Source organism: Bos taurus, chromosome 15 (assembly GCF_002263795.3).
Source record: "Bos taurus isolate L1 Dominette 01449 registration number 42190680 breed Hereford chromosome 15, ARS-UCD2.0, whole genome shotgun sequence".
Lineage (NCBI taxonomy): Eukaryota > Metazoa > Chordata > Mammalia > Artiodactyla > Bovidae > Bos > Bos taurus.
In genome coordinates this window covers 82,622,351-82,694,439 of record NC_037342.1, presented here as the reverse complement: position 1 = coordinate 82,694,439, position 72,089 = coordinate 82,622,351, and the positions used below count along the sequence as shown (strand labels likewise).

At 42.7% G+C, this 72,089-nt stretch overlaps 3 protein-coding genes and 3 pseudogenes across 3 annotated transcripts; 1 reads left to right on the top strand and 5 right to left on the bottom strand.

The window, feature by feature from the left end:
- Positions 1-2,988: 2,988 nt before the first annotated feature.
- OR4D32 (olfactory receptor family 4 subfamily D member 32) lies at positions 2,989-3,924 on the bottom strand. Its single transcript, NM_001389938.1, has one exon. The coding sequence runs from the start codon at positions 3,922-3,924 to the stop codon at positions 2,989-2,991; it is 936 nt and encodes a 311-aa protein (NP_001376867.1).
- A 10,840-nt stretch (positions 3,925-14,764) lies between these two features.
- Positions 14,765-15,608, bottom strand: LOC616011 (nucleolar protein of 40 kDa pseudogene; annotated as a pseudogene).
- OR4D9BP (olfactory receptor family 4 subfamily D member 9B, pseudogene) lies at positions 17,919-18,852 on the bottom strand (annotated as a pseudogene).
- On the bottom strand, positions 27,066-29,048 carry OR4D6 (olfactory receptor family 4 subfamily D member 6). The gene has a single exon (XM_002693831.5). The coding sequence runs from the start codon at positions 28,783-28,785 to the stop codon at positions 27,781-27,783; it is 1,005 nt and encodes a 334-aa protein (XP_002693877.2). The 5' UTR covers positions 28,786-29,048; the 3' UTR covers positions 27,066-27,780.
- A 10,256-nt stretch (positions 29,049-39,304) lies between these two features.
- Positions 39,305-40,261, bottom strand: OR5A1 (olfactory receptor family 5 subfamily A member 1). Its single transcript, NM_001390218.1, has one exon. The coding sequence runs from the start codon at positions 40,259-40,261 to the stop codon at positions 39,305-39,307; it is 957 nt and encodes a 318-aa protein (NP_001377147.1).
- On the top strand, positions 60,432-61,369 carry OR5A22P (olfactory receptor family 5 subfamily A member 22, pseudogene; annotated as a pseudogene).

Below are 72,089 nucleotides of genomic sequence, written 5' to 3'. Positions count from 1 at the left end.
CCCTCAGTCGTGTCCGACTCTTTGCGACCCCATGAATCATAGCACGCCAGGCCTCCCTGTCCATCACCAACTCCCGGAGTTCACTCAAACTCATTGAGTGAGTGATGCCATCCAGCCATCTCATCCTCTGTCATCCCCTTCTCCTCCTGCCCACAATCCCTCCCAGCATCAGAGTCTTTTCCAATGAGTCAACTCTTCACATGAGGTGGCCAAAGTACTGGAGTTTCAGCTTTAGCATCATTCTTTCCAAAGAAATCCCAGGGCCACATTCTTTAAAAAATTATCGCTTATTTTTTGACTGTATTGGGTCTCCATTCTGGTGCACAGCTCCAGTGTGCAAGCTCTCTAGTTGTGCACCAGCCTAAATGCACGTGGTTAGGTCCCATTAGCTTATTTTTGTTTTTCTTTTCATTACTTTTAGAGGTAGGATCAAAAAGATCTTGCTATGATTTATGTCAGAGTGTTCTGCTTATGTTCCTATTGGAGTTTTATAGCAGCTAGTCTTGCATTTAGGTCTTTAACTCATTTTGAAATTATTTTTGTGTATAATGTGAGAGAATATTCTCATTTCAAGGTACATGAAAACATGCTTGACATCATTATTATTAGGGAAATGCAAATCAAAAGTACAATGTGGTACCACCTCACACTGGTTAGACTGGCCATCATCAAAAAGCCCTAGAAAGAGTAAATGCTGGAGAGGGTGTAGAGAAAAGGGATATGGAGAACAGTATGGAGATCCTTAAAAAACTAAAAATAGAGCTACCATATGGTTCAGTAATCCCACTCCTGGCATATATTCAGAGAAAATCATAGCTGGAAAGGATAGGTGCACCCCAGTGATCATTGCAGCACTCTTTACAATAGTGGGGTGTGGAAACAACCTGAGTGTTCATCGGCAGAAGAACGGATGAAGAAGACGTGCATGTATGCAGCAGGGTGTTCCTTGGCCATAGAACAGAATGAAATAACGCCATCTGCAGGGACACAGATGGACCTGGAGATTGTGACACTGAGAAAGTCAGAGAAAGACAAATATTGCTTATGAGTTCAGTTCACTTCACTTAGTCATGTCTGACTCTTTGTGACCCCATGGATTGCAACATGCCAGGCCTCCCTGTCCATCACCAACTCCCGGAGTTCACTCAGACTCACGTCCATTGAGTAGGTGATGCCATCCAACCATCTCATCCTGTGTTGTCCCTTTCTCCTCCCGCCTTCAATCTTTTCCACCATCAGGGTCTTTTCCAATGAGTCAGTTCTCATCAGGTGGCCAAAGTGTTGGAGTTTCAGCTTCAGCATCAGTCCTTCCAATGAATATTCAGGACTGATTTCCTTTAGGATGGACTGGTTGGATCTCCTTGCACTCCAAGGGACTCTCAAGTGTCTTCTCCAACACCACAGTTCAAAAGCATCAGTTCTTCTGCACTCAGCTTTCTTTATAGTCCAACTCTCACACCCATACATGACTACTGGAAAAACCATAGCCTTGACTAGATGGACCTTTGTTAGCAAACTAATGTCTCTGATTTTTAATATGCTGTCTAGGTTGGTCATAGCTTTCCTTCCAAGGAGCAAGCAACTTTTAATTTCATTGCTGCAATCACCATCTGCAATGATTTTGGAGCCCAGAAAAATAAAGTCTGACACTGTTTCCACTGTTTCCCCATCTATTGCTTATATATGAAATCAAAAGAAATGGTACAAATCAATGTATTTACAAAATAGAAGTTAAGTCACAGATGTAGAAAGCAAATTTGTGGGGAGGGAAAAATTGGAAGACTGGACTTGACATATGCTATATATAGAATAGATATGTATATACAGAATAGATATATTCTATCTAGAGGATAGATAACTAATATGTATATAGAATAGATAATAAAAACCCCACTGAAAAGCACAGGAGACTATTCAATATGCTGTAAAGACCTGTATAGGAATAGAATCTACAAAAGAGTGTATACATGTATATGTGCAACTGGTCACTTTGCTGTACAGCAGATACTAACAGAGCATTGTGAATCAACTATATTTCAATAAAAATATTAGAAAGAAACAAAATGCACAGTGGTAAGGGGGATGAGAAGTACACACAGGGAAAAATAAAAGTATTTGTTGAGTTGGTATGGCTTTTTCTTTTTTCAACCAGTCGAACTAGTTTACTTCTGAGAAAGTGATGTAAACAGCAGGGCAGGTAGCTGCGGATGCTGCCATGGCTTATCATTACATATGGGGACTTTACAAAATCAAACAGTGTAAGACCCAGGTCACATGCAAGTCTGACAAAGTCATGAGAAGTGAAAAGCAATGGAAATCCTTAAAAACTGAGACGCTTTACATATACCGAATGATTGTGGTGGGCTCTGCTGGTGTATTTTACAGATGAACTGACTAAAAAGAAGGCCCAAAGTGGCTGACGAAAGAGAAACGACAGAGAAGATTTACAGTGTTTGGTGCTGTTGTTGCTTAGTCACTAAGTCATGTCCTACCCTTTAGGGACCCCAGGGACTGTGGCTCGCTAGGTTCCTCTGTCCATGAGATTTCCCAGGCAATAATAGTGGAGCAGGTGGCCACTGCCTTCTCCAGGGGATCTTCCCGGCCCAGGGATTAGGAAACAGTTATAGGGTAACTGTTGTTGAGCTGGGCCCAGCTGCTGGGTCCCTGCTCTGTTGAGACAGGGTCCCCGTGGCCTTCTCCCTGCCTGGACCTTGCAGTGCTATCCTTCACCCGGACCCCCCACTTCCATTACAGTTCACATTTGTGCCTGGCTTGCTGTCAGCTGCACTCCAGGGATATGTTCTTTCTTCTGTGTATCTGGATTCCTGCTGATGTTCCTGTTCGACACTGATGTGCTGGGTCCTTTGTATCTGTGCATCCTGGTATAGTGAATTGTCTATGTATGGTTGAGCCCCAGTGTATGACAGCTAATATTTAAAAAATACCTCAGTTGTATACTTGCATCTTGGCCCATTGCCTATAAGGAGATTATCCCTTTTCAAACAGCATGAATCTTCTCCTTAGTCTTTTCATGGCTGCCTTCATCTCCTGGTTCCTCAGGGTGTAGATCAGGGGGTTCAGGACAGGAATGATGACAGTGAGGTTGATGGAGACAGCTCTGTCCATGGGGAGGGTGGAGAAGGGCCGGGCGTAGACGTAGATGCAGGGCACGAAGTGCAGGGTGACCACCGTGATGTGGGCGGTGCAGGTGGAGATGGCTTTCCCCCTGCCCTCCCCAGCCTGAGACCTTATTAATAATAATGTGACCATATACGATACAAGGAGGAAGACGAACCACAGGGTGGTGAGCAGTCCGCTGTTGGAAATCATCAGGAGCTCAAGGACAGCAGTGTCTGTGCAGGCGAGTGTGAGCACCTGGGGGATGTCGCAGTAGAAAGTGTCCAGGACATTGGGTCCACAGAAGGGGAGAGGGAGTAACAGGGAGATCTGCACAATGGAGTGGACGAAGCCCCCTGCCCAGGAGGCCACTATCAACCCAATGCAACGCCCCCGACTCATGATGGTCACGTAGTGCAGGGGCTTAGTGATGGCCACGTACCGATCCAGTGCCATCAGCGACAAAGAAAATACATCCACCCCTCCAATAAGATGGAAGAAAAACATCTGGGTGAAGCAGCCATTGAAGGAGATGGCCTTTCTCTGGACCAGAAGGTCTGCCAGGACCTTAGGGGTGGTGATGGAGGAAAAGCAGATGTCGGCAACAGACAAATTCCGGAGCAAAAAGTACATGGGGGTGTGAAGGCGAGAGTCCCGGGTCACCGTGACCATGATGAGGAGGTTTCCCAGCAGGGTGGTGACGTACACCAAAAGGAGGAAGAGAAATAAGAGCAAGCTCAGTTCTTGATTCTGGGTCAGGCCGAGGAAAATAAATTCTTTCACCCTGGTGCCGTTTCCCAGCTCCATGGACTCATCCTCTTTCTGTCTGTATTCTGAAGTCTACTTCATATGGCAGTGCTCAGCTATTCATTTTGTTTTCTTCTATGAATGCAATTCAGGTATTCCTCAGGTTGCTGCAGTGTTTGCAACGTGTTGAATTGTCCAAATTTTTAAGATTGCAATCTGTTTGGTGATTCAATCAAATTATCATATGAGAAATCATTCAGTCAATTGTTTTCCCATAAAACTATTTTTGAAAAGAAAAAGTATTTGTGTTAAGTAGAGACTTTTAATTTACATCTAATTTTATTTAATATGTTTTTGTTTTAAAATATTGTTATCATTTTTAATTTCACACCAATTAATTTTTCATTCTGCTAAGTCACTTTAGTCGTGTCCATCTCTGTGCAACCCCATAGACGGCAGCCCACCAGGCTCCCCTGTCCCTGGGATTCTCCAGGCAAGAACACTGGAGTGGGTTGCCATTTCCTTCTCCAATGTATGAAAGTGAAAAGTGAAAGTGAAGTTGCTCAGTCCTGTCCAACTCCTAGCGACCCCATGGACTGCAGCCCACCAGGCTCCTCCATCCATGGGATTTTCCAGGCAAGAGCACTGGAGTGGGGTGCCATTGCCTTCTCTGAAGAAGACATCTGATGGCTAGTAAACACATGCAAAGATGCTCAAAATTGTCATTATTAGAGAAATGCAAATCAAAACTACAATGAGATATCACTTCACATTGGCCAGAATGGCCATCATCAAACAGTCTGCAAACAATGAATGCTGGAGAGGGAGTGGAGAAAAAGGAACCCTCTTGCACTGCTGGTGGGAATGTAAAGTGATACAGCCACTATAGAAGACAGTGTGGAGATTTCTTTTAAAAACTAGGAATGAAACTACCACATGACCCAACAATCCCACTGCTGCACTGATTACCTGAGTAAACCATGGCTGAAAAATGCACACGCACCCCAATGTCCATTGCAGCACTATTTACAGTAACTAGTACATAGAAGCAACCTAGATGTCTGTCAACAGATAAATGGATAAAGGAGCTATGTACAAATATACAATGGAATATTATTCAGCCATAAAATGAAATGCATTTGAGTCAGTACTAATGAGATGCATGAACCTAGAGCCTATTATACAGAGTGAAGTGAATCACAGAAAAACAAATACCCTATATTAATGCATATATATATGTATGTAATCTAGAAAAACGGTACTAATAAACCCATTTTTCAGGGCAGCAGTGGAGACACAGACATGGAGAACAGACTTATGGACCTTTGCTGTCACTGAGATGACCATCTTAGCTCTGAAGCATTTCATAGAACTGAGAAGTATTAACATCAAACTATTTTTACAAAGTCAGTCGTGACATCTCAATTTCTCTATGCATAATCTTTAACCTTAGCTAGAAGTTAAATGTCTTTACCTAATTCCTTTGATCCTGAAACTCCAAGTCTGAAGTGTATGCCATTGGGTCAAGTGCAGAACAAAATGCTGGTGACATTAATTCTTGAAAATTTTGTTTCTGAAGGTAAAGCCCTTTGGAGACTAAATATCTTAGTGTCTTTTCTCCCCTTTCAGGAGAGAAAGGGCAGATTCAAAGGCTCACATCTTCAGGTTCTTTCACTGTGTTTAATGCACAACTCCCTTGACGTCTGGCCTCATATAAGAACTGGGGAGGGAATATTACTGGATGAGGAAGGGGAGTCAAGTGCCTGAGCATGCCCCTGGTGATGAATTTTCAGTGGGAGCTATTAAAAAGTCACCAAGACACACACACACACATACACACATACGCATGGACACACTTTACTTGGTGTCCAGATTATTCAGCGGCAGCAGGTGAAGCCTATGCCTTTATCCACAACTCATCAGAGCTTTGTTAACACACGACACTGACTGTTCCTGAGAGACTTGAAGGTCCAGTTGCTGGGGTGTTAGGCTCAGAGGACACCACAGACAGTGAGTTTTCATTCCACCGCCAAAACTAGAAAAAGAAAGCTGGACCTCAAATCCTTTGCTGTTCATCTGGTCTCTGAGTCTACACAGGGTGCTCGCGGTCTCATGGGTCTCCTCACAGAGAGAAACGCGAGTGAGGTGATGTTTGGGGACCACATGGCGTTCTTGTTTTCCAACAGTGCACCCACGCGGACTCTCTTTCCACAGAGCAAGATAAGGATGTTAGTAATGTTGTCCACACAATTATAGTAATTTAATATCGATTCAATTCATCAAACGGTTTCATTTCATATAGAATGTGCTTTGTTTCTAGAATGCTGATGGCTTTGAATATACCTGCTTTTGATTTTGTTTTAGTATATTAAACTAGTCTACATGATAAAAACTATATGTATACTTGTTGTGTGTTTGAGATGAGTATTTTTCCCACCTTTGTAGAAATATAATTGACTTATGCCCTGGTGGCTCAGTCAGTAAATAATAATCATAATAATATATATGTATTATTTATACATATATAAAAAATATATGTATATATAATATATATACATATGGAAAAATTCATATATACACATTACATATATATTATATTATAATCATATAATTATATTATATATAATATATATAATACTATATTAATACATATATATAATATTATATATAATAAATAATAATATAATAGACATCCTGGAATGTGAAGTCAAGTGGGCCTTAGAAACCATCACTACGAACAAAGCCAGTGGAGGTGATACAATTCCAGTTGAGCTATTCCAAATCCTGAAAGATGATGCTATGAAAGTGCTGCACTCAATATGCCAACAAATTTGGAAAACTCAGCAGTGGCCACAGGACTGGAAAAGGTCAGTTTTCATTCCAATCCCAAAGAAAGGCAATGCCAAAGAATGCTCAAACTACCGCACAATTGCACTCATCTCACACGCTAGTAAAGTAATGCTTAAAATTCTCCAAGCCAGGCTTCAGCAATATGTGAACTGTGAACTTCCTGATGTTCAAGCTGGTTTTAGAAAAGGCAGAGGAACCAGGGATCAAATTGCCAACATGCACTGGATCATGGAAAAAGCAAGAGAGTTCCAGAAAAACATCTATTTCTTCTTCATTGACTATGCCAAAGCCTTTGACTATGTGGATCACAATAAACTGTGGAAAATTCTGAAGAGATGGGAATATCAGACCACCTCATCTGCCTCTTGAGAAATTTGTATGCAGGTCAGGAAGCAACAGTTAGAACTGGACATGGAACAACAGACTGGTTCCAAATAGGAAAAGGAGTACGTCAAGGCTGTATATTGTCACCCTGTTTATTTAACTTATATGCAGAGTACATCATGAGAAACACTGGACTGGAAGAAGCACAAGCTGGAATCAAGATTGCCGGGAGAAATATCAATCACCTCAGATATGCAGATAACACCACCCTTATGGCAGAAAGTGAAGAGGAACTAAAAGCCTCTTGATGAAAGTGAAAGTGGAGAGTGAAAAAGTTGGCTTAAAGCTCAACATTCAGAAAACGAAGATCATGGCATCTGGTCCTATTACTTCATGGGAAATAGATGGGGAAACAGTGGAAATAGTGTCAGACTTTATTTTTGGGGGCTCCAAAATCACTGCAGATGGTGACTGCAGCCATGAAATTAAAAGACTCTTACTCCTTGGAAGCAAAGTTATGACCAACCTAGATAGCATATTCAAAAGCAGAGACATTACTTTGCCAACAAAGGTTCATCTAGTCAAGGCTATGGTTTTTCCTGTGGTCATGTATGGATGTGAGAGTTGGACTGTGAAGAAGGCTGAGCACCAAAGAATTGATGCTTTTGAACTGTGGTGTTGGAGAAGACTCTTGAGAGTCCCTTGGACTGCAAGGAGATCCAACCAGTCCATTCTGAAGGAGATCAGCCCTGGGATTTCTTTGGAAGGAATGATGCTAAAGCTGAAACTCCAGTACTTTGGCCACCTCATGCGAAGAGTTGACTCATTGGAAAAGACTCTGATGCTGGGAGGGATTGGGGGCAGGAGGAGAAGGGGACGACAGAGAATGAGATGGCTGGATGGCATCACTGACTCGATGGACATGAGTCTGAGTGAATTCCGGGAGTTGGTGATGGACAGGGAGGCCTGGTGTGCTGTGATTCATGGGGTCGCAAAGAGTCGGACATGACTGAGCGACTGATCTGATCTGATAATATATATTATAATTTATGATAATAATATAATATATAATATATTGTCTATATTATAATATATAATAAGGTATTATACAATAAAATATATAATAGTATATACTATTATATAATTATACTATATTGTAAGAACATAATTATAATAATATAATATAATATATAAATATAAACAATATAATAATGTTATATAATATAATGTAATTATAATATAATATATTATATAATAATATAATTATATAATAAATTTAATTATAATATAATATATGTATAATATATAATATTATGTAATATATATGTAACAATATATAATTATATAAATATGTTTAAATGCATATTTATTGTATATTTATATTATTTATATTATATATATTTACCCACATCTTTATCCATTCATTCACTGATGACACTTAGATTGTTTTTATATCTTGGGTATTATGAATAAGCTACAATGACCATGGGAGTTCTTATACTTCTTCTAGACCCTGATTTCATTTCCTTTGGATATATACCCAGAGGTGGAATTGCTAGATCATTTGTAGTTCTACTTTCAATTTCTTGAAAAACCTCTATATTGCTTTTCAAAGTGGCTGTACCGATTTATATTCCCACGAAGAGTGCACAAGGATTCCTCTTCTCCATGTCCTTGCTGACACTTACCTCGTGTCTTTTTGACTATAGCTACTCTAATAGAGGGCCTTGCTGGTGGCTCAGTGGTAAGGAATCTGCCTGTAACCCAGAGACCTGGGTTTGACCCCTCGGTTGGGAAGATCCCCTGGAGAAGGAAATGGCAACCTACTCCAGATGTTGAGTAATATCTCATTGTGAGTTTGACGTGCATTTCTCTGATGTTTTGTGATGTTGAGCACCTTGTCATATACCTGTTGACATTTGTATGTCTTGTTTGGAAAAAGATCTATTCAGTTCCTTTGCCTGTTTTCAAATTGAAAATTTTTTTCCTGCCATTGAGTTGTATGAGTTCTTTATACATTTTGTGTATTAACCCCTTACTTGATATATGATTTATAAATATCTTCTCCCATTCTTTAGGTTGTTTTTTCATTTGTTGATTATGTATTTTGTTTTGCAGATACTTTTTAGTTTTTTCCCCATGGAAATGCATTTTATTGTAATTACAGCACTGTGTACATGTCAATCCCAAATTCCCAATCTGTCCCCTCTCTGGACTCTTCCCCCACTAGTAATCATGTTTGTTCTCTAAATCTGTGAATCTGATTTTGTTTTGTAAATAAGTTCATTTGTATAATTTTTTTAAAGATTCTATGTATCAGTGATATCATATGATATTTGTCTTTATCTGATTTACTTCACTTAGTTTGATAATATCCAGGGTTATCTATGTTGCTGCAAATGGCATTTCATTATTTTTAATGGCTAATTCATATTCCATTATGTATAGGCATGCCATCTTCTCTATTCATCCATCTGTTGGTGGACATTAGGTGAGAGGCTTTTCATTTGACGCAGCCCCGCTTGTTAATCTTTGCATCTTCTCTATTCATCCATGTGTTGGTGGACATTGGGTTGAGGGCTTTTAATTTGACGCAGCCCCGCTTGTTAAGCTTTGCATCTTCTCTATTCATCCATCTGTTGATGGACATTAGGTGAGAGGCTTTTAATTTGACGCAGCCCCGCTTGTTAATCTTTGCATCTTCTCTATTCATCCATCTGTTGGTGGACATTGGGTTGAGAGCTTTTCATTTGACGCAGCCCCGGACATTGGGTTGAGAGCTTTTCATTTGACGCAGCCCCGGACATTGGGTTGAGAGGCTTTTAATTTGACGCAGCCCCGCTTGTTAATCTTTGCATCTTCTCTATTCATCCATCTGTCGATGGACATTGGGTTGAGAGCTTTCCATTTGACGCAGCCCCGCTTGTTAAGCTTTGCTTTCTTACTTGTGCTTTTGGTGTCAGATTTAAAAAAACCGTTGCCAAGACCAAGTCAAGGAGCTTTCCCTCCATTTTCCTCCTAGGAGTTTCGTGGTATCAGGTCTTATACTTAAATATTTAATCCATGCAAGTGAATTTTTGTGAGTGATGTAAGATATGGGTCCAATTTTGATATTATGCATGTGGTTATCCAGTTTTCCCAGCAACATTGGTTGAACCGAGTATCCTTTCCCCACTGTGTATTCTTGGCTTCCCCCCACCTCCGGCCCCATAAATTAAATGATTGCAATTGTATGGATTTATTTCTGGGTTCTTGATTCTGTTTCATTGGTCTCTATGTCTATTTTTATGCTAGTATTATGCTGTTTTGATTACTATAGCTTTATAGTAGAGTTTCAAATGATAAGTGTGATGCCTCTAGCTTTTTTCTTTCTCAGGATTGCTTTGACTATGGAGTCTTTTGTGGTAGCACACAAATTTAAGGATTGCTTTTCTATTTTTGTGAAAATTGCTTTTGGAATTTTGATGGGGATTACATGGAATCTGTAGCTACCTTTGAGTAGACTGTAAGTTTTCTAATATTAATTCTCCCAGTCCATTAGCATGGATTATCTTTCCATTTATTGGTATTTTATTCAATTTCTTTAATCAGTATTTTATAGTTTTCAGTGAACAGATATTTCATCTCTTTGGTTAAATTTATTCCTAAGTATTTTACTCTTTTGATGCAGTTATAAATTCAGTAGTTTTCTTAATTTTTCTGATAGACTGTTGTTAGCGTATAAAAGTGATGCTCGTTTTGACTTTTGTGATTTACAGTTTTGTGACTATATATGACTCTATTCCTCAAGTATTCTAGGATGATGTGTTATGAATCTGAGAATTTGTATTTTTCATCAGTCATGGAAATTTCCCCATTATATCCCATAAAATAATGACCCTTCCTATTATTTTTTCATTCATATTATTTTTTCATTCTGGAACTCATGTCAGATATACTATTTATTAGATCTGTTCCTCTTTCCTACGTATCTTAACCACCCTTCTTGTGTACTCTACCTCATACGTGTCCCACGTCAGGGAGTTATTCAGTTCATATTCAGCTTTCATTTCTAGAAGCTTTGTTTTATTCTGTTTACAAAGTTCCTTTTTTCTTGCTCATTTAAAAACGTTAACTTTTGTTTTTAGCTTTGAGTTTACCTTGCGTTCTGTATCTGATTACTTCCGTCTTCAGAGACCTTGAGGGTCACACTGTGCTCTGGTTGTTCTGCTTGTTTGACTGTGTTGGTCTTTGTGGTGGCCTGCTGACTCTGCTGCTCACAGGCTCAACTGCCCTGCGGCACGTGGGATCTTGGTTCCCTGACCGGGGATTGAACCCTTCTCCCCTGCACCACTGGATCACCAGGGAAGTCCTTGGTTGTTTCTTGTGATTCTTGCTAATAATGACTTGTTTCTGCATGCATTTAAAATGTTGTTCTATGAATTTGTGCTCAAGCTATTTATGTGGAAATCTTCAAAGGCTTAGGTTTAGTGTGCATTCCTTCAGATAGGGAAATATTTGTTTCTTTCAGGCATCACAAGGCATTATTAACCCTGCATTGCTGTTAATTCCTCCTTTTGGTGTTTCCTATTTCATCGGCAGTCCAAACTTCAATCTGAGACTTGTGTCAGGGTTTTGAAGTCTCAGAAGAGATGATTCTTTTTCCACACGAAGTTCAGGTTGAGGCAAACAAGTTTCACTGTAATCTCTGCTGGTGGGATGATTTTTTATGCAGCTTACCCTTCCACTGGTGGAGGAGTATTCAATTCTCTGGTTTTCTGCTTTATATTTATTTTTTGTCCTGAGCCTTTCCCTTTTCTTCTTGTGAATTCTGATATGCACATAAGTGGATGTTTGCAAGAAGCAATGAGTGTGCATGTTTAAATCAGGACTTTGTTTCATGATATGTGCTCTTTCATTTTGCCTAAAATGGCTCTAATTACTTTTTCTCTATGGATATTGATGGTGTATTGGAAAACAATGGTGCATGTAATTTAATTTTATGTGTTACCACTGAGTTGAATTCTTTTGTTATTTTCAATAATATTTCAGTGAATTCCTTACAGAACTTGTGGTGTAGCATCTTAATATCTGAGAATAATAACCACCCCAATTTTCCCACATTTTTATGCTTTGTCATTTTTCTTGTGTTTTTGAGTTGTAAATGAATTGAAGTGCAATAATTAATATTAGTGGTGATAGCAGGTATTATCCTCTATTAAGGACAGTAATAAAAACTGTTTTAATATTTAGTCATTAAGTATAATATTCGGACCTGCTTGGGTTGGAAAAACTGGACTGGTAGATTTCCTAGTGATCACTGGGGTCTTCTGTGCAATTTAGATGGAATATTGTGAACTGCTTTTCAAATATGAGTTTTAAACGTTCTGAGCAATTTTGTTCTGTGTTCTTGCAAGCATAATTTCTGCATGTCTGGAAAGGTAGTTTAAGATGGAGGAGTTATCATACTGGATCTTTGTAATAGAAGAAAACACTATGATTTTATCTTGTGGATTGTATCCTCAGATTTCAGAACTAAATCTTAATGTCTACCTAAACTAAAGCGTACCTGTGTTCAGAACACGAGGCCTCTTAATGAAAGGCCATGACAGCTACCAGGGCTTGTAGTGGTGCCCCACAGCTGCTGGCTGGAGTACAAGAAGGCCCACTTTGCCTGTGGACTAGCCTTTATATTAGATTTATTTTTAAAATCAGGTACCCAAATAGTTGATATTTTCAATAAGCCTTCAAAAAAAAAAAAAAAGGGTTACTGAATCCATGGGGTTGGATCTTTTAATAATATTTCACAAACCCAGACAGTCTTAATCTGGTAGTTATCTTCCTTCAGGCTTTTTGTCAGTTAACAATTTTGGTGGCTCAGATGGTAAAGAATCTAACTGCAATGCAGAAGACCTGGGTTTGATTCCCGGGTGGGGGAGATCCCCTGGTTAGAGAATTGCAAGGACAGAGAATTCCGAGGACAGTTCCAAGGAGCCTGGTGGCCTACAGTCTGTGGGACCCCAAGAGTGAGCACACACGTAATACTTGCTACATAGTTCCTGTTAATATTCTTTATTGAGGTGGTCACTTTTTTTTTTTTCAATTCCTGGCTTCTTAAGTATGTTTTGCTTTCCAGGGATGTGGGCTGATTTATGATGAGTATTTTCTGAGCCACTGAAATAATTGCACCTTTTCATATGCAGTGAATTATATTAATATTTCTTTTGAAACTGGAATAAATTCCACTGGACCTTGCTGTTATTACATAACGCATTGCTGTGGAACTTGCTAATATTTTACAAGAATTTTACATCTGTCTCTAAAGATGTGATTGGTGTGTTTACCTACATTAGATATATGATATAATTAGATCAATTAGATGCCATTGTATAGTTTGTCAGTAGGGTTGCTGCTAAGTCACTTCAGTTGTGTCCGACTCTGTGCGACCCCATAGACGGCAGCCCACCAGGCTCCCCTGTCCCTGGGATTCTCCAGGCAAGAACACTGGAGTGGGTTGCCATTTCCTTCTTCAATGCATGAGAGTGAAAAGTGAAAGTGAAGTAGCTCAGTCGTGTCTGACTCTTAGTGACCCCATGGACTGCAGCCTGCCAGGCTCCTCTGTCCATGGGATTTTCCAGGCAAGAGTACTGGAGTGGGGTGCCATTGCCTTCTCCGGTCAATAGGGTTATGGTATCCTTATAGACTGTATTAAGAAGTGCTCTAAAATTTACAATAAAACTGGAATTACTGGATCCTTGAATATTTATTGGAAATCATCCACAAAGTTATTTGGATCTAAAATTTTTTCAAAGGATCTGTCTTTGGCAATTTTTTCAGTTCATCTATAATTATTGATTTGCTAAGGTGTTTTCTCTTTTAGCCCATTTTTTATTAACTATATTTTCTATGGAAATTATATGATCTTTTCCATCCTGTAAATTTTCAGTGCGTTGAGTCCTCTTTTCTTCAGTAGGCTACAAGTTCATAGCATGTATTTATTTGTTCCACCAAAGAAGTGTAACTCTTTTTTTTCTTTCTTCCATTTAGTACCAGGAATTTAAGCAGAAACCTGAAATGGAAACAGTTCACTCACGCTGTAGTAAATACAAAGTAAAGCAATGATTTCGGCGTGAGCTGTCTGGTTCAGTGGTCTGTGGGAATGTCACAAACAAGCTGAGTCACTGCAAACAATGTTTTTCTGGCTGTGACCACTGGCTGTCGCTTCTAACACAGCAGAATCATGCCGGGGGGATGGAGAAAGTGAGCACCACTTCTTACCGTGTTCCCCCTCACACTGCCAGTCTCCCTCTGCCCGTGTGCTGGATGTCACAGAGACCATCCACCAGTCAGGCCAGGGGAGGTAGGCCAGTAGGCAGGGGCCAATCACTCTGTTCAGCTACAGCCAGACTCACCCCCACAGCAGTTCCTGTGGCTCTCGCCTGGACTCCTGTACAGGGATCGGCTCTGGCAGTGGCAGCTGGAGAGGGTAATACGACCTCCCGCTGAATGAAGTTGGGTGAATGAATGGGAGAGCTGCAGGGGTCACTTGCAAAGGGTGCAAGAGTGAGAAGGGAACAGCTCATTCAGGCAGATGCTTTTGATACGTAACTTCCAGACTTCCTGTGGCACAAGGGGACGCCATCTCCCATGGGAGAGAAGGGTGGGGAGGCCATATTCTCACCACGGAGTCTTTCTAGGAGCCAGGGCTTCAAAGCACAGGCTCCGGATTCCTTCTCTCAACCACCCTCTCCACGCTCCGATCTCACTCCTTGTGCTTCTTCTTCTTCTTCTTTTTCTTCTTCTTTGCTGCCTTGCTGTCCTTTGACGTGTGCCTTGCCCTCTTGCCTGTATCACTCTCAGAGTCTGAGCTGTCAGAGTCAGATGACTTCCTGTCTCTATGTTTCTTTTTCTTCTTTTCTTTCTTTCTTTTTCTAGAAGAATTTCTCGTGGTGTCAGGTTTTTCAAACTCTGCTGACTTTGGCTCTTCTTTCTCCTCTTCCTCATCAGGTATCAGAGAATACTTGGCCCCACCTGGTTGCATGAAACAATCCTTTGCAAAGTGGCCTTTACAGCCACACTTCTTGCAGGTGGCGTTCAGGACAGCCTCGAGGGTGATCCTCTGCCCTGTGTAATCCTGGAAGGACCACCTCCGTCTCTCTTCCTGCTCAATGATAACGTTGTTGGGATCAAGGTCCTTCACAGTCCCTTGGTCGACAACCTTCATGGAGAGGGATACTTTTATCCTATCATCTTTCATCTCTCGGCCAATAAGTTTCACGCACACTTTGTCGCCAACATCTACTATCTCAGAGGGCTTATCCACGCGACAGGATGGCATGTGAGTTCGATGGACCAGACCTTGCTTCCGACAGCCTGGGATTTTGATAAAGGCTCCATAGTCTGTGACCATAGCAACCTCTCCTTGGAAAATAGTGTAGAGAGCAGGCAAGTTCTCCATGGTCTCGGGTCTTCCTGAATTCATCCTTAATGCTCTATGGTTCCTCCATTTCTCTTCTGCTAAAGCTAATTGAAGTGTTTCGTTGTCAGCTTCTGGTCTTCCCCTCACAGCATTGCGCGAAACACCAAAACCCAGAAGTGTAACCCTTGAATGTGCCTGGGTCTTTGGGGAATAGTAGGATCTTTCCTAGAAGGGAATATCTTATCAGGCTTCCGTAAGATAAGAGAAGTATTTTCCTGACTTCCACAGTGAGGAGCTGAGGTAGCAGTGTCTTTGGGCCCTAAAGTGAGGAAACACTGGAGTTTCACAATTTATTTTAATACTAAGAAACAAATATAAATAATATGTAAACATAATGCCCATAATAATAAATGTGTTATGAAGCGAAGTGAAATGAAGTCGCTCAGTCGTGTCCGACTCTTTGCGACCCCATGGACTATAGCCTATCAGGCTCCTCCGTCCATGGGATTTTCCAGGCAAGAATCCTGGAGTGGGTTGCTATTTCCTTCTCCAGGGGATCTTCCCTACCCAGGGTTCGAACCCAGGTCTCCCGCATTGTGGGCAGACGCTTTATCCTCTAAGCTCCCAGGGAAGCATAAATACCTGGGAAAGGTTTAATAAATGTGTTATAGGTGGTCAGAATTTGGTTAGAAACAGTCTGTTTTGTACTACTGAATTAATGGCAGTTTTTTGTGCTCCTAAAACAGGATTGGCAAAATAAAACTTGTTTGCTTTATATCTGTCTCTCTTTGGGAAAGTGTATGTGTGTATGTATGTGCGTGCATGAGACAGGGACTGATTATTTTGTATTTCTGAATACTGAGTTTGTTAAATTCTAAGATGAATCTTTTCTTTCCTTCACATTTAAATGTCTCTGAAATTAAGATGCATCTTAAAATCAATGAGTGTGTGTAATATGGTAGCTCTTCTTTTTTACTACCTAGCTGTTATTAGAGTGGCAAATGTATTTTACAGTGGATGACATTTTCAATTAAAATATGGTAAGTATAGTTGCTATAGAAAATACTTGAAGTTCCACCTGTGTCTCATTTCATGAAGTAGAAACAATTCACTTGGTACGACATAGGAGAAACAGTGTAATCTACAATACATGCACTGTGTGATCTTTCTAGACTTTAAGAAATTAGAAATTGGAAAATCTACCTGGCCCTAGTAAATTAAAATAAAGGGATGTGGTCCTGTATAAAGCTTAGAGTGCAAGATCATAGTACACTCTGATTCAATCATTTCCTTTTCCTTTGACTTCCATGAAGGAGCATCTGTTCAAGAAGTAAAGTCAATGTTACTTTATTTTTTATTTTTTTTGGCTGCATCATATGACATGTGGGATCAGATTCCCAACCAGGGATCACACCTATGCCCCCTATCAAACCTATGCAGTGGAAGTGAGAATTCTTAACCACTGGACCACCAGGGAAGTCCCTGAAGAAGTAATGTCATCTTTAAATACTAAAAAAACCAAGATTAAGTAGAATTTGGTATCAAATTCTTACATACATTCATTTAATCCCTTTCCAAGTATTTGAAACACTTATTTAAAGCTTTTATGGGTCAGACACTATTTTAGACCCTGAGAATATAAAGGAGAATTAGATGTACTAATTTGAAGTTTTATGGAATTTTTAAAACACTGCAATAAGGGAAATGGTAAGCAGGTACACATAGGAAAAATAAAAGCATTTATTGGCTTGGATATGAATTTTTCTTTTTTCAACCAAACTGGCTTATGCCCGAGGCAGTGTTGCGGGCAGTAGGGCAGGCAGTCCCACTGGCTGCACTTACATGTGGCCACTTCACCAAATCAGACGGTGTGTGTCCCAGGTCACGTCTAAGTCTGACAAAGTCACAGAGAGTGGCAGGCAATGGAGATACTTCAAAACTAAAACCCTTTACATGTAACAGATGGTTGTGGGGGGCTGTGCCAGTATATTTTATAGATGAGCTGATTGAAAGAGTAGGCCCAAAGTTGCTGATAGAACAGAAATGATAGAGAAGGATGTCCCCAGGCAGAGTTTGGTGCCTAGCATACGCTTAGGAGATAGTCATAGGGAACTGTCTTTGCACTGGGACCCAGCAGCTGTGCCCCTGCTTTGTTGGGACAGAGGCCCCGGCGGCCTACTGCCTGCCTGGGTGTCAGAGCGCTGTCACTCACCCTTTGTCTGGACACCCATCTCTAGCACAGTCCGCATCTGTGCCTGGCTTGTTGTCAATTACTCTTCAAGAACTAGGTTCTTTGCCATAACTTCCTGCTGGCGTTCCTTTCTGATACAGGTGCTCCAGGTCGCTGGTCCTTTGTACCTGTGCCATCCTGGTCTAGTTAATTGTCTATGTACAGTTGAGCCCCTGAATACTACAGCTAATATTTTAAGAAAATATTTCAACTATATACTTACATCTTGATCCACAATCTATAAGGAGACTATCCCCTTTCAGAAAGCATGAATCTCCTTTTCAGTCTCCTCATGGCTGCCTTCATCTCCTGGTTCCTCAGGGTGTAGATCAGGGGGTTCAGGACAGGAATGATGACAGTGAAGGTGATGGAGACAGCTCTGTCCATGGGGAGGGCAGAGAAGGGCCGGGCATAGACGTAGATGCAGGGCACGAAGTGCAGGGTGACCACCGTGATGTGGGCGGTGCAGGTGGAGATGGCTTTCCTCCTGCCCTCCCCAGAGTGAGACCTCAGCATCATCAGGATGACTGTGTAGGACACAAGAAGCAGGACGAACCACAGGGTGGTGACCAGGCCATTGTTGGAAATCATCAGGAGCTCAAGGACAGCAGTGTCTGTGCAGGCGAGTGTGAGCACCTGGGGGACGTCGCAGTAGAAACCATCCACAATGTTGGGTCCGCAGAAGGGGAGGGGGAGCAACAGGGAGATCTGCACGATGGAGTGGACGAAGCCCCCCGCCCAGGAGGCCACTATCAACCCAATGCACCGCCCCCGACTCATGATGGTCACGTAGTGCAGGGGCTTGGAGATGGCCACGTAGCGGTCAAAGGCCATCACTGAGAGAGAGAAGATGTCTGCGCCCCCGAGGAGGTGGAAGAAAAACATCTGCGTGAGGCAGCCACGGAAGGAGATAGTCTTTCTCTCCGAAAGAAGGTCCACCAGGACCTTGGGGGCGGTGATGGAGGAGAAGCAGATGTCCAAGACGGAGAGGTTGCGGAGCAGGAAGTACATGGGGGTCTGGAGGCGAGACTCGCAGCTCACAGTGACCATGATGGCAACATTTGCAAACACAGTTGTTACATAAACTATAGATAAAAGGAAAAATAGGAGTGCACTCAGCTCTTGAGATCAGGGTAAGTCCACAGAAGATAAATTCCGACACCCTGGTGTGATTTTTCAAGGCCATTGGATGACATTTATTCCTCCAGGTACAGCTTTGATGGAGAGGAGAATGGCAACCCACTCCAGGATTCTTGCTGGAGAATCCCATGGACAGAGGAACCTGGCGGGCTACAGTCCTTGGGGTCACAATGAGTTGGATGCGACTGAGTGACTAACACACACGTACAGCTTTGAAGGAAACAATGACATTACTGAGAAAATTAAATCAAGCAAAGTTTTACCTGTTATGCAGAAATTGGACATACATAATGAAAAAAGACCATGTATCTTGGACTTTCCTGGTGGCAGAGAGGATGGGAATCCATCTGCCAATGCAGGGCACATGAGTTCGATCCCTGTTCCTGGAAGATTCCACATGCCACAAAGCAACTGAGCCGATGGGCCACAACTGCTGAACCCCACGCGCCTAGAGCCTGTGCTCCACGAGGAGAGAAGCCACCGCAATGAGAAGCCTGAGAGAAACTCTCTGCAACTAGACAGCCCACAGGCAATAATGAAGACCCAGTGCAGCCAGAAATAAAGAAAGAAAGTAATCAGCAGTGTGCACACATCAAAAGAGTAAATTAAAAAATCACATATCTTATTCTACATGAACTTGCTCTGTTACCTGGAAAAATCACTCGTTTCTACTTGCTTCAGCTCCCCGACTAGTACAGGTGGTAGGCTTGTTTCCCTCTTGTCTTCAGTGGGGAGTCTTTGGGTTCTGTTCAAGTTGATTCTAGAAGTTTCTGAGGAAAGGAACTTAAGGAAGGTTTCGTATAAGCAGTTGTGGATTCCCTGTATCTTCATGAGCCGGAGCTACAACTATCGAGCCTGTGCGCTAGAGCCTGGGAACTGCAACCAATGAGCCCACGTGCTCCTGAGGCTTGAGCACCCTGGAGCCCCTGCTCCACGCCAGGAGAAGCCACGCCCTGCAGCCAAGAGTAGTCCCCGCCCACCGCAACTACAGACATGCCCGCACAACAACGAAGCCGGCACAGCCAAAAATAAAAATCAGTTAAAAAAATTGAGAATAGTTAACTCAGCCTTTGAGAAAAAAGCCATCCTCAGCCTTAGCTGAGTTATCTGAAACCACCATAGACATAGGTGGTCCCTATGCCCAGGGATGCCCAGCTGAGATGCCTCATGCTTGGTTTGTGTTGAAACCAGCTTTCAGAGCCTTGAGAAATTATGTGGATAAATAAAAAACATATGTTGCCTCTCATTTGCTCTGGAGGATATGGCTACTTGTTGGTCTTATCTGGTGACTCAGATGGTAAAGAATCCTCCTGGAGTATGGGAGACCTGGGTTTGATCCCTGGGTTGGGAAGATCCCCTGGCGAAGGGAATGGCAACCCACTCCAGTATTCTGGCCTGGAGAATCCCATGGACTGCACAGTGCACGAGGCAGCAAAGAGTCTGACTCGACTTCTCGGCTTTCACTTTGTTTTCCCAGTTGATTCAGTCTTTGTGGGGATGGTCACCTTTACAGCATGTACTGATTAAGTAGCACATTTTATCCAAGAGACTTACCTGAGTCACCCATCCTGCAAGGAATTTAGACACTTTGTCAAATCTCTTCTGAAAATGCTACTTTCTTCATGTCTCTCATGCATTCCCTTAACTTCATCCTCAGTTAAACCCTTATCATTTCTGCTTAGATTGTTGCAGGAATTCCCTAACTGGTCTTTTCTGTGGTGTAGCTGTCTTTAATTCATCCTCTTTATTGTTTCAAGAAATATTAATACATAAATATTTATAAGTCACAAATGGGCTCATTTATTCCTTTGCGGGAGATCTTGGTTTGATCCCTGGGTCGGGAAGATCCTCTGGAGAGGGAAATGGTACCCCACTCCAGTATTCTTGCCTGGAAAATCCCATGGACAGAGGAGCCTGGTAGGCTACAGTCCATGGGGTTGCAAAGAGTCGGACACCACTGAGTGACTTCTCTCTTTTTATTCTTTTGTTTGAAAATTTTCAATGGCTCTCTATTGTAAACAGAATAAAGATCAAACTCCTCTCTTTTTCTTTTTATTGAAGTATAGTTGATTTACAAAGGTTGTGTTAGTTTTAGCTGTACAGCAAAGTGACACAGTTATCCATCTATCTATCTGTTTATTCTTTTTCAGATTCTTTTCCCTTATAGATTATTACAGGATAAGGATTAAACTCCTCTTATTGCATCCAAGACTTTTTCCCACCTTAATTATTATCTTGTGCTCTGTTTCCTTTGATCCTATTTCAGGTCTTTATTTATTTGCTTATTTTTTCAGAGCTTTAAACATTATGCAAACTCTTTCTGGCCCACAACTTTATAAAAAAATCAGTAAGATACTTTTAATTTACCCACTTTTATTTCCTATTATCAGAGAAGTGTATATCCTTTTCTGACCACCAAAAACTCTCAAATTATACAGACTTTCAAACTCCGAAAAACGAAATCAGCTCTGAATTATTCTACAACATTTAACAAGCGTCTAAAGCTGAAACCTAAATGTGATGACAGGATTTTATTAAATCTTGGCGAAGCCCTGTGAGTAAAACTTCAGATTAGCTTGCAAAAGCCAGCACACATACAAATCAGATTTCCTCTCCCTAAATCATCGCTGTTTTAAATCCCGTCTTGGCTGTTACAGTGTTGCCTTTAACCTGCAAATGTCAAGGTCAGTCGGAGGTGAGGGCCATGTGGTCTTAGGGAAAAGAATAAGAGAATGAGGAAAATATTTCCAAATCTCAGAGGACAAGTACTTGAGGAAAAAGTAAAAGAACTGCATGATGCATGCTTTTTGCCACATTTTGGAATATAAACTCAAAGCCAAAGTCTTCTAAGAAGGCTGAGCACGGAAAAAGATGAAGTGTTTAGAAATTAACAAATAGTTTATGTATTTCAAGGGAAATTCATGCCCTCGTAGGCAAAGGAAATCTATATCCTGCAGTCTACAACACAGAGCATCACTTTCAGTGTGTTAGGGGAGATTTCTTGGAGGAGGTGACGTCAGAGACGATTTCGAAGGACTGGTATTACTAGAAGGGAAGGCCCACAGTTTTGGATCTGTGTTCCTCTTGTTCTCCCCACCTACCATGCCCTCCCACTCTCATGATCTTCTCATTGATGAGCAGTGATCTTTCAGACTCCAGGAGCTGGTGATGGACAGGGAAGCCTGGCACGCTTCAGTCCATGGGGTCGCAAAGAGTGGGGCATGACTGAGCGACTGAACCAAACCAATCTTTCAACACTCAGGTCCAGAGTCTCCTCTTCTGTGAACATTTTCCTGATGTCCTTTTATGACGCATAATTCCCTGCACTGACTTCTCTTCTGGCACCTATAACAGGTATTCCATCTAATTTCTTCTGTCTCTCCTCACTTCAGTATATTTCCTTGTTATATCTCAAGTCCATCCTGTCTGCTCAGTATTTCATTTATCCTAATGTCATCAAAGCTTTCCTTAGTCTGGGTCACATGTTAGGTGCTCAGTAGTTTTTTTTTTTTTTTAATTAATGAATAAACTTCACTGGTAAGTGCACATCCTGATTTACAAGCCTTGGCATCAGATTGTGTGTGAATGAGCAAAAAGGATCTAGACAAACATAAGAAACCCTTTGTTAATGTCTTTGACTTGGCCTTAGGGATAGAGAGATTTGTTTTCTGCTCCAGGCTATAAAATAGCTCTGTGACCTTGAGAGAGTTCTGTGGCCTCTCTGTGCCTCTGCGCCGCAGTTTGAGAATGTAAGAGCAGTCTAGAATGATGCAGTGTTATGTACCATCCAGTGTGATGCAGTGTTGCTGCTGCTAAGTCGCTTCAGTCGTGTCCAACTCTGTGCGACCCCATAGACGGCAGCCCACCAGGCTCCCCAGTCCCTGGGATTCTCCAGGCAAGAACACTGGAGTGGGTTGCCATTTCCTTCTCCAAGTGATGCAGTGTAAGACAGTCTTAAGAGCTTTGGAGGAGCATCAGGACTGGAATTCTACCACTTCCTCCTTTGTCACTTGGAGCAAGTCCTTTACTTTCCTTTGATTTTCCCCTCTGTAAACGGGGAAGCAGAACACTTACTTCAATGGGTAGCACAAGGAATAAACTATGACTGTCTTTGTGTAAATTACCCAGGACGTTCCAGTAATAGGCATTCCAGCCACTTGTTTCTCCCACCCCACTGCCTCTGCCAATCCAAACAAACAGTACCTTCCCTGAAGGGTTACTTATGAGGGTGTGTGTGTGTGTGTGTGTGTGTGTTAGTCACTCAGCAAAACGCTATTCAATAGAACGGCTTCTCTTTGAACCAACTTGCTTATTACTGTTCCAATGAACTTGTGTGAATTAGACAGACAGAGGCTTTAGTGCTGAGTCATCAGGTTTGGAAATACAACTGCCTCTGGAGCAAAGACAAACCAGACCCATTGAGTCACAGGGAACGTACAGATACGAGGTTGCCTTTGAAACCTCCATGGTTTTCTGAGAATTTGGGGTTAAGATCACCTTTTTAAAGGAAGCACCCATGTTGTGGAATCTATGATCCACATGGATCCCTATGGACAGACCCTAAGCTGGAAAAAATTCTACTCCTTTTATGCAGCTCAGTCATTCCATCAAATACAAACTGCTTTCTCTCTTACCAAGCTGACTCCATCTCTGTAGCTTCTTAGGAAGGGACTCCCGCTTTCCCAATATTTAATATCACTTGCTTTTGGTCCTAGAGTTTTCAGCTCTTTTCGCAGCATGTGATACACGACGTATATTTTCATGCTCATCTGTAATCCACAGTGCGTCACACCCCGGCAGCTCGATGTCCTTGCCTAAGTCCTTCAGCGTCCAGGCAGGAATCCGCACATTCTGAGACTTGGCGGCTGGGTCTCAGTGTCTATGCGGCTGGGGAAACAGCACGTTAGAAGGTTAGTTATTCTGGACGTCAACCTCTTCTCTTCAACCTTCATGCTGGGAAAGGCAGCCTCAAGGAGTCACGTCATCACGGCTCTTCTCCTTCTCCCAAAGTGCCCCTGCTGAGCTCACTAGTCCCTCAGGACCAAGCTTGATTTGAGAATTAGTAAAGGGAGTTTTATTGGATGTGAGTGTGGAAACAGAATGGACATTCTTCTGCTACTGTTGGAGTTCCAGTGGGCCTTATTATACAGTTTCCAAGTCATTACTGCACATAAGTCCGCACATACACGAAAATGTCCAATTTCTATGCCTTCCAAAGTCTTGCAAGACCCCAGACAACATAACTCTACATACGTTAATATTGTGTGAGTCTCCAAGTTTTGGGGAAACATTTATATAAAGGTATAATGTCAATACTTTGGCCACCTGATGCAAAGAGCTGATTCATCAGAAAAGACCCTGATGTTGGGAAAGATTGAAAGTAGGGAGGAGAAGGGGACGACAGAGGATGAGATGGTTGGATGGCATCACCAACTCCATGGACATGAGTTTGAGTAAACTCCAGGAGTTGGTGATGGACAGGGAGGCCTGGCGTGCTGTGGTTCATGGGGTCGCAAAGAGTCAGACACGACTGGGTGACTGAACAACAACTAATGTCATAGGATCATTCATTCTCAATGTGGGTATGATGCCCATGGGGGCAAAAATTGGTTCTTGAGAGCCAAAAAAATCTTGGATGTTTTAGTGAGGTGTGCTTCTTCAGACAACCTCAGAACACAAAAAGAGGTATGCTGTGTCTTTGATATTAAATTTTCTTGAGGGAGAGTAATTAGGAAAAATATCTAAAAAAGCTCTTTTAAGGGGCAATAATTTTAGAAAGCTTGAGAAGCACTGGCAGTATGATTAGGATTCCTGCGGGGAGCGAGCTCCGTCCCTGGCAAAGGTCATGAGGAAGGAGGCTTGGCATACGCAAAGGCGGGATCAAGCCTCAGGAGTCTCCCTGGAAATTCTCGAGCAATCTACCCCCAAAACCAGAGTCTGCCTACTTTCTGCTTTGTGCTCTCACCTACACCTCTGACTTTACGGGGGGCTGTCCCCCACTACCTCTCTCTGAAAAAAGAGTTAGCTTACAGCTCCAGTTAATAATTCCTGGGTGTGACAGTGTTTCAACCTACAAACTCCTTTGGAAGTCCTCTAGCCTGCCTGAATAGGTTTTTTCTGGCCACATGTGATTGTTCAGAGCCTCCCAACTGTGAGAGGCAGGAGATGTTCTAAACTGTCTAAACACAGATTCCTTCGAATAGTTAAAAGATTGATTTGAAATTGTATTGGTGAAGGGTTTTTCACTTTTTGGGCCAATGTTTGCTGCTAAGTTTCCATATCCCTTACCTGCTGTGTCCCTGGCAGTGTATTGATTAATATAATTGGTGTAAGTAGTAGCTTTAATGTTTGTAACCTGGGACCCTTGAGTTAATTCTTTTTCTTGTTATAGCCCACCACACCTTTGCCCTATAGGAATGCAACTTTATCTAATGCTTTTGGAGGGTGGCTCCTGACCAATCACCTTTAGAGAAAAATAAGTTTTCTGAAGAAAGGGTCTTAAAATGTTAACAGGCCTCTGGGCCAGAAGATGATGCAAATCACCTAAACTTTTGCATATGATAAGTTTGCAGGAAGAAAGCCTGGCTTGCTGCCTGACTCTACCCCTTCCCCCATTATCCTCTATGCATAACTTAAGGTATAAAAACTACTTTGGAAAATAAAGTGCGGGCCTTGTTCACCGAAGCTTGGTCTCCCCATGTCGTTCTTTCTCTCACCTTCTGGCTGAATTATTCAGCCTCTTTTCTCCACTGAATTTCCTCACTGAGCTATCCTCATTCTATTACTCTTTATATCCTTAATTAACGTTTAATCAAGCAGTTGTTTCCTGATCTTCGCCTACGCGGTCTCTCCTTCGAATACCCTGGATCAGCCGGGGCTGGTCCCCGGCAGATTCCTGGCCTAATGTGTCTGTCTTGTAAGACTCAGAGAAGATCACAGATGTGTGGTCATCTATAAGGACCTTTTTAGCTAAATATTAACTGATCATAAACATTTGCAAAAAATTGCTGTGTGTTGCAATTTCCTCAGCTTCCTTATTTCCCTTGGCCTATTTTTTTTTTAATTGATGTTTAGTTGTTTTACAATGTTGTGTTAGTTCCTGCTGCACAGCAAAGGGAATCAGCCACGTGTGTGTGTGTGTGTATATATATATATATATATATATATATAAATATAAACTCTACTCAATGTGGTAACAAAAAGGATAACCCTAACCCTAACCACATTGAGTAGAGTTCCTTGTGCTGTACAGTCGGTTCTTGTTCGTTAACTTCTCATTAGTCATCCATTTTACACGTAGTAGGCATGGCGGTCCCGATTTCAGTTTACCCCGCCTCCCCACCCCTTGGTGCCCATGGTTTGTGGGTACACATGAACTTACTGGTCTATTTCTGAATGACTGCTGGAGGCAGAAGGGTGGGATTTGATGTGAGTGTATAAACAGAAAGGAGATTTATTGTCTCCTTATATATCTACTTTCTTGGAATCCTATTCTTGGAAGAGAGGAGGTTTATAACACAGACCCAGTGGCTATTCTTAAATGGCTCTGTATGCCATATGTTGTATTTTTTTTCCTTTCCTGGTACACAAAATGGGCCTTGAGTGAGTCAAACGTTACTTCTTAGGTAATTTTTTTTTTTTTTTATACCACACGGATTTGTCCTAAATTGTCTGTGCATATGTAGATGAAAACTACAGGTTTGCTCCAGCTCTGAAAGCTCTGGGGGTGAAATGGAAAGTGGGGATGGAAGGAAGAAGGAAGCTCAGGACAACATAAAAGTGCATTTTGTGCAGATATATCCCCAAACTATTCAAGTCCTTTTGAGACTAATTTCAATGTAAAGAAAGTAGAAAGAACCGGAGGACAGGGAATATTTGGTCTATTTCTAGATTAGTTCATGCATACATCTGACTCAAAATATATTTCTTCTCTTTTCTCTAATTGGTGAAATATATTGAAGATTCTGTACTCACAATATTAAATCAAAAGTGATTACTTTAATAATCAACTGGAAATAGCAGTCATTAGAGAGAAAATATGAGAAATACATGCATCCACATTCTAAGTGTGTGCTAAGTCGCTTCAGTTGTGCCCAACTCTTTGTGACCCCATGGACTGTAGCCCCCCAGGCTCCTCTGTCCATGGGATTCTCCAGGCAAGAATCCTGGAGTGGGTTGCCTGCCCTCCTCCAGGGGATCTTCCGGATCCAGGAATCGAACCCTCCTCTCTTGTGTCTCCTGCATTGGCAGGTGGGTTCTTTACCACGAGTGCCACCTGGGAAGCTATATATATATATACACACATCTGGAGACATAAGAGACGTGGGTTCAATCCCTGGGTTGGGAATATTCCCCTAGCAACCCACTCCAGGATTCTTGCCTGGAGAATCCCATGGACAGAGGAGCCTGGCAGCCTACGGTCCATAGGGTCGCAAAAGTGGGACACGACTGAAGTGACTTAGTACGCATACATGCAGCACAGGCATATTTGGCAACAGAGATGCAGATCATAGGGAACATAGACTGTATGCCTGATTAATGCCAGGAGTCGTGTGCGCCTTTACAACCATAATCCTCTCCACACTGATCACGTTTCATCCTCGCAACCACCTTGTAAGTAGACAGCGTTATTTCCAAACCACAAATGGTAAAAGTGAGGACAGATAGCACTTGGGTTATTGATTTCAGCTTTATACCACATACTTCTCCCCCGTCCCCAGCCTGAGAGCGGATGTTCAATCTCATCCCTCCCTTTTGTTCTTCGAGTCTGTCTAACAGAGCTTAGTGGCTGTGGTCTTCAATGTCATCCCTCCCTTTTGTTCTTCGAGTCTGTCTGTCTAACAGAGCTTAGTGGCTGTGGGGATATGCAGAAATGGCAGTGGACAAAGAGCTAGCTGTCTCTGATTCCCAGGCTCGTAGTCTGAGAAAACCTCAAACTAGGCTCACAGTAGATTTCGGGTCTCAATCTGACGGCTCATCTGAGTTTATTGCTCTCAAAAGGCCCAAGCCTCCTCTGCAGCCTCTTCATGGCTGCCTTCATCTCCTGGTTTCTCAGGGTGTAGATCACGGGGTTCAGCATGGGGGTGATGACCGTGTTATTGATGGACACAGCTGTGTCCACGGGCAGCATGATAAAGGGCCGGCAGTAGATGTAAACACAGGGCACAAAGTGGAGAGTCACCACTAGGACGTGGGAGGTGCAGGTGGAGACAGCTCTGCTCCGGCCCTCCCCGGCGTGGGATCGCAGCGTGACTAGGGTGACGGTGTAGGACCCCAGGAGCAGGAGGAACCACAGCAGGGTCACCAGCCCGTTGTTAGAGATCAGGAGGAGCTCCAGAGCAAAGGTGTCGGTGCAAGCCAGTCTAACCACCTGGGGCACGTCGCAGTAGAAGGCATCCAGGGTGCTGGGGCCACAGAAAGGGAGCGGAAGCATCAGGATAATCTGGACAGTGGAGTGCAAAGCGCCACCCACCCAGGAAGCCACCACCAAGCCCACCCACACCTCTCTCCTCATGATGGTCACGTAATGCAGGGGCTTGGAGATTGCGAGATATCTGTCCCAGGCCATCACAGACAGGAAAAAAATATCCGCCCCTCCAGCAAAGTGGAAGAAAAAGATCTGTGCCATGCAGCCATTGTAGGAGATGGCTTTCCTCTCTGATAAGAGATCCACCAGGAACTTGGGAACGGTGACGGATGAAAAGACGATGTCCAGGATTGATTTGTTCCGCAGGAGAAAGTACATGGGGGTGTGGAGGTGGGACTCCCAGGTGATGGTCACCACGACGAGGGCATTGCCCAGCACGGTTGTGACGTATACAGCTAGGAAGATGACAAACAGGAACAGCTCCAGTTCCCGGAAGTGAGTGAGTTCCAGGAAGACAAACTCCCTCACGTTGGTGTGGTTGCTCTGGCCCATGATGGAGAGCACGCTCTCCCAGGTCTCCCTTTGGAAAAGATACGTCAGGGTGAGCAGCATGGTGCCCTAAGGCAGCAACATCATTGATCACATAGTGCGTTTTTTTTTTTTTTTTTGCTTTGTCTTGTTTTTAACTTTTTATTTTGTAATGGAGAGTAGCCGATTAATGATGTTGTGATAGTTTCAGGTGAACAGCAAAGGAACTCAGCCCTGCATATACAACAATTCTTTCAACCCTCAAGGCCCCTCCCATCCAGGCTGCCGCCTAACACTGAGCAGAGTTGCACGTGCTCTACAGTTGTGGCTTAGTCACTAAGTCATGTCCGATTCTTTTGGACCCATGGACTGTAGCCAGACTCCTCTGTCATGGAATTTTGCAGGCAAGAATCCTGGAGAAGGTTGCCGTTCCTTCTCCAGGAGATCTCCTCAGCCCAGGGATCATACCCATGTCTCCTGTGTCTCTTGCTTTGCAGGCAGATTCTTTACAACGCACCCCCCGGGAAGCCCTTAGTTGGTTTGGTTGGGCCCCAATTACTGTTTTCAAATAATGCTGCTCTCAACATTTTGTAAATCCATTTTTGTGTGCCTATGAAAAGCCAGACATAGACATACTGGGTCAAAGGATATGCTAATTTTCTAATTTTAAATGATGATGAAGATATTGTAAAGAAACAGCGTAGGGGCCCGAGGGGCAGCTGCCTACACTGAAGGACACAAGCTCCTGAGTCCGTGCCTTCTGGAAGCTTGAAACTGTGGCAGTCCAGAAGCAGATACCCAGTCCATTTCACTGGTATCAAAAACTGTTGCATCTCTTACACTCTCACAGGGAGAATGAATTGTGTACTGGTCAAGTGCAGAAAGAGGCTTCCCTGATGACTCAAGTGATGGAGAATCTGCCTACAATGCAGGAGACATGGGTTCAATCTCCTGGAGGAGGAAATAGCAACTGACTCCAGCATCCGTCCCTGGGAAACCCATGGACAGAGGAACCTGGCTGAGCACGCACTCGCATGCACGCACGTGCATGCATGCACATATATGCACACACACATATGGAGGTACTGTTTTGATAGTCTTATACTTAAGCTTTTATAGTCTTATTCTTCAAGTTAAGATTTAAAACAAAAACTCCAGCTGTGAAAGCAAGATAAACAGATTCTAAACTGTACCTCATCTGTTAAGTTCCAATGTCAACTCATTATGTGATACTCAATCTGTACAATAAATTATGAACCTGGGAAAGAAGCAAACAGCCTAACTCTATTGTATTTGTGTTTGAATACTTGATTTCTTTTTATAAGTAGATACTATGAGCTGAAATAAATGATAATACTTTTTAACTTCTTAGGGAGATGGAATACTGATTTTGTCATTTTAAGAACATAAACATCAAAAAATAAGCTAAAATATTAGAATAAAGTCCAAGTAATTTTTGTTTTATTTTTGGGGAAGAGAAGAACTTTGTAAGCATTACAAAGAAGATGATTAGATTTGGCTAATTAAAATATGAAGATGAATTGAGAGAGTGGTATTGACATATATACCCTACCATGTGTAAAATGGATAGCTAGTGGAAAGATGCTGTATAACACAGGGGGCTCAGCTCAGTGTCTGTGATGACCTACAGGGGTGGGATGGGGGCTGGGAGGGAGGCTCAAGCGGGAGGGGATATACGTATACAGATAACTGATTCACATCGCTGTACAGCAGAAGCTAACACAACATCGTAAAGCAATTAGACTCCAGTAAAAAATAAGGAATTTCCATGTTTTGGAAAATAAAAAACTTGAGAAAACAAGTTTTGTATACGTGAAAAATAAATAAAATAGGCTTAATGTTTTAGATATATAGAGTTCTAATCATTTAGTAAGAAATAGATATTTAAAAATAAAAATGGGTCATGATTCAGAGAGAAATAGAGTTGGTCATACCATTCATCAAATAAGCACAAATTAAAAGTGTGATGAGATACCACTTCTCATCTAGAAGATCGGCCTATGAAGAAGTGATCCATTGTTGGCATGGATATGGAGAAAGAGACACCTCCATCTATGGTTAATAGGAATGTATACAGGGACACACTTTCTGAGGTCATTCTGGAAGCATGTGTCAAGACAAAATCTGCAAATCTTTTGAGTCAAAAATTCTACTCCAGGAATTAATGCTAAAATGTGAATAAACAAAATGCTTAATGTTATGAGTACAAAGAAAGGTCATCACAGTGAAGTTTAGAAGAGATTAGTTTAAACTACTATCTGATTTATGAAATTGGTTCAATAAGTTATGGCACTATAGAGTAATTCAATATTTGCAGCCATTCAAATTTATAATGTAGAACTTTATTCTTAGATGTGGTAAGATTCTTTTTTAATAAAAGGTTGAAGCACTGATTATATCACATAATCTTATTTTTTGGAGAAAAACTACATGCCTAGAAGAAATCTGGAAAGATGTATACCATTATCTGTGGGTAATCGGATTTCGGTAGTTTTACTTTAAAAAGATATTCTATTGTTTCCTATTTAAAGAAATGACTGTAGGCACTCTCTCACCTTCAAGATGCCCCATACTCTGCCTGTGGAGGGTTTTTCTCTAAATATATCCACTCCTTACCAGTCAAAAAATAAAAAGACTGTAAATGGCTTCTAATCTTAAAAATCAGGAGAAGAATCCCTCATACACATAATTACAACTTGAAGTAAAAGATTTTTTCCATTAATTTGAACTCTGATGTTATGCTTCTCGTATTTTTCTTTTCCTTCTCTGTAAAATTGTCCTAAGAAAGATAACTTGTTAAGGAAAGAGGGATGGGGGGGTGACAGTTCTAATTATTCTTTTGGGGTGTTCTGGCTCCATGAGGCATTGGCTAGAGCCATCTAGGAATCTAGGACCCACCAAATCAGATCTCTGGAAAATGAGATCAAAGATACTTACTGCTGGCTTCTCTTTTGAATTAAAATGATTCCCCTTGCTCCTCTGACTTCCCTGGTGGCCCAGATGGTATTAGCGTCTGTCTACAATGTGGGAGACCCGGGTTTGATCCCTGGGTCCGGAAGATCCCCTGGAGAAGGAAATGGCAACCCACTCCAGTACTCTTGCCTAGAAAATCCCATGGATGGAGAAGCCTGGTAGGCTGCAGTTCACGGGGTCGCAAACAGTCAGACATGACTGAGCAACTTCACTTTGCTCCTCTTAAAAGGTTTTGGACAGACGATCAGGCCCAAGATTGAGCTAACGTTGAATGGTGGCCTTTCTGTCTCGTAACCTCACAGTTGCCTTGTAGAACTCAGTTATCCAACAATTCTTTTTGAATGGATGAATGAATGGGTGGGTGGCCAGTACCTGATACGAAGTAGTCACCCAACAAGAAATCATTCTTCTTTACTCATCTCCAGTCTCATCTAAACTTCCCTCTCCCACCCCTTATTCACTTTTGCTTCTGCGCAAATCAACTAAATGCCAATTCACAGGAGAGTACCTTGTAAACTTCAAAGCGTTATATAATATTATCATAATGCTAATGTCCTTACATCATCCTGTTTCTTTTCCTGCTCCCAGGTAGCTTTTAATCACTATTTCTTTTTTAAAGAAAGGGACTGTGCTGGTTACTTTCCTAAACTTTGTAGATGCTCAGTAAATGTTTTTAGAAGTTTTTAAAAAAGAATTTTACAGTAGTCCTTCTTTTTAAAAAAATTTTTTTGGAGAATAATTGCTTTACACTGTTGTGTTTGTTTCTGCCATACAACAGTGTGAATCAGCCCTGAGTATACCTATGTCTCTTCCCTCTTGAGCCTCCCTGGACCCCCTACCCCATCCCACCCCTCTAGGTCATCACAGAGCACCAGGCCGAGCTCCCTGTGCTATAGAGCAGATTCGCACCAGCTCTGTTTTACACGTGGTTGTGTATATGTCTCAACGCTACTCTCTCATCGGCCCCATCGTCTCCTTCCCCTGCCGTGTCCACAAGTCCTTCCTCTACGTCCATCTCTCTATTCCTGCCCCGCAAACAGGCTGTACAGAATGTTTTAATACAAACAATAACCCAATTTGAATGTGTCCTGAGAAGCCTAGTATTTCACCTGAGAAGCAACAGACTTTAATCAGCCGGAGGCGTTTGGTTGTACACGACACACCTGCTTCAGGGTTTCCCGTGGAATGCATGTGGCCAAGTCCCCACACTGCTCACCCGAAACCGTCACAGCACACCCGTGGTAACTGCTTCTATATTATCACACAAAAGAAAAAGGTAAAAAAAGAATTGCGCATGGATATTCTATTTTTCAGGGACTGGACATGGAACACTCTCCAAATCATACAATTACACACGTGCCACGCTGAAGTTGCCTGCTGTTGTGCCTTCAGGATGCCCTCACCTACCTTTCTTTAGAAAGGGGAGCCGGCCAGGTTCCCCATCTTCACGCAGACAGACGCATCATCTACATTGCTCCCTGAGACAGGGGATCGGGAGTCTAACGATGTAGCAGTCAGCATGGGGAATAGTGTCAGGTATTTGTAGGAAAAGTACTTTTCACTGGAGAAGCTGGCAGCTGCAGATGCAGTGGGAGTTATTAAAGTGTTACTAAGCAACACGTATCGCTATTGGAGTTTTCCGATCTAGCTTCCTGTTATTGCTTTCTTTGTAGTTAAACTCCACTGGGGTCTTAGAGCATACTCTGCATGATTTATGAAAAGAATAAAACATTTTATGGTCCAGAATGTGATCTGTCCTGGTAGATGTTCCATGTGAGCTTAAGAAGAATGTGTGTTATGCTATTGTCAGATGAAATATTTTATATTAATTAGCTCCCATTGATTAATGGTGCCGTTCAGTTCAACTGTATCCTTACTGATTTTCTGCCTATTGGATCCATCAATTGCTGATAGAAGGATATTGATATTTCCAGCTATAGAGTGGATTTGTCTATTTTCCCCTGTATTTCTATCAGTTTTGCCTCTTATATTTTGACATTCTGTTGCTAAGTGTATACACATTAAGTATTGTTGTGAATTCTTTGACAGTTGACCCCTTTATCATTATCATTATGAAGACTCTTAATCTCTGATAATTTTCCTTGTTGTAAAGTCTGCTTTATCTCAAATTATTATACCTATTCCAGCCTTCTTTCTGTGTTATCTTTCTCCTTTGCATTACTTTTAATCTATCTCTGTCTTTGAATTTAAAGCTGATTTCTTACAGAAAATATATAGTTGGTTCCTTTAAAAAAATCCCCTCTATACTGTTTTATGTTTATGTATTTGTTTTTATTTTGGATATTACATTATTTTATGGATATATAATTGACATCAGTTCAGTTCAGTCGCTCAGTTGTGTCCGACTCTTTGTGATCCCATGGACTGCAGCATGACAGGCCTTCCTGTCCATCACCAACTCCCAGAGTTATGCAAACTCATGCCCATTGAGTCAACATTCTATGAATTTCAGGTATACAAAATAATGATCTGATATTGGTAAATACTGTGAAGTGATGATCACAAAGAGATGGAAATTTAACACAAATTGCATATATGTATAGAATTTAATTACCACATCTTTTTTTTTTGCAAAGTAGATGTGATAATTAAATAGTAATCAACTTCAAATGAGTGGTGGCATCAACTTGGCAGATTTAGAGAATGAAGGTGTGAGAGCATAAGTGACATCCACGAACTGTCAGAGTTGGCGACCATTGGAATTCAAACCTCGATCATTGAAAACTGTTCACCTTGCTGATTATATCAAAGAGCAACTGTGAAGTGTGTGGCCCAATGCTCCGTGAACAGCAGACAGTCAGGAAACACTAATCCTTTTACATGCATCGTGGGGAGTGGTGGAAAGCATCTTGGGGCCTGATCCTTCTTCAGTCAGATAAACACACCTAAACTGATAAAACAGAAGATTTGTATTGGTGTGCAAGACCCAGGATGTTTTGCATATATTACCTTATGTAATCAGCTCTTGCCAGTTTTCAATGTCTTAAAATTTGTGGCCAAGTTTGAGCTTGACCAGTTGGGTTGCCAGTTTGGGTTTGACAGGTGTCTCGGCTGTGAGAATGAAATGGCATAAACTGATACCAGCGCTCTTTAACCTGAGTTGAGTCAGACGGTGAGTTGGGACGTTTGTCCGTGAGTGTGCCCTCTCCGGGTCTGGACCTTGTCTTCTTTCGCTGCGGCATCTCCCTTTATCTTAGGTGCTTACAGATCTTAGCTTTCCTTTTAAGATCCTTTCTGAAGAAATGACCATGAAACTTAAAGAATATCCTTTTTTTAAAAAGGAAACATTGGCACTTTAAAAGGGGACCAGCCTTAAACAAACAGATGAATTTCAGAATTTCAGGCAGTAAGGTGTAAATAATGTGGACATTAGGGATCTCCCTGGTACTGAGACTATATTCATACATGCTCAGTCACTCAGTCGTGTCAGACTCTTTGCAAACACATGGACTGTAGCCCTCCAGGCTCCTCTGTCCATGGAACTTTCCAAGCAAGAATATTGGAGGGGGTTGCCATTTCTCCCAACTCAGGGATCAAAACTGTGTCTCTGGCATTGGTGGATTCTTTAACACTGAGTCACCTGGGATATGCCACTTACTAATTCTTTGGGGAGGGGTCGAAAACAAGCAACCTCCTCAGAAATGTTTTCTTTTAAAGTTTTTTTTTTTTTTTCCCCTAGGAGCAAAGTTTCAAACATGGGTCAGGAGACTCACCACAGGATGCCATTAGAGGAGCAGAAGCAGAAAGGGGAAAATTTGGGTTGAGCTTATAGGAAGGCAGGAAAAACCAGAGTTGTGCCCGGAAAAGAAATGCTAAAGAAGTTCCTGCATCTGGCTGAGACTCAGAGTTCCAGGAGGTCATAAACGAGCCTGGGTGGTACATAGTCACACAGAGCAAATACCAGCTGATGGTGGGCAGCCACTCCCAGCCGGTCTGTCCCCTAACAATTTTATATTTTCATTTATTATTCTTTGGATACAGTCTAATCAGGCAAATGTAGCTCCTTCCAGTCCCCAAGCTGCTCTCTGAGACAGAACACTTGAAGCTCATTTATCCTTCCTCTTGATGCTGGGAGTGTGTGTTTGTGGGCAGATACTTGAAGTGAGGGGGCTTCCCAAGTGGTGCTAGCGGTAAAGGACCTACCTGCCAATGCAGGAGGTGCAAGTGATGTAGATTCAATCCCTGGGCTGAGAGGATCCCCTGGAGGAGGGCACGGCACCTCACTCCAGTGTTCTTGCCTGGAGAATCCCATGGGCAGAGGAGCCTGGCGGGCTACAGTCCATGGGGTTGCAAAGAGCTGGACACAACTGAAGCAACTTAGCATTCATTCACTTGAAGTGAGAAGACAAAAAGAGATTGGAGAGAGGCTGTAACCTCTAAGAATTTCTCTTCCAGAAATATTAACCTGTTAATATCCACAGCTCTATGCCGGGGTCCAGCCCCGGTGGATCCAGGGAATTCGAAGCAGGGACAGCGTCGGCGAGGATCAGGAAACAATTGCTTAATTAAACGTTAATTAAGGATATAAAGAGTGGTTAAATAAGGATAGCTCAGTGAAGAAATTCAGTGGAGAAAGGAGGCTGAATAATTCAGCCAGAAGGTGAGAGAAAGAACGACATGGGGAGACCAAGTTTCAGTGAACAAGGCCCACACTTTATTTTCCAAAGTAGTTTTTATACCTTAAGTTATGCATAGAGGATAATGGGGGAAGGGGTAGAGTCATGCAGTAAGCCAGGCTTTCTTCCTGCAAACTTATCATATGCAAAAGTTTAGGTGATTTGCATCATCTTCTGGCCCGGAGGCCTGTTAACATTTTAAGACACTTTCTTCAGAAAACTTATTTTTCTCTAAAGGTGATTAGTCAGGCGCCACCCTCAAAAGCATTAGATAAAGTTGCATTCCTACAGAGCAAAGGTGTGGTGGGCTATAACAAGAAAAAGAATTAACTCAAGGGTCCAAGGTTACAAACATATAAAGCTACTACTTAAACCAATCATATTAATCAATACACTGCCAGAGACACAGCAGGAAAGGGATATGGAGACTTAGCAGCAAACATTGGCCCAACAAGTGAAAAACCCTTCACCAATACAATTTCTAATCAATCTTTTAACTACTCAAAAGAATCTGTGTTTAGACAGTTTAGAACATCTCATGCCTCTCACAGTTGGGAGGCTCCGAACAATCACATGTGGCCAGAAAAACCTATTCATGCAGGCTAGAGGACTTCCAAAGGAGTTTGTAGGTTGAAACACTATCACACCCAGGAACTTTATTAACTGGAGCTGTAAGTTAACTCTTTTTTTTCAGAGAGAGGTAGTGGGGGACAGCCCCCCGTAAAGTCAGAGGTGTAGGTGAGAGCACAAAGCAGAAAGTAGGCAGACTCTGGTTTTGGGGGTAGATGCTCGAGAATTTCCAGGGGGACTCCTGAGGCTCGATCCTGCCTTTACGTATGCCGAGCCTCCTTCCTCATGACCTTTGCCACGAGTGGAGCTCCTCACCGCCGGTTCCCGGCAGCTCTAGACAATAGGGGAGGGATCTTCCAAGTCTATGGTTAGAAGGGCATTTAGGCAGCTGGTTCTCTACTGCTGCTGCTAAGTCACTTCAGTCATGTCCGACTCTGTGTGACCCCATGGACAGCAGCCCACCAGACTCCCCCGTCCCTGGGATTCTCCAGGCAAGAACACTGGGGCGGATTGCCATTTCCTTCTCCAATGCATGAAAGTGAAAAGTGAAAGTGAAGTAGCTCAGTCATGTCCAACTCTTTGCGACCCCATGGACTGCAGCCTACCAGGCTCCTCCGTCCATGGGATTCTCCAGGCAAGAGTACTGGAGTGGGGTGCCATTGCCTTCTCCACACCCTTCCAAATGATTAGTTACATTTACCCCTTGAATGTTTCTACAAAGGAAGGATTTGCAAAAAATCCACAGCTTCACAAATTAATCACTCTCTGAGGTGTCAAAGACACATTCTTATTTACATTTTCTAAAAGCAGAGGCAATTAATCTCCGTCCCAGTCACCAGACCCTGAGATTCATTGTTAGCCACACTGTAAGGAAATAATATAAACACCATACTCTGCAAAAGCCAACATTACTAGGGACAGTGAATAATTCATTTATCAAACAGATATTTGATATGTCCCTAGTGTGTGCCAGACACTGTGGTAGGTTCTGAAAGAACAATACTGAACAAGAGTCGGTAACTGTCCCTGAGGAAGTTGTAGACTAGTGTAAGGGCTTCTTGGTGGCTCAGTCGTAAAGAATCTGCCTGCCAGTGCAGGAGACACAAGAGATGAGGTTCGATCCCTGGGTTGGGAAGATCCCCTGGAGCAGGAAATGGCCACCCACTCCAGTACCCTTGCCTGGGAAATCCCATGGACAGAGGAGCCTGGAGGGCTACAGTCCACGGTGTTGCAGAGTCGGGCACGACGCCCCCAACTCTGCCCCCCTGCCATCCACAACCAAAAGACTTCTTTCCTACATGCCTATGAGATAATACATCTATATTGCTTTAAGCCACTAGGTTGGTGGTAATTAGTTACAGCTGTGATAGTAAACTCATACTTGCAGATTCTTCAGATAAAATGATGTACATGCTACATTTTATTCTGCTTCTGGGTAGGGCTCTCATGAGATCAAATGGAGGGTCTAGAGTCTATAAACTGAACAAGTGAAGGTGAAAATGTTAGTCGCTCAGTTGTGTCCGACTCTTTGCAACCCCATGGGTTGTAGCCCACCAGGCTCCTCTGTCCATGGGATTCTCTGGGCAAGAACACTAGAGTGGGTTGCCATGCCCTCCTCCAGAGGATCTTCCCAACCCTGGGATTGATGCCAGGTCTCCAGCATTGCAGGCAGATTCTTTACCGTCTGAGCCACCAGGTACCTCATAAAAGGTTGTGGTTGTAATACCCATTGTGAGAATGGGTATTACAGGGGAATAGGGGAATAGGCTACTTGGGGAATTTCTTTTTGTTTTTCTGAAGTAATCGCTTTCTCTTTTTTAAAAATTAATTTTTATTGGAGTTACTTTACAATGTTGTGTTAGTTTCTGCTATACAGACAGCAAAGTGAAGCAGTCATATGTTTACATGCATGCTAAGTCTCTTCAGTCCTGTCCGACTCTGTGTGACCCCATGGACAGCCCACCAGACTCTTCTGTCCATGGGATCTCCAGGCAAGCATACTGGAGTGGGTTGCCATGCCCTCCTTCGGGGGGTCTTCCCGACTCAGAGATCAAACCCACGTATCTTACATCTCCTACATTGGCAGGCAGGTTTTTTAAAATCACCAGCGCCATCTGGGAAGCCTGATATATGTACATATACCCCCTATTTGTTTGGATTTCCTTCCCATTCAGGTCACCACAGAGCACAGAGTAGAGCTCCCTGTGCTATACCATAGGTTGTCCTTTCGACGATCCATGGTGGGGTCAGTAGACAGATGACCAAGTGCAAAGGTGAGAAAACATGGAAGCAGTGCTTCCATTTTCAAGATGCACACCAACATGTCACTTACCTAAAGACACAGGCAGAGGCTATCATGCCAGGTCTCTGGCAGTTTGGAGACATATGTCTTCAGTCATGACCTAGGAAAACACTTTCTTTTTCCCCAGCATCTTCCACAGGGCATCCTTGATCTCTTTGTTCCTCAAACTGTAAATGAGCGGGTTCAGCATGGGGATCACCAGTGAGTAGAACACAGACACCACCTTGTCTCTGCCAAACGAGTAGCTGGAGCTAGGCCGCAGGTACATGAAAAGGGCCGTCCCAAACAACAGAGTCACCACCATCAGATGCGAGGCGCACGTGTGGAAGGCTTTCCTGCGACCTTCCACCGAGCGGATCTTCAGGACGGTAGCCACTATGTGACCGTAGGAGACAAGAAGGATGAGGAATGACGTTCCCCCAACAACGGCCACCACGAGGAAATTCACCACTTGACTGGAGAAGGTGTTGGAGCAAGAAAGTGCCAGGACTGGGGGGAGGTCACAGAAGAAATGGTCGATGAGGTTGGGTCCGCAGAAAGGGAGCCGAAATATGGAACTGGACTGGACCAGGGAGCTCAGGAAGCCGCTGACATAGGCTCCAACCACCAAGCGTGTACAGAGGCCCTGGGACATGACGGCGGAGTAGAGCAGGGGGCTGGAGACGGCTGCGTAGCGATCGTACGCCATCGCCGTCAGCAGGAAGCACTCGGTTAGACCTGCGCCCACGAAGAAGAAGAACTGAACGGCGCAGCCCAGGAAGGAAATGCTCTTTCGTTCCCGGAAGAAGTCGGAGAGCATCTTGGGAGCCACTGCGGAAGAGTAGCAGATGTCGACGAAGGACAGGTTGCCGAGGAAGAAGTACATCGGCGTGTGTAGACGGGTGTCACCTCTGATCAGAAAGATGAGGGCCAGGTTCCAGGCCAGGGTCACCAGGTAGATGCCCAGGAAGGTCACAAAGAGGAGGGCCTGCAGTTGTGGATGGTCTGCAAACCCCAGGAGGATGAACATGGTCACCGACGAGCCATTCCAGGCCCTAGATGTGGACATGTTTCCCATGGACGACGACAAGATGCAGACCTGGGATCACAATAATAACCCACAGGACAAATGATGTCAGCAAATAATTATTAAATGCATAGGAGGAAGGCAGAGTATTACAGACAGTTACATGCGTGCGTGCTAAATCACTCCAGTTGTGTCTGACTCTTGGTGACCATTTGAACTGTAGGCTGCCAGGCTCCTCCATCCATGGGGTTTTCTAGGCAAGAATACTGGAGTGGGTTGCCATTTCCTCCTCCAGGGAATCTTCCCTACCCAGGGACTGAACCTGTGTCTCCTGCATTCCAGGCAGATTCTTTACTGGCTGAGCCATCGGAGAAGCCCACAGAGAATTACAACACAGAGAATGCAAAGATTTTCTCTTTCTCTTTCCCTTAGAAGGCAAATGTCTTAAATATTTGCTTTTTAATATAATACAGAGTGGTTTACATGAGCTTATGCTTTGGATTCAGACTCTCTGGGTTTAACTGCTACGTCTACCATTTGGTAACTGTGTCACTTTGGGTGAGATGGCTAACATCTCTAGACTTCAGTATCCTTTTAAAATGTGTGGGACTTCTCTGTGGTCCAGTGGCTAAGACTCTGCACTCCCCATGCAGGGGGGCCTGGGTTCAAACCCTGGTCAGGGAGCTAGGTCTCCTATGCCACCGCTCAAGAGCCTGCATGTTGTAGTTAAGACCCGGGGGAGCCAAGTAAATAAATAAATATTAAAAAAAGGTGACAGTGCTTACTTCACGTGTTTGTTTTAAGAATAAAATAAGCCAACATGTATAAAGTGACTGGCACCTAGTAAGTCCTCAAAGAAAGTTATTATTAGGACAGCTTCCTGTGCCCCAGGTGAATCATATCATGCCCTGACCTAACTATTTACCTAGCATTGTTCCAGTTTCAATATTGGAACGGAGAAGCCAACAGAGGGACAGGGCTCAGCTATTTAGATGGGAAACAATCTGTAAGGCATTTAAAATGTTTTTAATCCAAAGGATTAGGCCAGATGTGCATAGAAATGCTCTTAATTGTCTTCACGACCCAGATAATCATGATGGTGTGATCACTGACCTAGAGCCAGACATCCTGGAATGTGAAGTCAAGTGGGCTTTAAAAAGCATCACCACGAACAAAGCTAGTGGAGGTGATAGAATTCCAGTTGAGCTATTTCAAGTCCTGAAAGATGATGCTGTGAATGTGCTACACTCAATATGCCAGCAAATCTGGAAAACTCAGCAGTGGCCACAGGACTGGAAAAGGTCAGTTTTCATTCCAATCCCAAAGAAAGGCAATGCCAAAGAATGTTCAAACTACTGCACAATTGCACTCATCTCACATGCCAGTAAAGTAATGCTCAAAATTCTCCAAGCCAGGCTTCAGCAATATGTGAACCGTGAACTTCCTGATGTTCAAGCTGGTTTTAGAAAAGGCAGAGGAACCAGAGATGAAATTGCCAACATCTGCTGGATCATGGAAAAAGCAAGACAGTTCCAGAAAAACATCTATTTCTGCTTTATTGACTATGCCAAAGCCTTTGACTGTGTGGATCACAATAAACTGTGGAAAATTCTGAAAGAGATGGGAATACCAGACCACCTCATCTGCCTCTTGAGAAACCTGTATGCAGGTCAGGAAGCAACAGTTAGAACTGGACATGGAACAACAGACTGGTTCCAAATAGGAAAAGGAGTACGTCAAGGCTGTATATTGTCCCCCTGCTTATTTAACTTCTGTGCAGAGTACATCATGAGAAACGCTGGACTGGAAGAAACACAAGCTGGAATCAAGATTGCCGGGAGAAATATCAATCACCTCAGATATGCAGATGACACCACCCTTATGGCAGAAAGTGAAGAGGAACTCAAAAGCCTCTTGATGAAAGTGAAAGAGGAGAGTGAAAAAGTTGGCTTAAAGCTCAACATTCAGAAAACTAAGATCATGGCATCTGGTCCCATCACTTCATGGGAAATGGGTGGGGAAACAGTGGAAACAGTGTCAGACTTTATTGTTTTGGGCTCCAAAATCACTACAGATGGTGACTGCAGCCATGAAATTAAAAGACACTTACTCTTTGGAAGGAAAGTTATGACCAACCTAGATAGCATATTCAAAAGCAGAGACATTACTTTGCCAACAAAGGTCCGTCTAGTCAAGGCTATGGTATTTCCTGTGGTCATGTATGGATGCGAGAGTTGGACTGTGAAGAAGGCTGAGTGCCGAAGAATTGATGCTTTTGAACTGTGGTGTTGGAGAAGACTCTTGAGAGTCCCTGGGACTACAAGGAGATCCAACCAGTCCATTCTGAAGGAGATCAGCCCTGGGATTTCTTTGGAAGGAATGATGCTAAAGCTGAAACTCCAGTACTTTGGCCACCTCATGGGAAGAGTTGACTCATTGGAAAAAACTCTGATGCTGGGAGGGATTTGAGGCAGGAGGAGAAGGGGATGACAGAGGATGAGATGGTTGGATGGCATCACTGACTCAGTGGACGTGAGTCTGGGTGAACTCTGGGAGTTGGTGATGGAGAGGGAGGCCTGGTGTGCTGCGATTCACGGGGTTGCAAAGAGTCGGACACAACTGAGCGACTGAACTGAACTGAACTAGGTCTGAATATATTAACATGGTGTCAGTCTCAAATTTGTCGTCAGTATTACCTCTCTAAGCTGTTTGTTAAGAATGTTGGCCCTGGATTTGGACTGCCTGGATTCAATTCCCAGTGTTACCACTTAATAGATGTGCTGTCTTGGGCAGGTCATTTGAACTCTCTATGACTCTCTGTTAAATTAGAGATAATAATAGCTCTATCTATCTATCTATCTATCAGAGCTTCCCAGGGGCATTAGTGATAAAGAACCTGCCTGCCGATGCAGGAGACATAAAAGACGTGGATTCGATTTCTGGGTGGAGAAAATCCCCTGGAGGAGGGCATGGCAACCCACTCCAGTATTCTTGCCTGGAGAATCCCATGGACACAGGAGTCTGGCGGGCTACAGTCCACAGGGTCATAAAGAGTCGGACACGACTGAAGAGACAGCATGCGCGCACATCTATCAACTCTTTTTCTTTTTGAATTGGCCACCCGCGCACATCTATCAACTCTTCTTCGTTTTTAATTGGCCACCCGCGTACATCTATCAACTCTTTTTATTTTTCAGTTGGCCGCCCGGGTCTCTGCGCATGTGGGCTTTCTCCAGGAGCAGCATGCCCGGGCTGCTCTCTAGCTATGTGCCCGGTTCCTCCTGGTGGTGGTGTCTCTCCTTGCGGAGCACTAGCTCCGGGTGCAAGGGCTTCCGTAGTTGCGGATTCAGGCTCAGTAGTAGTGGCGAATGGGCCGAGCTGCCCCACAGCAGGTGGGATCTTCCTGGACCAGCCATCGAACCCGTGTCCCTTGCAATGGCAGGAGGATTCTTAACCACTGGACAACGAGGGAAGTCCCTCTATCTATCTATCATCTTTCATCTTTCTAATCTGCTTTGGGATATTCCTGGCCCATAGTAAGCATTCTACAAGTGTTTGTTGTTGCTATTGTTTAAGGCCTCAATTACAAACTATCTCCAATCATATTCTTAGAATTTCCAGTGTATGAAACATCTTTTGAGATTGGGGACCTCCATTTAACCCTCCTTTGTAAGAATTCCCATCAGTATCTCACACATCCACATGGAATCTCAGTCTTTTCATGTCAATCAGAGGAGAACTCCTGCCATCGGTCTCTAAGCTGAGGTCCTGTCCCCACAGGAGGCACCAGGAAAAGTGTGGTCAGAGTGTGAATGAGCCTTAAACGTTTGGAATACATCTTAATGCTTCTGCATGTCTTATCCCAAACAATTTGGAAGTCAATCAAATTACCTTCACTATCTTTTAAGTCATATTTTCAGCCTATTCTATCTACCTCTTAAAATATAGAAAATCCAACAAATTTCATTTGTTTTTCAAAAGGAAACTATTTTATGGATCTTAAAGCAATATATGAGAACTGCAAAATAATTTTCTCAGCAAACAACTGTGAAATACTAACCCTAAAAACCATGAGCTGTTCCTGATTGAGGCACAAAAGCCTCGAAACTGGGAATCATGACATTCTATCCCCTGAAATAACAGCACTTACATTTTGGTATATTCTTTTCATGTGAAAGTGTATGTATATACATGAGCGTGTTAGTATCTTGCTACACAGACTCTATAACTTACAGTTATTAGAGAAATTATTCCAGGACACTGGCTTCACTCTTTGGGAAATAAAACTTTCTCTATTTGCTCTAAATTTTTCTTGCTCAATTTAGAAAAGCTACTTCATTTTAATATCCCCCATCTTTCATAAATCAATCCATTATCTGCCCATTGCTTGTCAAGTTCTCATAGACCTTCTCCATTTTCTTCTCGGAACTTACACAGAGAGATGTTCTTAGAATTGGGGCCCACCCTCTTCCCACTCAGTTAAAAAAAAAAAATCTGTAGCTCCTGCTACAGATTTTTCAGGACCAAAGTCCTCAAATTTGGATAGTGAGACCATGTGAGCTTCATCCTAGCCATCACCATGCCATCATTTGCACAATTTAGGAGATCTCTTGCAATCCCAATCTCACCAATGTGTTTTTCCCCCTAAACTTTTAATTGATTAATTATTTAAATTATTGGAGCATAATTGCTTTACAGTGTTGTGTTAGTTTCTGCTGTACAACAAAGTGAATCAGCTATATGTATACGCATATCCCCTTCCTCTTGAGCCTGCCTGCCACCCTCATCCCCCAGGTAAAGATGTGGTACCTATGTACATGGAGTATTACTCAGCCATAAAAGGAATGAAACTGGGTCATTTTTAGTGATGTGGATGGATGCAGAGACTGCCATACAGAGTGAAGTAGGTCAGAGACAGAAAACCAAATATCGTGTATTTATTTACCAGTGGGTTTTAAGCTTTATCCTATGTTTAGAGGTTTCGCACCCATTTGTGACAGGTGTGTAGAGTTCTGAGAATCAGGAGAGGACTTTTCCCTCTTGGCAAAAAGAAAGGGACCCACAACAAAGTTTAGAATAATCTGCTGCAGGGATGGAGCCACATGGAGAAGTTTGGAGGCAAACAGACACAGCTCTGCTGGAGCTCTCAGCCCGTTCTAAGTAGGGTCCACCATTCAGCAAAGTAGGGACCTGAGTTTGTGATGTGCTTCAGGCTGTTTGGGGGCAATGATTCAGGTTAGAAGAAAGTAGTGGGATAAGGTAGTGGTTATGACACCGGTGAGGCTTCAGGACAAGTTTAATGGTTCTAATCCTGAGTCAGCCACTTGCCAGTGGTGGGAGATTGAGCAGTTCTTGTAGCTATTCTGAGTCTTAGTTTCTTCATTTGCAAAACAGGGGAAACAGTGACTATTTAACAGAGTTGTTTAACTATTGCATAAGACAGCTTGGGGAAGGTTCATGGATCCTGAGAGTGAATGCTTGCTGAATGAACTGGCACTGTGATTGTTATCATCAGTGAATATTCCTTCCTCACATGATAGGTTAAAGTGTGCTTTTCTTGCAGAAATAAGGAATTCACTTATGGCCCATCTTGGTATATAAGAAGTGTCTGGGGTGAGATTGAAGAACTGAATAATCTGATGGTTGATACGTCAACTGAAAGTCTGTTTTGAATGTTGCCATTAGGGGGGATGGTTGGATGGCATCACCGACTCCATGGACATGAGTTTGAGTGAACTCTGGGAGTTGGTGATGGACAGGGAGGCCTGGCCTGCTGTAGTCTATGGGGTCGCAAAGAGTCGGACATGACTGAGCAAATGAACTGAACTGAACTGATTACGGGGGAAGGTTTTCATATTTAGGAATGATATTCCCCATCTCCCGAATCAGAAAGTGAAGCTGGACAAATTGAAACAAGGGGAAAACCTTATCCAGGGTTTTGTTCCAACATATGGATGCCTTGAATGGTATTCTGGAACATTAAATAGAAGGTATCTTAAGGGCTGCGTGAAGCAGTTTACATCACTGAACTCTGTTTACGAAGAGTGGCTCCCTCCCTTGGGAGAGGAAGAAAATCTCTTTCATTTTGGCAAGAAATCCTGGGAGGTTCAGTTTGATCTGAATCTCCTCCCTCTCATGAACCTGTGGTGTAGGTACAATCAGCGCCAGGCCTGTTTTACAGAGTCTGAGGGGCCCAGCGACTGTTGGATTTGTAAACGCTGGAGCTGCATTTCTGTGGATACCACGAGCCTGCAAGGCCGTGGTGAAGATACAATAACGCCGTACAATGAAAAACTCAGCACATGACATTCTGCTGTATCTAAAATGGATAACACCAAGGACCTACTGTATGGCACGGGGAACTCTGCTCAGTGTTATGTGGCAGCCTGATGGGAGAGAAGTTTTGGGGGAGAATGGATACATGTATATATATGTATGTATGTGTATGGCTGAGTTCCTTTGCTGTCCACCTGAAAATATCACAACATTGTCAACCAGCTAAACTCCAATACAAAATAAAAAGTTAAAAACATAAAATCAATATATTAATAAAAAACAACCTAGCACCTGGAAGACACTCAGGAATTGATGGGATCTGATAGAATTGATTTATGACTCAACTCATCTTTTATGAAACGTCTTCAAGAAAGTGTTATATTTTGTAACCAAATATGCCAAATCTGTGTTTAACAGGGGCTTCCCTTGTGGCTCAGCTAATAAAGAATCAGCCTGCAATGTGGGAGACCTGCGTTTGATCCCTGGGTTGGGAAGATCCCCTGGAGAAGGGAAAGGCTACCCACTCCAGTATTCTGGCCTGCAGAATTCCATGGACTGTACAGTCCTTGGGGTCGCAAAGAGTCACTTGGGAATGCAAGAAAAACAAGGCAACAGTGTCAAGGGGAACCTCAGCCACACTAGTTTTGTGTGATCTTCCCATCCTTTTTCTCCTCACTGGGCAAGAACCCAGTGCCCTTAGGGTCTTTTTCTTCTAGGTCTGCCTATCATCTGAACTTACCAATGACTGGTGGAGGTGAACGAATCCCTCTTGATGTAAGGTGAGAATTAAAAAGACACCCAGACTTTCATCCAAGAATTAGGACTTAGATGGCAAAATTCAAGCCTTCAGTCAAAAAAGAGAAGGAGAGTTTCAGAGGCTTGAGGTCTCGGCAGTGTTTCAAAAATCTACCAAGTGAGTCAGTCTGGCCCGATTCCAGCCCTTCCAAGTTGCTTTGCAGACTACTTATTCACAACTGGGGCCATGTTCAAGGGTATAGCAATTCCTTCAGAAATTTTGTGTCTTCTTACTTTCCTTCCCAGTTGCAAGGACTCAGCATAGTTCCAGAGCCCATTAATGGAGAAGTAAGGTAGAAACAAGATTGGGGATGAATTTGGGGGGAAACAGGCAGACTTGAGAGGCCCACGGGGAAAAACTGAAAGCCAAAGAACTCTTTCCTCATCTGCAATAGGCGTGCACATCTTGGATGCACTTTGCAAAGTGTGCTCTGTAAGGTAAGATTAATGCACGCATGAAGACGGAAAGTAAAAGGTGAATGACCGCACTTACCCCTTCTTGTTCTGCCTGTCATTCAGCTTATGCTTGTCTCCTGATCTGCTTTGGAAGGCATCAGATCTTGCTTCAGGACTTGCTTCCAGTCCTCAAAGTGCTAACAAGTTTGCAGAGCAAGCTTGAGGTTGGTTTGTTCACCAAAGATAAAAGTACCTGCTTGTTGCTTCTAATGTGTGTTTGTGGGCAGAAAAGTAGAGGGAAAGATACAGAGGGAGAAGAGGGAGAGGAAGTAATCTTTAAGAAGCTCTTCCGGTGTCAACTAGTATCTGTACTTGGGCTCATTTGGGAAGTGTTTAAAAGCTGGGGTCAGGGGTGAATTTGAGAGAGGGTCTTTTCTTTCTCTTTGGAGATGTTTTCTTATATTTGCCCTGGAGGGTCTTATATTTTTCAAAAGAGAAAGGAGTGCGTCACCCAGATTTACAGATTTGTACTTAATTGATCTCTGGGGTGGTGTGGAGAACATATATTCACATAAGTGTTCTGAAGACATTGCTTATTAAGCTCTATCCCTGTGGCCAGCTCCTCTGATCCCCCAAGGCTAATCAAGATCTCTTCTTACAAAAAAAAAAAATCTCTATTGGTATTACTCGGTGAGCAAACGCAGGGTGGCTGCAGAACACAAAGGATAAGATAAACACCCTGCAGGAGGGAACAAGATTGCCACACACCCGAGCTTAGTCTCTTCATTCGTGTCTGACTCTTAGCGACCCATGGACTGCCGCCCGGGCTCTTCTGTCCGTGGGCTCTCCTGGCAAGAATGCTGGAGCGAGTTGCCATTTCCTATCCCAGGAGGTCTTCTTGACACAGGGCTGGAACCCACGCCCCCTGTGTCCCCTGCATTAGCAGATGGAGTCTTTACCCCCGAGCCACCTGGTTATGGCCACTTTCATTTTATTTGCTAATCAACACATAATTTCCTAATGACTCATTTGAGCTTGTCTTATCTAGCTATTCCAAAGAGTGTGATATATTCACTTGTTTTCTGGAAGTAACATGTTCACATTATTCACAAATAATTAGTGTTCCTAATCTAATTAGTGTTAAATAATTAGTGTTCCTAATCTCAGAGTAATAAAAATTGACGGTGATAGCAAAAGTCATTGTTTATAAAAATCACTAGGCCAAGATTTTCTGAAAATGAAGAAGTCTCTTTAAAACTATGTCCAAATTAGTTGTCATTTTAATTAAAACATACAGTTAGCTCATATTTAATGAAAGTATATAGTTACTTCAGGACAATAATAATATAGATTATCATGCATTTCTAATAAACTGGTATCAGAATATTATAGTTGGAGGTATTTCTTTGGAGACAAATGGGAATTTAAGAATCAAATTGATAATCCGTCCTATTTGAATAGTTCTTATATAACGGTTTTCATATAGGTTGTGCATCACATGATCCTCGCACAAACATACAGTGTTGACATGTTTGCATGCATCTCACAGATGAAGCATGAGCTCACGTGAGGTCAGCTGAAGGTCACAAGGCCACACAGATGAAAACAGGTGGGATTCAATCCTATGCCGTGTGATAACATTAGTCCTTTTTTAAAAAACCTATGATGCCCTCTCTTTGAGATTGCTCTTTATTTTTGTCTTGATGCCTTTTTTTAAGAATTAAACCATATGATTTGTTTAAAATGGTACTGTGAAAGTGAACTTGCAAATTGTCTGTTCTCAATCACATTATTCTTCTCAAAATGTATTTGTTTATTAATGTTACTCATCATTTACAATATGCCCAGGGAATCCTCCATCTGCCTGGTCTGATTTATTCACCAGAATTGAAGGACATGAAAGTTTTGAGCTCATGTACTTAAGGAGCTCATGGTAGAGTGCTTAGAGCTTGCCGGGCATATAGCGTGTATGTGTGTGTGTGTGTGTGCTCAGTAGTGACCGACTCTTTGCGACCCCATGGGCTGTAGCCCGCCAGGCTCCTCTGTCCATGGGGTTTCCTAGACAAGAACACTGGAGTAGACTTCCATTTCCTTCTCCGGGGGATCTTCCACACTCAGGGATCGAACCCCGTCTCTTGCATCTCCTGCATCGGCAGGCAGGGTCTTTACCAGCTGAGCCACTAGTAAGTCAGAATGCTGGGTTCTCATGTGGATTTTAGGGCTTCCCCGATAGCTCAGCTGGTAAAGAATCCACCTGCAATGCAGGAGATTCTGGTTCGATCCCTGGGTTGGGAAGATCCCCTGGAGAAAGGAAAGGCTACCCACTCCAGTATTCTGGCCTGGAGAATTCCACGGACTGTATAGTCCATGGGGTCACAAAGAGTTGGACACGACTGAGCAGCTTTCCTTTCATGTGGACTTTAGTCCCTCACTGTTATTCAGTTGCTCAGTCACGCCTGACTCTTTGCAACCCTGTGGACTGTAACCCACCAGGCTCTTCTGTCCATGGGATTCTCCAGGCAAGAATACTGGAATGGGTAACCATTTCCTTCTCCATTTAGTCCCTCAGTCGCCTCTTAAAACTCCCTACAATTTAGGCACACTTCCACGAGGTGGCAGCAACATTCCGTAGGCAGTGGTTCACCAACCTTTTTGGCACCAGGGACAGGTTTCAGGGAAGACAACTTTGCCGTGGAAGGGTGTGTGTGGGGGTGTTGGTTTCGGGGTGATCATTCAAGCACGTTGCATGTACTGTGCACCTTATTTCTATCATTGCATCGCCTCCACCTCAGATTGTCGGGCATTAGATTGGCAGGTTGGGGACCCCTGCCATTGGGGGTCTAAACTAGTTAGCATCTCTGAAAATAATGGTTTGTTAATTGACACTTTTGAATTGTGGTGCTGGAGAAGACTCTTGAGAGTCCCTTGGACTGCAAGGAGATCAAACCAGTCAATCCTAAAGGAAATCAGCCCTGAATATTCATTGGAAGGACTGATGTCGAAGCTGAAGCTCCAATACTTTGGCCACCTGATGCGAAGAACTGACTCATTGGAAAAGATCCTGATGCTGGGAAAGATTGAGGGCAGGAGGAGAAGGGGACGACAGAGGATGAGATGGTTGGATGGTGTTACTGACTTAATGAACATGAGTTTGAGCAAACTCCAGGAGGCAGTGGACAGGGAAGCCTAGCATACGTCAGTCTATGGTATTGCAAAGAATCTGACAGGACTTAGCTACTGATCAGCAACAGCAATATAGTTATCTCGGTTGTAACAATGTTGATTCAGCTCTCAAAGTCTTCTTCTTTAGCTCTTTTGTATATATGAAAGTGAAAGTGAAAGTTGCTCAGTTGTGTCTGACTCTGCAACTCCATGGAGTATACAGTCCATGGAATTCTCCAGGCCAGAATTTACATATATATATATATAATGACTGGAAATTTAAAATTTTTTTTAGAACCTATGCCGACCCAGGAATGGAACCAGGGTCTCTTGCACTGCAGGCAGATTCTTTACCATCTGAGCTATCAGGGAAACCCTTAAATCTTTTTTGGGCTTTTTAAAAATTAATTTTTGTTGGAGTATAGTTGCTTTGCAATGTTATGTTAGTTTCTACCGTACAGTAAAGTGAATCTATATATGTATACATATATAGATTCTTTTTTTATTTCCTTTTCATTTAGGTCAACACAGAGCATTGAGTAGTTGCATATATAATTTAAAGACCTCCCAAACCTCTAAATGTCCTTTACTATTGTACCTTACCTTTGGCTGGAGCAGGAAATGGCAACCCAGTCCAGTAGTCTTGCCTGGAAAATCTCATGGACAGAGAAGCCTGGCAGGCCCCAGCCCACAGGGTCACAAAGAGTAGGACACGACTGAGAGATTAACACAACATTATCTTTGGAATGCCCAGTGAAAAGACTTTGAATCTATGTAAGTTTAATGTTTTTACTTATTGCCAGTGAAAGAAATACCTACTGAGATAACTTTTAAACTCCAATTTGAGAATCAAGATTGTATTTACCTCCAAGCACCTCTGGGTTTTGCTTTGAAACAAAGTATCCTGTAAAAATAAGCATAATGAAATGTTAAACAAATATGAAAGCAAATCCTATTTTAGGAGGAGCTGCCAGCAAACAAACTCTGAGAGGCATAGAATCTTGGTGAGTTAAATTTTTGGTTGAATTACAAAGAAATATTTCCTAAATATTTGTAATTCTATGTGGAGTTTCCTTGCTTTTTTGTGTTTTCATACCTTCTAATGTTTGCTTAAACTGCATTAAATTCTTTAATTTAACCATATTTGAAATATTTTATTTTAAAGTAAGGATACGGAGAGTTTATGGTTATATCTGCTTCCCTGATAGCTCAGTTGGTGAAGAATCCACCTGCAATACAGGAGACCCCAGTTCGATTCCTGGGTTGGGAAGATCTCCTGGAGAAGGGATAGGCTACCCACTCCAGGGTTCTTGGACTTCCCCTGTGGCTCAGCTGGTAAAGAATCTGCCTGTAGTGTCAGAGACTTGGGGTCAATTTCTTGGTTGGGAAGATCCCCTGGAGAAGGGAACAGCTACCCACTCCAGTATTCTGGCCTGGAGAATTCCATGGAATGCATAGTCCATGGGGTCCCAAAGGGTTGGATATGACTCTCATTTCATTTCAGTGGTTATATCTAGGTAATTAAATAAGGCAACTTTATTCCTCATTCTTAAACCTTTTAGAGCAGCCTGACAAGTACACGGCATGTCCCTACTCTACATTTTCCTGTCCAATATAGGCATTGCTAATCTATAATTTGATCTTTATACTTAACCTTTTTTGTATGTAATCATTATCATCATAATCAGAGTTTGCGTGGCAGATGAAATCTATTACCACTCTCTTTTAATCCCAAGAAAATGTATAGGTCATAACTAGAGGTTTACCTTCTAAACGATCTTAGATCTGAATTCAGTATCAAAGCTCATTCACAGTTCGTTGAGTTTGCTTCTCCTAGCCTTAGGATTTCCTGGACCAGTTGATCTTCAAGCCTAGTGAAGAACGTTTCTCTCGACAAGAAAATCTTGCCATCTCTCCTTCACAGTCTATTCTGGGGATCACTTATCTGCTTTTCTTTGAACAATCTGCATGACTAAAAATTTCCCCTGAATTTGTTTATTACTGTCAAGGGCTTCCCAGGTGGCGCTAGTGGTAAAGAACCCGCCTGCCGATGCAGGAAACATAAGAGATCAGAGTTCAAGCCCTGGGTTGGGGAAATCCCCTGGAGGAGGTCATGGCAGTCTAATCCAGTATTCTTGCCTGGAGAATCCCATGGACAGAAGGGCCTGGCGGGCTACAGACCATGGGGTCGCAAAGAGTCAGACAGGACTCAGCGACTAACACTTTTACTCTCACCTTTGTATAGAATTATTTCTGTCAGCTCATTTTTATTGTCAGATTGAAGATTGCTAACTTGATCTCCATGAAACAGATGAACTTCTTTTGCTAAACTTTATTACTATGTAAGGGCTTCCCAGGTGTCACTAGAGGTAATGAATCTGCGTGCCAGTGCAGGAGACAAGAGACGCAGCTTTGATCCCTGGGTTGGGAAGATCTCCTGGAATAGAAAATGGCATCTCACTCCACTATTCTTGCCTGGAGAACCCCATGGACAGAGGAGTCTAGTGGGCTACAGTCCACAGGGCCACAAAGAGTCAGACATGACTGAACACATTCCTATATAGAAAGTTTCAAAAAACAAAAAATCAGTTTCTCAAAATTTCAGCCTTTTGGAGCCTGAGGAATTCTTGGAGAGGGAGCCCGATTTCATCAGGCTCAGCAGGGGTGAAGGGGGGATTAATGGACTCACCCAAAGCAACACATCCAGGTTGTATCAATGTTGGGAGCAGCACCTAACATATGAAAGGGTCAAGGAATTGTTTTCATCAGGATGAAAATGAGTCACAGCGAAAATCAGATGGAAAGGCAAGAGCTGTCGGCTGTGACCCTAGAGACAGGGTTGGCTTTCCTTGTGGTCAGAGGGTGAAGCGTCTGCCTACAATGCTGGAGACCTGGGTGCAATCCCTGGGTCGGGAAGATCTCCTGGAGAAGGAAATGGCAACCACTCCAGTACTCTTGCCTGGAAAATCCCATGGATGGAGGAGCCTGGTGGGCTACAGTCCATGGGGTCGCAAGGAGTGGGACACGACTGAGCGCCTTCCCTTTCAGTTAACATTTATTGAGTGATTTTTTTTTTCATTAGCTCTGTGCTAAGATGTGCTTATTCATATCTCATTTCAGGATCACACCAATCTATTTGAGGTAGGTATTATTACACTAGTTTTACGAGTGAGGAAACTGATATTTAAGAGATTAAAAATTTGTTAAATGTGGACTTGTGGGCATGGTGGGGGAAGGAGGACGGGACAAATTAAAAGAGTAGCATGGACATATCCACTACCATATGTCACAGAGACGGCTAGTGGGAGCTGCTGTCAGCACAGGGGCCCACCTGGATGCTCTGTGAGGACCTCGGGGGGTTGGGAGGCTCAGGAGGGAGGGGATATGTGTGTACATGTAGCTGATTCATGTTGTCGTACAGCAGAAACTAACACAACATCGTAAAGCAGTTATACTCCAATTTAAAAAAAATTATGGATGGAATGGTAGGATACGTGGGGTTTGATTCAAAATAATCTATCAGGAAAGGGCTGTCAGAGGATAAAGATGAAACAAGATATTGCTAACCAAGGGGTACCCAGAGGTTAATTATATTAATCTCTTTATCAGTGTATGTGTTTGGAACTTTCTATTATAGATAAATTTTTTGTGAAGGAAAAAATAAACACCGCTTGGAAAAAAATTAAACACTTGTTACATGTCTGTACGAATAAAATGGCAGAGCCAGAACTGGAACCCGCCTCTCCTAGTTAGGAGTTCGGTTTTAGGCACTGTATTTTAGCACAAGCCTCCGTGTGCGGTTTCCTGCTAATGAAGGGTCTCTTGACGTGGAAGGCTGCCCACCAACACAGCACGAGGTCTCCTTGGACCAGGGTCAGGGAAGCTCAAGGAGAACAAGGCGAGCGACTGTGTGTGAGACTCTGGCGACCGGTGGTTGGCCCCGTTCCCCACCACCCCTAGAGAACAATCCGCGCTCAGGAATGTTGAGCTCTGATGATTGCTGGGTTTTTACCTTTGGACCCAGGAGTCAGTGACAAAGCAGCACGTGGGGGCCGAGTGCGGCTACCCCTCCCCATCAACGTAATGACGCATCAAGGCCACTGGAAGACCTGATACTCGAGGAAGGGATTCCAGAAGCAGATGCTACTGTTTGCCTGAGGCCAAAGTATAAAAGAATGGACTGAACCAGAGGCCAGAGGTAGAGCTGATGAAACATACATAGAGCATTGGAGAATGCAGATGGACTGAAATGTGTAAAAGATGTTATTGGAGCAAAGCGACCAATAATCCTTCTCCTTTGGCTTCAGAATTCAGGACACTTCTGCCTGATGTAACTCAGTAAGTTTAGCTCCCTTCCTCCCGCCTCACTCATCCAACAAATGACAATTATAAATTTAAACACTTCCCACATTCTATCTGTCTAAGGGGCAGAGTAAATCTATCCATCTCCAGTTAATATAAATCAAGTCCTTAGAACAGTGCCTGGTACTCAGTAAGCCCTAACAAATGTTTGTGATTCTGTTTTATATCACATGTTGTGTGTCAGTCACGCAGTCGTGTCTAACTCTTGTACCCACGGACTGTAGCCCACCAGACTCTTCTGTCCATGACGTTTCCCAGGCAAGAATACTGGAGTGAGGTGCCATTTCCTCCTCTGGGGGATCTTCCCAATCCCGGGATCAAACCTGGGTCTCTTGCACCTCTTGTATTGGCAGGCAGATTCTTACCACTGTACCACACGGGAACCCCCAGTTACATATTATATTACTATTACTGAACACTTATTATAAAACAAACACTCTGCTAAACTCCATGAATAAACAGTGAAGAAAATTCATCCATTAAACAAATATTTACTGAGCCTATGTCCCAGACACTGTTCCAGGGACTCAGGATAGGTAAATACACAGAACAAATACAACCCTCTGCCTGCCTTTGAGTAGCTTACCTTCTGGTAGGGAAGGTTTCATTAAGATAAGAAACCCCAAACTCATCTAATTTCCTCTTTGATAGGATGAATAGATCAATATTATAGTGAAGAATTGTCAGCTCTTCTTGTTTTTGTTTTTTTTTTTAAATTAGCGTCCCAGATCTTTCTTTAATAAAAGAATGTATATTTATTATTAGCCTAGGATTTTGTGAAAGCGTTAGCGACTCAGTCGTGTCCAACTCTTTGTGACTCTGGCCAGCCAGGTTCCTCCATCCATGGAATTCTCCAGGCAAGAATATTGGAGTGGGTAGCCATCCCCTTCTCCAGGGGATCTTCCTAACCCAGGAATTGAACCTGGGTCTCCTGCATTGCAGGCAGATTCTTCACCATCTGAGCCACCAGGGAAGTCAATAGGACTTTGTATATACACTGTAATTGTAAATATGATAATCCTATACACCATATATAAATATGAAAGTCCTGTACACCATAGGACTTTGTAAATACATCGCAATTGTAAATATGAAAATCAGTTCCAACACATTTATTAAATTAACGTCTTTAAAGAAAGGGACTTAGTAATCATAATAAGAACAAACTATAGTGAAAGGTGCATAGGGTCCGTAGGATGGGAGTCTAGTGTTCAGAGCACAAGTTGGCCCCACTCACTCTTCTGTGGGGAAATTAGACCCGGTTGCAAGACTATCTGGGTCACAGTTAGTCTTCTTGGTTTTGACTGTCCATTCAGTGAATAATTGTGGGGGGATTTAAAATTTTTAGAAAATACAAAGCTAGGAATAGTACTTCCTTATTTTTAACAACATGATAGAGATATGTTTAACAGACAAAAACTGCATACAGTTAAATTGTACAGGTGATGGACAGGGAGGCCTGGCATATTGCAATTCATGGGGTCGCAAAGAGTTGGACACGACTGAGCGACTGAACTGAACTGAAAGTGTACAACTTGATGTTTATACACATATATATGCATACACTATAAAAAGATCAACACAATCAAGTTAAATAACTTACCTATCATCTCTACATAGTTACCCGTGTGTGTTTTTGTGTCTGTGTGACTGTTTAGTGTGAGAAGATTTAATTTAAGATCTATCCTCTTAGTAAACTCTGGGAGGTGGTGATGCACAGGGAGGCCTTCCATGCTGCAGTCCACGGGGTTGCAAACAGTCGGACACGACTGAGCGACTGAACTGAACCTATCCCCTTGGAAAGCTTTCAAGTATGCAGTAACGTTACCTATGGTCACCATGCTGTTCATCAGACCTCCACAACTTATCCTGTATGAGTGAAACCTTGTACCCTGTGACCTGCATCTCGCTCTTCCCTCCACCCAACCCCAGCCCATGGCCACAACCGGTCTACTCTTTACTTGTATGAATTTGACTTTCTAAGATACACATGTAAGTGGGATCATGTGGACTTTGACTGTCTGTGTTGGCTTATTTCATTTTGCAAAGTGTCCTCCTTGTTTGTCTACATTGTTACAAACGACGAGATTTTCCCTTTGTTTTTCAGGCTGAATAGTATTCCATTATCTATCTTAAATTTTCTTTATGCATTCATCTGTCAATGGACATTTAGATTGTTTCCATATCTTGACTATTATGAATAATGCTGGAGTGAACATGGAATCACATCTCTGCAAGGGACTGACTTCATTTCCTTTGGAGATATAGCCAGAAGTGGAATTGCTGGGTCATGCAGTAGTTCTATTTTTATTTTTGCAGGAACCTCCATACTGCTTTCCACAGAGGCTGAACTCATTTACATTTTCACCAGTAGTGTGCAGAGGTTCCCTTTTCTCTGCCTCCTCACCAACACCTGTTAATAATAACCATCCTAAAAGGTGAAAGGCGAGATGTCATTGTGGTTTTGATTTCCATTTCCTTGACGGTTAGTGATGTTGAGAATCTATTCATGTAAAACAGTTTTTAATATGATGAATGATGAACACAATCATTGTTCAATCTGGTTGCAATGGTTGCAAAATGCCTGGACAATCAAATTCCATAAAATAATAAAATACATCAACTTTAATTCTACCATTAAGTCTTCCCCAGGACACTTCTGCCTTTTTACATCCATTTATATTTCTTCATTTTGATGCTATTATCAGTGCTAGCCTGTATTTCTTAATGCAGAGTGTTTATGGGCTTACTTCATGTCTCAAAAATGATAATTTGGTCTGGCCTGATGACATCCAAATTTCCCCTTCAGTTCAGTTCAGTTCAGTCACTCAGTCATGTCCGACTCTTTGCAACCCCATGAACTGCAGCACACCAGGCCTCCCTGTCCATCACCAACTCCCGGAGTTCACTCAAACTCATGTCCATCAAGTCGGTGATGCCATCCAGCCATCTCATTCTCTGTTGTCCCCTTCTCCTCCTGCCCCCAATCCCTCCCAGCATCAGGGGCTTTTCCAATGAGTCAACTCTTCGCATCAGGTGGCCAAAGTATTGGCGTTTCAGCTTCAGCATCAGTCCTTCCAAAGAACACCCAGGACTGATCTCCTTCAGAATGGACTGGTTGGATCTCCTTGCAGTCCAAAGGACTCTCAAGAATCTTCTCCAACACCACAGTTCAAAAGCATCAATTCTTTGGCACTCAGCTTTTTTCACAGTCCAACTCTCACATCCATACATGACCACTGGAAAAACCATAGCCTTGACTAGATGGACCTTTGTTGGCAAAGTAATATCCCTGCTTTTAATATGCTATCTAGGTTGATCATAACTTTCCTTCCAAGGAGTAAGCGTCTTTTAATTTCATGGCTGCAGTCACCATCTGTAGTGATTTTGGAGCCCCCCAAAATAAAGTCTGACACTGTTTCCACTGTTTCGCCATCCATTTCCCATGAAGTGATGGGACCAGATGCCATGATCTTTGTTTTCTGAATGTTGAGCTTTAAGCCAACTTTTTCACTCTCCTCTTTCACTTTCATCATAGTTCCTCTTCACTTTCTGCCATAAGGGTGGTGTCATCTGCATATCTGAGGTTATTGATACTTCTCCCGGCAATCTTGATTCCAGCTTGTGCTTCTTCCAGCTCAGTGTTTCTCATGATGTACTCTACATATAAGTTAAATAAGCAGGATGACAATATACAGGCTCAACGTACTCCTTTTCCTATTTGGAACCAGTCTGTTGTTCCATGGCCAGTTCTAACTGTTGCTTCCTGACCTGCATACCAGTTTCTCAAGAGGCAGGTCAGGTGGTCTGGTATTCCCATCTCTTTCAGAATTTTCCACAGTTTATTGTGATCCACACAGTCAAAGGCCTTGGCATAGTCAATAAAGCAGAAATAGATGTTTTTCTGGAACTCTCTTCCTTTTTCGATGATCCAGTGGATGTTGGCAGTTTGATCTCTGGTTCCTCTGCCTTTTCTAAAACCAGCTTGAACATCTGGAAGTTCACGGTTCACGTATTGCTGAAGCCTGGCTTGGAGAATTTTGAGCATTACTTTACTAGCATGTGAGATGAGTGTAATTGTGTGGTAGTTTGAGCATTCTTTGGCATTGCCCTTCTTTGGGAAATTTCCCCTTGCCTCTCCCTAAATATTATCCTCAAATATGCAATGAATCATTCCCAACTTCTCTTGGTCAGGAAGTACTGGTTTCTGCTTTTCCACGACCACCATGACTTGGCCAATTTCAGTCAACTTTGCTGTTGCTTCCTTCTTCCACCTCACACCCAAAGGTAAGCAAATAGCCCTGTATCCCATAATGATGCTGATCGAGCTAGTCTGAACTTTGGATTTTTTATGATTTTATGCAGTGATTTGTATAAAACTTACTATAGGGGCTCCCTTGGTGGTCCAGTGGCTAAGACTCCACACTCGCTGAGCAGGGAGCCTGGGTCTGAGTCCTGGTGGGGAACTGGGTCCTACATGCTGCACCTGAAGGTCCCACATGCCACGACTGAGACCTGGGGCAGCCAAATAAATAAATAAAAATAAATATTTTTAAAACCTATATAATTAGAAAAAATGTCTAGTTCTAAGCATGCATTTACTGATACTGCACATATATGTGTTTGTATATATAAATCCCTTTTCCCTTTAATTTTGCTACCTAAAAGAATGGATTGTTTTCATTATGGGTTGAATCTCCTCCCTCAACATGGAACATGCAAAATACTATAACCAGTTGTATTTACTTCCTTTTTTGGATTCTTATACTAAATATGCATAAAATAGAATAAATTCCTAACTTTGTTGTTAATCTGGGTTGATATTTTCAAGTCAGAAAGTCTAAAAAAGCCATAAGAAACCCAAACCTAAAGAAGCCCTGAGACTCAACCTTCCATTTTTCAACTGAGAAAATGAGGAAACAAAGAGATTAAATGACTTTCCCCCCGTCTCCAGGGAGTTGGGAATAAAGTTGTGAACAAAATTCACATTTCTGACTCCCAGTCTCTCTCTCCTCTTTTAGACCGCTTCTCTTTTTGTCAGCAAAGTATAGAGCACACAGATTTTAAATAGTACGAAGGGATTATCATAGGCTGACTTGCTCGGAGAAGACTTTGCCTAGCAGGTGGCTAAACCTGGTATCTGCTGTAAGATATTATAGGAAATATCGACTCGTAACAAAGTCTAACAGATCACAGGATTGCTTCCCTCCTTTATTCAGGAAGCAGGTCTGTGGCTGCAGGAAGGAACAGCACCATTGTGACAAAATTCATCCTCCTGGGATTTTCAGGGCAGCCTGAAATGAAGATTTTTCTTTTTGCATTATTTCTGGGCATTTACCTCCTGACCCTCGCCTGGAACCCGAGCCTCATCGCCCTCGTCAGGATGGACTCCACCTGCACACGCCCGTGGCCGTCTTCCTCAGTAACCTGTCCTTCCTGGATGTCTGTATGTGTCCTCCACAGCCGCCAAGACGCTCTCTGACATCATCCCGGAGCGGAAAACCGTCTCCTCGGTGGGCTGTGCCGTGCAGTGCTTAGTCTTCTGCGGGCTGGGGCTGGCTGCCTGCTTCCTGTTGGCGGCCATGGCACTTGATCGCGGTGCTGCGATGTGCAGCCCGCTGCCCTACACGGTCCTCGTATCTCACACCCTTTGTTTAAAGAAGGCAGCCGGAGCCTACTTGGGTGGGTTCCTCAGTTCTTTGATTGACACCTGCTCCGTCTATCAGCACGATTTCTGTGGGCCCAACGTGATCAACCACCTCTTCTGTGACCTTCCTCCAGTCCTGGTTCCTGTCCTGCTGATACTTTTGCCAGCCGGGTGGTGACCTTCCTCATGGGTGTGGGTGTTGGGGTGCTGTCTGTCCTTGTGATCCTCATCTTTTATGGTTGCATTGCTGCTGCTGTCCTATCAGGTCAGCTAGAGGGAGGACCAAGGCCTTCAGCACCTGTGCCTCTCATCTGACTGCTGGGACCCTCTTCTATGGTTCTGGTCTCTTCATGTACATGCGACCTAGTTCCAGCTACTCCCTGGACCAGGACAAGGTGGTGTCCATAGTCTCTGCTCTGGTGATTCCTATGATAAATCCCATCATCTACAGTCTTAGGAACAAGGACATTAAAAATGCCATGAGGAAAGCTGTGCAAAGGGATTATGTAATTTTTCATGGGCATTGCCTTTTCTGACCCTAATATAATGTTTGCAATGAAGCTGTGAGCTGGGTCACTTGTTCAGACTCATGTCGTTTTGGACTAGTTGATCTGCATAATTTGTGATGACCAGGCCCCCCCCCTCCGCCTTTTTTTTTCAATATTTCTCTAACCAGTTTCCTATTGCTTATTGGGAAAAAGTTTGGCCATTACTTGTTTCTAGAATGAATAACATTGCATAGATTGAGATTAGCAGAAAACTTCACCATGAGGAAGGCTGATCAACTTGGAGTATCAAAATACGAGTTTGTGTCTGTAGGTGGAAGACATTGAAAAAAATGTTAGTCCAGTATTTAAGGTGGAGATTCTTCAGGTAGGTCCAGAACATAGCATTGTAACCTGAGGAAGGGGATTGTCGTTGTTTACTTTTTAGGACATGTTGGACTCTTTTGTGACCCCATGGACTGTAGCCCACCAGGCTCCTCTGTCCATGGGGATTCTCCAGGCAAGAATACTGGAGTGGGTTGCCATGCCCTCCTCCAGGAATCTTCCCAACCCAGGGATCGAACATGCATCTCCTTCAGTGCAGGCAGATTCTTTACTGACTAAGCCACCAGGGAAGTCCAAGAATACTGGCGTGGGTAGCCTATCCCTTCTCCAGGGGATCTTCCCAACCCAGGAATCGAACATGCATCTCCTTCAGTGCAGGCAGATTCTTTACCAGCTGAGTTACCAGGGAAGCACTATACAGTTGCTAAGTGTTCTTAAATCATGAAACCTATGGTTATTAATCTAAATATGCCATCTTTATATTTGTGGCCTTATGCAAGTTACTTACAAGCTCTATTTTTCTCATGTGTAAAATGGGAATAATAACTGTATCTACCTCATTGAATTGATGCAACAATTAAGTGAGAATGTACATGAGAAGGGCTTAGCCAAGTGCCTGGTATATGGTTGTCTTGTTCTTTAGTCCCTGAGTTGTATCCAGCTTTTCTGACCTCTGGGACTGTAGCCCACCAGGCTCTTCTGTCCACGGGATTTCCCAGGCAAGAATACTAGAAAGAGCTGCCATTTCCTTCTCCAGGGGATCTTCCCAAGCCAGGAATTGAACATGCATCTCCTGCATTGGCAGGTGGATTCTTTATCACTGAGCCATCAGGGAAGCCCCTGCCTGGTATATAATAATATTTAACAAATGTTAGCTCCTATTGTCAGCCATTTAGTCAATATTATTAGTTTTGAACACTAGCAGGAGAAATTCAGGTTAATGTGCTAAAAAGAGACAAAGTACATAGCTTTATAATGTCTACTCAAATTGGGACATAATAGTCTCAGTAAAAGGCATGTCTATAATTTCTCACCTTTGCCACTTCTTTTGCATATTAGGAAGCAGTTTTTTGGGAAGAAGAAAGAGCTTAAGCTCATAGAACTGCCCACGTGTGGAAATCCTATCACTGTGCTAATTTTTTAAAATTAATTTTGATTGAAGTCTAGTTGCTTTGCAATGTTGTGACAGTTTCTATTGTATATTAAAATGAATCAGCCATGTGGCTACATATATCCCTTCCCTTTTGGACTTCCTTCCCATTCAGGTCACCACAGTGCATTAATAGAGGTCCTTGTGCTATATACACAGTCAGTTATCTATCTTATACGTGGTATCAATTTGTTGTTGTTCAATCGCTAAGTTATTCAATTGCAACCCCATGCACTGCAGCACACCAGGCTCCTCTGTCCTCCACTGTCTCCCTGAGTTTACTCAAACTCATATCCCTTGAGTCGGTGATGCTATCTAACCATCTCATCCTCTGCTGCCCTCTTCTCCTTTAACCTTCCATCTTTCCCAGCATCAGGGTCTTTTCCAATGAGTTGGCTGTTTGCATCAGGCGGCCTGACGGGGTCCAGCCCCGGCTGATCCAGGGAGTTCAAAGCGGGGACGGCGTCGGCAAGGATCAGGATACGATAGCTTCAATTAGATATTAATTAGAGATGTAAAGAGTAATAGAATGAGGATAGCTCAGTAGGAAAATTCAGTGGAGAAAAGAGGCTGAGTAGCTTGGTTTATGCGGGAGACCAATAAAACTTCAAGACAAGAAGTTTGCACCACTTACGTAGGCCACAGGCGTCCTTCCATTCTCCTGAAGGAGAGGAGACACTGAGGCCTCCCCAGTCGGATCTTAGAAGCCCAGGCATAATTAGTAAGCATGGCGGGTTCCGTGCTCCAGATGGAGACTCAGCCAGAGTGGGAGAGAGAGAGAGACATGGGGAGACCAGTATTTCGAGAAACTGATCCCAATTCTTTATTTTCCATGGTCTACTTTTATACACTGAGATGTTATGCAAAAGTCACGCAGGGTCAGCAGTCCTGAGTTTTATCAAAGTCAGGTGCTTCATACAAATGTATACAGAGGTCTTAGGGGTGTTAGATCATCTTCTGGCCAGGGGGCCTGCTGACAATTTATGACCCCTTCCTTGTGACAGCAGTCAGTCAACCAGGACACTTATTTCTCCAGGGGTGATTATTCTTAAAACAGACACCACCCAAATAAAGTTACATTCCTATAGGGTGAGTGTATAGTGGGTTTTAGTTAAGGAAAGAATTTACTTAGCCTAAGGTCTAACGTGATTAATATCAAAGGTTAATACTTATTTCTTCTATATATTCATTAATGTGTGTAAGGGCAGGGGATGTGGAGACTTAGCAACAAACATTGGCTCAACAAATGAAAAACCCTTCACCAATACAATATCTAATCAGCCCACTATACTTATACCAATGGTTTTCTAACTTTTCTAAGGAACCTGTTTTTAGAAGGTTTAAAGCATCTCGTGCCTCTCCCGGTTGGGAGGCTGTGAGCAATCACATGTGGCCGGACGAGCCTGTCAGGCAGGCTAGAGAACCTTCAGAGGAGTTTGTAGGTTAAAACACTCTTGTCACACCCAGGAGTTTTTATTAACTGGAGCTCTAAGTTAACTCCTTCTCCAAAAGAGGTGGTGGGGGACAGCCCCCCGTAAAGTCAGAGGTGTAGGTGAGAGCACAAAGTAGTAAAGTAGGCAGGCTCTGGTTATGGGGGTAGATGCTCGAGGAGTTCCAGGGGGACTCCTGAGGCTCGATCCCGCCTTTGCGTATGTCGAGCCTCCTTCCTCATGACCTTTGCCACGGGCAGAGTGCTTCCCGCCGGCTCCCCACAGTGGCCAAAGTATTGGAGCTTCAGCTTCAGTGTCAGTCCTTCTAATGAATACTCAGGACTGATTTCCTTTAGGACTCTCAAGTGTCTTCTCCAGCACCACAATTCAAAAACATCAATTTTTCAGTGCTCAACCTTCTTTATGGTCCAACTCTCACATCTGCCCATGACTACTGGAAAACCATAGCTTTGACTAGACAGAGCTTTGTCGTCAAAGCGATGTCTCTATTTTTTAATATGCTGTCTAGTCTTGTCATAGCTCTGTGCTAGTTCTATCTGCTCCCTGGACACCTTGTCTTTTCCTTGTGGCCGTTTCCCTCTGCCTTTCTTTATATGTGCTCCATTTCACCAATTCTCCTACTGCCGGAGTCAGTATACAAGCCTCATGCTTTGGATTTATGTGGAGCTGTCACTGGTCTATTATTATTTCTATTTTTTTTCCTGAACAAAGATTCTGACTATAAGATATTTATAAAAATTTCTTTTGTTTGGCCATATATATATATTTGCTAGTAATGGAAATTTTCTTTTTTCATTGAGAAGATAGATGTTTCTTCAGTTGATCCAACTACCCAGGAGAAAGTAATGTTCATTCATTAGTAATAATGAAATCTAGGGACTTCCCTGGTGCTCCAGAGGTTAAACTCCATGCTTCCACTGCAGGGGATGTGGGTTTGATCCCTGCTTGGGGAACTAAGATCCTGCATGCCACGTGGCATGACCAAAAAAAAAAAAATCTAGTTCCTAAGACAGGAATTGGCACAAAGTTTGAATAAAGCAAAAATGGTCTGGTAAGTAAGCCACATGTTAAATAAAACTTCCCAAAGTAGTGCATTCATTATGGAGTCCATATGCAGATATACATCAAACAGAATATTTTTGGCTCTAAGAGAATCAGGCGTTTTATAGCTATTTGAAATAGGACGAGGTACATCTGACTCCAGGGAGCAGCTAGCCAGATGGAGATAAATCTACTTTACTAAAATTACCGCAATCCAGGGTGTGGTGCTCCTTTCACAACAACCCAAAATCTTTTCCAGATGGCCTGAAGTTAACCATGTTCAGAAGCGCTGCCTGCATAAGCTGGAAGACCATTTTTAGTTTTCAGGGAAGAGCAAAGCCGCCAAGCTTGTTCTTGGGACAGTGGCACCATTCTTCGTCTTGTTAAAGAAACCACATGAAAAGCCAAATTACAATTGGAAGTCTATTTGGAGAGAAAGGAATCAAAGCCAAGTGGATAATGTTTATCAACACCAGGTACTGGGTCCAAGCAGGCTGAGACCCTGGGTTAGGGTACTACCAGTTTTCCTCCCCAAACATTCATTTTCCTCTCTTCTAAGTGACCATCTTCCATTTTAATCAAAATATTATTTACAGATTCATGAACTAACAGCTTTTCTTTCTTTTGGCCCAAGAAATGTTTTGTCTCTAAAATGTTTCTTTCGCACATTTTAGTTACCTATGGTGATCTCACTTTGTGCTTTGATTTTTAGCATTTCCAGAAATCTGATTACTGTCCGTGTGTATCACCTACATTTCTCTAATTTTTGGTAGGTATATATGATCACACACAGATACACACATGCACACATGCACACATACACACACACTGACTCTCAAATTAGTGACTGATGCATTAAATGAGCTCTGATGAGATTTTAAATATTTTTTCCCTTAAAGATTACTGGTCTCATGTTTCTGGCCTTAAACCTAGGCAAACCTAGAGCCTGCTTATTCTGTGATGACCCGCATGAATAAGATCATATTTGCATTCCCCTTCCTGTGTCCAGATAGCTGATTTGAATCTTCCTGAGGGGGCTTCCCAGATGGCGCTAGTGTTAAAGACCTCACGCAATGCAGGAGACACAAGAAACACAGGTTTGATCCCTGGGTTGGGAAGATCCCCCTGGAGGAGCATATGACAACCCACTCCAGTATTCTTGTCTGGAGAATCCCATGGACAGAGGAGCTTGGTAGACTACAGTCCAAGGGATCGCAAAAGAGTTGGACACGACTGAAGCGACTTAGTACGACCTACAGTTGAACAGGAACAGGCTGAGTCTTACATGGAAGGAGATAAACCATGTATCCGAGAATTTTCCCATCAGTTTGACATACAGCTACTTTCCCTGAATTCTTATTGTGTCTCCTTGTCCGTAACATCTTCCAAATAACTGGGAAAGAAAAGCCAACTGCTAATATCTGACCTTTGCTGCTTTTTCCCTTCCTTGCTCTTCTTGCTTCCTTCCCCTTTTCTAATGCTGGCCAAGATCTCCTATGTGCAATACTGCTTATGGATCTGACCAGGAATGAGATACTCCTCTTTTCTACAAGTTAGAAAGTAGCCATGGCAGGCTCTTATAGCCGTGGCTTGGCACTTTTAGAAACTGGACGTGGCAGGATCTTGCATCAGTGTTGCCAGACTAGATGGCTGGCACCATCTGGTTGGAAGACAGACAAACCACACTCTTTGGAGGGACCACACTCTAGAAATAAACAGGCCCCTGGAACCCAGGGAGCCCTCAAGGAAGAGCAGAAGTTTCCTCTCTCTCAAAACAAAGTTTTTCTGAAATAGAATCATGACATCAGACTGGACTTTAATGTCAAGATAAATAGAAAACCCACTATGTCTAAAGCATCACACTGATATTGTATGGTATATTCTTGTTACTACAATAAAACCTCCTTCTTTTGCAAAGGGAGATTAGGTTGTTTTCGTCTTGCATGCATATGTGCATGCTAAGTTGCATCAGTCGTGTCCGACTCTTTGCAACCCTATGGACTGTAGCCTGTCAGGCTCCTCTGTGCATGAGGATTCTCCAGGCAAGAATACTGGAGTGGGCTGCCATGTGCTTCTCCGGGGGTCTCCCTCACCCAGGGATCGAACTTGCATCTCTTAGGTCTCCTGCATTGTCAGGTGGGTTCTTTTTATCACTAGCGCCACCTGGGAAGCCCTGTCTTCATCTTAAGAAACCCTTAAGGAACAAAATTGATGAGTATAGCTCAGAGGGAGTAAGACCTTATATCAGACCCAATAAACCTCATAGTTCATTTTCTAACAAGTAGAAGTTAAAGAAACAGCTTGGCAGGGATCATCTCACTCTTGGGCTTGACCCCCAGTATAGGATACAACTGGGATAAGACTCATTCTGGGACTGAGATGCAGCTGAGGTGTCCTTGAACCTAATCAACAAGAGGTGGGTTCTGAGAAGTCCTTCATCTCAGCACACCTGCTAGTCCTATCTTTCCTTCACTTTTTTCGTGTATTCTCTAACACACCCTGCTTATAATTTGCTGTGTTATCGGCACTGTTTCTCTGGGTGACACCTTTTGCAGTCCGTCTTTTTACCAGAAGGCAAAGCAAATATTCGTTCTCTGTTTAACACTTTTGGTGTCCACGGCTTCTGTATCTCGGAAGGTTCTGGAATTGTTTTTCATGCATGTTTTACATGCATACCATCCCTGGTAGTTTTTCAACAGAAGGTCATATGTGAGAGTTTCCTGTGTTGGCCAGTTAAATGTCTTTGATGGAAACTCTAGCCCTCTATGTTAATTTTATTTAACAATTACAATTAGGTGTAACTCACCATGAAGGAAAAAAAAATATTTGTTAGTTTGAGGGGAAAATAACCTTTTTTATCCTCAGCTGTCATTGCTGGAGTGGAATTGATTCCAACTATGGGTTTCAGGGTTGAACCCTGAGCAGTTCAAGATAATTAGAAAATATCTGAAATGCAAATCAAAACCACACGAAACATCATCTCACACCAGTCAGAATGGCCATCATCAAAAAGTCTATAAATAATAAATGTTGGAGAGGGTGTGGAGAAAAAGGAACCTTCCTACACTGTTGGTGGGAATGTAAATTGGCGCAGCCACTATGGAAAATAGTATGGAGTTTCCTTGGAAAACTAACAATAGCGTTACCTTATTATCCAGCAATCCCAGTCCTGGGCATGTATCTAGAAAAGACGAAAACTCTAACTCAAAGAGGTACATGCACCTCATTGCAGCACTACTTCTGATAGCCAAGACATGGAGGCAACCCAAGTGCCCATCAACGGGAGACTGGTTTAAGATGGACCATAAAAAACAGTGAAATATTGCCATTTGCAGCACATGGATGGACCTAGAGAATATATCACACTCACTGAAGTAAGTCAGAAGAAAACAAATTTTATCTGATATCCCTTACACGTGGAATCTAAAAGCAATATAGAGGAATGTATATACAAAATAGAAAGAGACTCCCAGATGTAGAAAACGCTAACACATTTTCAATGTTAGTAATAATATTCCTTTGCTGACACATTAAAAGTGAGTCAACTATATTATTTAAATACTGCAGCTATAAACACTACAGGGTTAAAAAGTCAGGTAACAAAAATGTCATTTAGATTAACATAAGTAAATGTTTAAAGTATTATAAATGTAAAGGAACCATGTTCTATTGGAATCATATTCCCTTAACTTTTTTCTGTCAACTCAGATGCTAACCATCTTTTGTTCAGGGTCTCTCTCTTCTTGGTGTTTCTAAGCTTTTTGGAGTTTGTGCTTTTATGGTGAAGGCCTCTGTCCATACGCCATCTTGAAGGCTCGCTTATGCGAGTCTTTGGCTTCCTTTTGCTGTTACACCTCTTCTCTTTGGCTCAAGAACCTAACAACTTATCTGCTTGAAAGAAGGGAGCGATCAGATATATGTGGAAGAATATATTAGGTAAAAGCTAAATACTATTCAAAAATACTATTTTTAAGCTGTCACATACAACTAAGTGAAAAATTTAAAAAAAGGGTTGGATGGGGATAAAAGAAGAGATTAAAGACTTGCAGAAGCATGACCAGACATTAATTCTAATATATCATAGCTAATCGAAATAACCCGGGCCTCTTCTGTCCCCTCTAAGACATCCTTCCCAGGCAGTGTCTGGGGACAGAAAAGCCAGACCTTGAGGGCCAAAGGACAGGGCTTAATCCATGCTAGTGTCTTGGCTACAAAACAAGAATTGCTTCTCTGCTAGTGCGCTTGGAGACAGGTGACAGTGAGTGGGGTGAAAGGAGGAGGAGGAGTTGCATCTTGGTGTATACTTTAGGGAGCTTGGCTCGTTTACCTTGCAAACTTTCCAGCACACTGTGCCCAGTTATCCCTCTTTTCCTCCTTTTCTCTGACCTTCTTCATATGATCATTTTCTCTTTCCTCTCATTTTCCCTTTCCTCTTCTTTCATTCCTTGAAATCAAACAGATAGAGCCATAGGAGAGGAAAGAGAACTGTTTATCTTTCTTCTTCCCGATTCCAAACCTCTGGAAGGTCTTTCTGAATGTGCTCCATCTATGGAGTCCCATCCAGAAGGTGGCAGGTGGGGAACAAAAAAACTGGTTCCAAATATGACATTAGAGAGTTGAGACTCCCTCTGCAGTACACAGTCAGACTCAGCATTTCTGGAGGTTTCCCACATCCTGGTGTTTGTTTTTCCCAGACAGAGGTCTCTGATGATTGTTCTTATGCTTTGGTGGTGTAATTTATTTTATAGATCACAGGATGGAAGGGGCCACTATACTAGTCCCATGGTTCTTGCAAAGAGAGGAAGTTTCCTTGCTGTCAAAATGTCTCAAAAGATTAACGCCATGAAGGGAGGTCTTGGAACCCAAGCAGGGGACCAATGAACAGGGTCGGTCTCCATCCATTACCCAGGAGACGGCTGATGTACAGCTTGCCTGGTTTCAATTGCTCCTTCTTCACTGTGGGCTGTGCTCTCAAGTCCTCTCTTCGCTAAGATGGAGAAGGAGTGTAAGCATTTAGGGCCCTCTTGTTTCACAGCCAGATCATTTCTGAAGTAAGTCAAACACTGCTAACAGAAACAGAGTAAGGATGAGTGGGATAATCTCAGAAGCTGGGAGGTGAAACATCTTTTGACCATTTCTGAATACCTGGGTACACCACGGAGCAAAAGGATGACAGAGGAATAAAGCTTTTCCTAAGTGTTAGGTAAGTCTCTAGGGGCTCTGATCTAAAGCATCTCAATGGTCTAGGATGCAGGGAGAATTTCAAAGGCTTACAAATAGCTCAGTGTCATGGTCCTGGAGGGCTAAGTTTCATAAGGGGCCCTTTTCGGTGACATTTCATTCAACTTGAAAAGCAAAGTTGTTGAGTGATGATTTAAACATGCAGGTGCATCCTTACACTTTAGCATAAAGTAGTGGAGGATGGGAAAATCTGTGACTCACCTGATCAGTGTTCGAATGAGAAAACCCAGACCCAGAGGAAGGGTAGTGAGTTATTCCTGACGAGTGTGTATTACCTGATTTGCTATGTTTATAAGGTCAGATTTAAGTAGTTTACAGCAGAGGGCAGTATTCCCGAACTGAACGAATCCAATGCAGCTTTGATGAACAAGTCAGGATCTAGAGGAAGTGACGGACTCTTATTCAAAAGTAAATTAATATTTGGTCTTGGGAGAGTAATTCTGTCCAAACTGTTTTTGATAAACAAAGTTGTTCAGAGTTTGTTTCTTGGCCGGCAAATATGTTGAACTTTTAAAAAGTCAACCAAGTAAATAGTAGGAAGGGCTATTGATGAAGCATCTTAAAGGAAGATCTGAAAGGGACCACTCTTTCATGCCCTCTTTACACTTGCTCTTTTTTCTAATTCAGTAAGCAGAGTCAGGTGGAGAGAAGTATGGGGAAGGGGATATACAACATGTAATCAAGAATGGTGAAAAAAAGAAAAAAAATTGGTGTTAGAAAAAGCTGAAGGAAGAGAGATGACAAAACATTATCTTTAGTGAATTTTTATCCAATCAAAAGATAGCTGAGGTGTCCTTGATAGATAAGAGGCAACTAAAACTAAGGTCTGACTAGAAACGATGGACCCTGGGGTGGTGGCTGAGAAAAAGGACAGGTAATCACAGGTGTGCTGAGATTAATAACAGCATCGCTGGTTTATCTGTTCTCTGTGCGCAGTGGGGTTTGCTGGGGTAACTTTATCTCTTAGGCATCTGTGGACACAAGCTTTGCAGTGGTTGCCATCTGAAGGCTGAGATTCCCCTCTCCTTCAGTTATGCCAGCAAAATGATTTAATGCTTCTCTCTGTATATCTTCCTCCTGAAAGAAGACAAGGTGAGGTGAAGTCACTCAGCCGTGTCCGACTCTTAGCAACCCCACGGACTGTAGCCTACCAGGCTCTTCCATCCATGGGATTTTCCAGGCAAGAGTACTGGAGTGGGTTGCCATCACTTACTTGGCAAGGTGTCAGCATTACATCTTTGCTATTCATTTCCTGAGAGGATATCTATGTGAAAAGATGCTGTGTTCATGTTATTGACAGCATGTCCAATTACATTGTCGTTCCCCTGTTCATTTGTACAATAATGTGTCTGAAATAGTCTCTGCCTTTCTAGAGATCTTTTGTGAGAGATTCCTGGAAAGAACATATAGGGGTCCTCCTGGATTTCTGATTTTCTGCCCACATCTGGCTGGTGATCACCCACAAAATTTGATGTCTTTATCATGCCGCGTATTATCTCTTGCTTTGAATTATGCTTATATGGACATG

Bases quoted from the DNA above. Each gene is read 5' to 3' on its own strand.
- OR5A1 (NM_001390218.1), bottom strand. From the start codon at position 40,261: ATGGGAAACATGTCCACATCTAGGGCCTGGAATGGCTCGTCGGTGACC.
- OR4D32 (NM_001389938.1), bottom strand. From the start codon at position 3,924: ATGGAGCTGGGAAACGGCACCAGGGTGAAAGAATTTATTTTCCTCGGC.
- OR4D6 (XM_002693831.5), bottom strand. From the start codon at position 28,785: ATGCTGCTCACCCTGACGTATCTTTTCCAAAGGGAGACCTGGGAGAGC.